This window comes from Monodelphis domestica, chromosome 1 (genome assembly GCF_027887165.1).
Source record: "Monodelphis domestica isolate mMonDom1 chromosome 1, mMonDom1.pri, whole genome shotgun sequence".
Lineage (NCBI taxonomy): Eukaryota > Metazoa > Chordata > Mammalia > Didelphimorphia > Didelphidae > Monodelphis > Monodelphis domestica.
This window is the reverse complement of record NC_077227.1, coordinates 526,042,957-526,115,045: the sequence shown is the minus strand read 5'-3', so window position 1 is coordinate 526,115,045 and position 72,089 is coordinate 526,042,957.

Sequence of the window (72,089 nt, the reverse complement as noted above, 5' to 3'; positions counted from 1 at the left end):
ATTTAGTAAGAACTAATCATGTTTAAAAGGTAAGCACACTGGTGGATGCTTATGAGAAGCTTGAGGGTATAATATAAACACATCTATATCTAGAATCTCTGATAACAACTGCCTTCTAGAGATTCTCCCACCAATGAGACTATAAATGGAGCTTGTATCTCAAAGGGAGTGCTATGTTGCTATATATATACCATAATATTATCATCTGAGAATAGAACGATAGAAGTAACTTTTGAGAAATGAAGATCAGCAGGAAAGATACAGTAATTCTACATTAAGAGTTATCTGCTGTTCTGAGAGGATACTTTCAAAAGATTATTATTATCCCTTCTTTCAAGTAGCAGAACTTTCACTGTATCTTCACAAATTGCAATGAATGATTTTGTTAAAATAAGGAAATAAATCTTTCTTTCAGTCCAACTCTGATTCATGGCATGTAAATAATCCTGGCTTCTTGAAATGTGTCTGAACTATAAGTACTGGTAGTTTCTATCATGTAGAAAGGCTTTCAATAAAGTCCCAGAAACAAATTATCTATTGCCTAGCTATGCGTGGCTAAGCTCATTGCTAGCAGGTTAGTGATTGGGTAATGATATTTTTGTTGTTTAAATTGAGCTATGAAACTTGAATCCCTTAAATTTTTCTACTGACAACAGTGAAGTATAAGAAAGGGGAAGCAAATGCAGATAAAAATTATATGAGTTATAGACCATATAAAATATGAAACTAACTCTTGATATTCTAAACATGACTTCTCTGGCCAATGACTGATGCTTTGAAGCACTTAACTACATCCATAGGAACAATCTTTTTTTCTTTATTATACTTCATTTTATTAGAATATCAGTTTTTATTACTTAACAGTTTTATTATTCATTTTAATTAAAATTTTTATTTATAATTATTTTTATCCTGTAGTTTTACACATCTATGTTTCCCACTGTGTCGACGAACTCTTATAAAAAAGAAGAAAAAGAGTAAGAAAAAAATCAGCCAAATTAACTGATTTACCAAAACATCCTGCTATTATGTGCAATATTCCTCATGTTCTGTCTTTTCTTATCTCTTCTTTGGAACCAAGTTTAGGCATTGCCTTTTTAGAACATTTAGTTTTTATAATATTGTTCTTGTTATTCTTGAGGTTACATTATTATAGTAATTATGTGTATATATTTAAAGTCTTATTGCAGTGTTTTGTTTTTATATCACAAACATTTACAGATTTATTACATGAGAGGTCTCTTATAACAAAGTATTAAACTTAAATAATACAGTGAACTCATTTGAAAATGAATTCAGCATTTCACATCTGTTGTTCACTTGTGTTTTTTTTTTTCAGTCATGTTTGAAACTATGATTCCATTTGGATTCTTCTTGGCAAAGATTCCGCATGGTTTGCCATTTCCTTCTCCAGATCATTTTACAGAGGAGAAAACTGAGGCAAACAGGGTTAAGAGACTTGTCCAGAGTCACCCAGCTAATAAGTGTCTGAGTACAATCTTTCTGAGGAAATGAAATAGACAACTTTCAAAAATTCTTGATAAAAAGGTCAGAGCTGAATAAAAAAAAAATAATTTTCAAATACAAATGTCAAAAAACATAAAAAAGTAAACAGGAAAGATAAATCATGAAGGTCTCAATAAAGTTAAACTCTTTGAATTCCTACATGAGATGATATTTGCAACTCATAACAACTTTGTCTTAATTAGGGCAATTAGAAGGAGTACACAAAGAGGGCAGATGTACCAGTTGACTCTGATGGGATGATTTGAAAAACATAATCAATACATGGTGAGAAAGAGACGGGGAAAGGGAAAGGCAGAAAGGGTTAAATTATTTCATAAGAAAGAGCTTTAAGAGGAAGAACTTGTATGGTGGAGAGGAAGATAGGGGTGTGGCAGACAGTACTCAAACCTTTCTCTTATTGGAATTGACTCAAAGACAGAATAACACACATACTCAGTGAAGTATTATCTGGCAGTTTATCAGGTAGAGTGAAGGATGAAAGAAGTGGAGTTTGCTGATAAAAAATAAGGCAAATTGGAGGAGGTGGTGGTAAGAAGGAAAAAGACTTTTTTTTTTTAAAGAAAAATGTTTTGAAGGATGGACAGAGTAAAAGGAGAAAGGAAAAAAAAGAATAAATAGAGAAAATAGGATAGAGGGGCATACACAGTTAATAATCATAACTATGAATGTGAATGGGATACTCACCCATAAAACAGAAATGGATAACAGTGTGAACTAAAAATCAGAATGATTGTTGTTTCCAAATATGTTATTTCCCAAAAAATACTTGAATAGAAATGAAAAGAGCAAAGGTAAGAGGCCAGAGCAGAATTGATTATGCTTCAGATGAGTAAAAATATAAGTGGTAGTAAAAGCAAAAATCAATCTAATTAAAAGAGATAAACATTTTGTTAGAAGGTAGCATAAATAAAAAAGTAATATCAATACTAAGCATCTATGCACAAAATGGTATAGCATCCAAATCCTTAAAGCAAAAGTTAAATGAGTTACAGGAGGAAATAGAGAGTAAAACTATCCTTTGGGTAAATGCCAGTTTGCACCCCCTTTCTTGGTACCCTCAGATAAGTCTTGGAGTATTTGGGTTTCCATTCAGCCTCAACTGTTTGATTGGCTTAAAAACAAAGCTTGAGCCTTATCCAGATAAGGGAGCTGCATGTATATTCTGGAAAGATGTCAGGGAGCCTTGTGGCTCCCTGGCATACTGAAAGATACTTGCCTCTTGTTCCATGTGACTACTGGTATCTGGAAGACTAATCTCTAACCTGAACTGAGATCAAGACTGTCCAATCAGAAGGACTCAGAAAAAAGTGGTGTCAAGGGTAGTATAAGTTATGGATAAGGGAAGATTGTGAATCTCTTTTTCCTGGCCAAGCAGCAGTCTGTTCTATCTGATAAGTGGGAGTAAACAGGGGAATGAGGTCGGTAGCAAACTCAGGTTAGTAAAGCAAACTGACCATATGACAGTTTTCACTATTTATTTAATAGATAATCATAAATTACCTTGCAATCCACAGAGAATTCTAATCAAAACACCTTGTGGGGATCTTAACTTTTCTCTATCAATAACCGATAAATCTAACCATAAGTTAAACAAGAAAAAGTGAAGCAGATGCCTCCCTACTCAAGTTTGGGAGGAACTCAGACCATGGCAGCCTGAGCCCCCTGAGAGAGAGTCAGGTGGACTGACCCTGGGTTTGGCCCCTTGGCCACAGTTCAGACCCAGGGTAACAGGACCTAAGGTAAAGTCTGCCTAGGAGCCCAACTCCTCTCCCAGCCAGAATCTTCTGCTCCTCAAGATTCCAAACTCCTGGACTCCTTCATCAAGGAGATCAGTTCCACACACTCTTCAGTCTGGCACTTTTCTTTAGTGCCAGTCTCTGTCACAGTCTTTCAGGATTGTCCCAGATCATTGCATTGCTGAGAATAGCTAAGTTTCCACAGATAATCATTATCCAATATTGCTGTTATTGTATACAATGTTTTTCCTAGTTCTGCTTGTTACACTTTGCATCAGTTCCCTCAGATCTTTCTAGCTTTTTAAAGAAATCATCTTGCTTATCATTTCTTATAGCATAATAGTATTCCATTACCAACATGTACTACAATTTGTTCATCTATTCTCCAATTGATGGACATCCCCTCAATTTCCAATTCTTTGCAATTAAAAAAAGCAGCTTTAAATGTTTTTGTAGAAGTATGTCCTTTTCTCTTTTTAATGATCTCTTTGGGATACAGACTCAGTAGTGTCATTACCAGATCAAAGAGTATGCACAGTTTTGTAGTCCTTTGGTAATAGTTTCAAATTGCCCTCCAGAATGGTTGGATCAGTTCACAACTCCACCAACAATGCATTAGTATCCCAATTTTGCCACATGCCTTCAAGATTGCCACTTTCCTTTCCAGTAATATTAGTCAATCTGATAGGTGTGAGGTGGTACCTCAGCATTGTTTTAATTATTGACTCTCCAATAACTTTTATTTATCTTTCCATGGAGTTTTATCCATCACAATTTTTATGTTATGAAATGAAAAGAATACATTATTATTTCTGCTTTTCTACATTTGATTGAGAGGTTTTTATGCCCTAATATATTGTCATTTTTTGGATCCATGTATTGCTGAAAAGACAGAATATTCCTTTCTATTGTCATTCAGTTTTCTTCAGAGAGTTATTAGTTCTAACTTTTCTAAGATTGCATTCACTCTGACACATCTACATGGGAAAATGATTCTTGTAACTTCTAATACTTTTTTTTCATTATGATGACAGATAAGAGTATTCATAAACAGAGGGAAATCATGAGAGGTAAATAGAAAGGGATAATATCTAAAAATAAAATTAAGGGATGATCATTAGTAATTCATTGGAAAAGGGGGAAGGGACAAATAAAATGGCATAAATTATCTCACATGAAGGAGACTTGAAAGAGCTTTTATAGTGGGGAGTAAGATGGAGGAGATGTGGAGGTGAACACTTGAACCATATTCTCATTGGAATTGGCTCAATGAGGGAAGAACATGTATGATCAATTGGACATAGAAATCTTTCTTACCCTCTAGAAAAGTAGGTAGCAAAAGGGATAAGAAAAGAGTATGGGGATAATAGAAAAGAGGGCAAATTGGGGCAACTGGGGGTCAGAAACTAAACAGGGGGAAATAGGATGGATAATAAGGTACAGTAATCATAATGGTGCAAAAAAATTATGTCTCTCTAATAAAGACCTCATTTCTCAAACACATAGAGAAATTAGTTGAACATAAAAGATTACAATTGATAAATGGTTAAATGATATTAAAAGGGTGTTCTCAGACAAGATAATTGTCTCTATAATCATGAAAAAAACCCTCTAAATCACTGTAAACTCGAGAAATTCAAATTAACAACTCTGAGGTGCCACCCCACACCTACTAGAATGGTTATTTTAGACACAAAAAGAAAATGACAAAACTTGAAGGGAGTGTTTAAGAAAATTAAAACACTAACACTGTTGGGGGAGTTGTGAACTGATTGAACCATTCTAGAGACCAATTTGGACTTATACCTAAGTGCTATAAAACAGTACATACCTTTTGACCCAACAAATACCATTATAGTTTTTGTATCTCAAAGAAAAAAAGAACAGGGAAAAGATACACATGTACAAAAATATTTAATTAGCTCATTTTGTAAAGACTTTAAGTTAGAAAGTGAGAGGACAACCATCAACTGGGGAATGGCTGGGTGAGTTATATGATTGTTATGAAATACTATTGTGCTATAGGAAATGACTAACAGGAGGAGCTCAGAAAAATTTGGAAAGACTTGCAGGAATTGATGTAAAATGAAGTGAGCAGAACCAAGAGAATATTGTACATAGAGCAATATTATCTTATGAACAACTGTTAATAACTCAGTTATTCTCAGCAATACAATGATCCAAGATAATTCCAAAGTACTCATGATCAAAAATATCATCTGCTTCTAGAGAAAGAACTAATGGAGTCTGAATGTATACAAAGCAAAATTTTTTTTGCTTTCTTTCTTAAATTAGATAGAAGTACTATCCACACTAGCAATATTATAGACACATCTAAGATGCATCAAGAACTCTAAGTCTTAAATCAAGGAGGTAGATTTGAAATTTTAAATATTGCTGAAAGTTCAGAGTATAATTTATAATTTTAACATGATTATGGAAAAGCACAACTTATTCAAATAGGAAGGAGTATTGTATATGAAAAAATTCTATAGTCCCTTCTTAGGCTGGGGAGTCTAAGACTGATGAATTGCTTAAGTTCAATGGTTCTGACCTGAAATAGTGCACAAGTTGTGTGTAAGAAAGATTTGCAATGAGAGAAAAGTAAAAGCAAAAAGAGACTATTTCAGTAATCCCCTTTACATGCACTGAACTAGGATGATAGAATTGAAAATGTTTAACTTTCATCATAAAAAATTCCAAAAATCATTGGAGAGGGAAACAATCCTGTGAGCAGTTTGGGGTAAAATCTCAATTAGCCAAATTATTCTAAGAATATCTATAGGTCAACATAACTAAGAAGAAAACAGATTAAAGTAAAAAAGAACAGATCTGCTGGTTTCAATAACATGCTATCTTCATTATCAATTACAGTGGAACCATCATTCTTGTATTATTAAAATTCACTATTCATGATGGTATAAGAAGAAATGAAAATACAATTTAGAAACCAAAGCTGGGCAAAAAGATTTAATTCAAATACCTAAATACCTAAAATGACATATTATGAATTTGACTATTGACTCTGAAAATATGAAGTGAATAAGAGTAAAGACTTTGACTCTGATGATCACCATTTATTATAGAAATTGAATCAGTAACAGTTAAAATAACAAAGAGAGCAAGACATCCTCCCTCCTTCAGAAATCCAGTTAAATTAAACCAAAGTGATCAAGCAAATATTATGTACAAAGCACATTTTTGGGTTCTTTAACCTTCATGTCTTATTGATTTTTTTTTACATTGGTTAAATTATTCCAAGAAATTATGATATTCAGGAAATTTTTTGCTGAAGTTAACATAAAAGAAAATGCACTTAGGAATTAGCTTCAAAAATAGGAAGATAGTAAAAGGATAGAATGAATAATAGGATATATTCAGAGGAAAAATCAAGGTAAAGACAAAATTAAGGAAACATAAGTAACTTCTATCATATATGAGCAATGTAATAGAGATGATAATTTGGGGGTGTATATTGATGGATACTAGATAACTAATGGATCAATTAGTTATCTTCTTTTGCCTACTCTCCTCCCTCTCCACCTCCGGTTTTCCTCCCTCTTCAGAAGCCTTTCAGCCTCCCCTCTCCCCTTTCTTCAGTCTCCCTCAGGTCACTCAGGGTAAGCTGTGAGGTTTCAGTGAAATAGTTCTTAATCTTCTTTGTCAAACAAAGGATTTATTTGGGGAAGACAGGACAAGGGTGGAAGATAAGGTAAGAGGGATAGGATATCCCTATTCTCTACAGTGAGTGTTGGATTGGAGGATATTGAGAGAAATGCCAATTCAGTCATTATTATGAAACAGAGTCAGTCAGAGAGAGAGAGATATAAGGACTACTGTCATTTTCTTCTGCCTTCAAATCAGCCAAGTCACCTTCAACTTGATTATCTCAGGTCCCAGAGATAAACAACCAGCTTCCTCCTTCAGGTCAGCCAGAGAGCCAAAAACTTGAATCCACTCACAGTTGGCTCTTGCCTCCAACTGTTTCCCAGTCACATTCCAAATGGAATCTTCATTTGACTGACAGATGATCAATCTCCAGCTTCTGTCCTTTACCTGCATTTTCTCTTTCACAGCAACAATATGGGGGACTAAACATTTTCTCTGATCTTCACAACCTCTCAAATCTCTACAAGAAAGAAATCAAGTACCAAAGATAAAACAATTTAATCTGGCTCCATAGTCACAACATTGGTGAATGTTTTTGAGATAACATGCCCAAACTGCAACTTCAAGCTGACTGTGACCCCCCCCCCTCCTTACCCCTAGATCAACAGAAGAAGAAAGTGCTCTCACTGGAAGGTTGAACAGAGGGACAGAGCTTGCACAAAATGCCCTCAGGAGCTGTGGAGAGGAGAAACAGAACAGTTCCATCCATGCCACCCTGGGACCCATACCATGCCTTCACTAACATGGGCTAGGACATCCAGAATCCAAAAGAATGAAAATTAATTAACTGAAATTCACTGCTCTTAAGCTTAGTCAGCATCCTTTCTCCCATCTTCCACACTACCAACAGTGAATGTTCTTTAGTAGACTCAAAAACATGATAAAGGCTTACACACACACACACACACACACACACACACACACACACACACCTGACTCAAGTATGAAATTTTACCTGGCCATGACAGTCAGGTGGTCAAAGCCTCTCAGAAGCAAAAGCCTGGTGGGGGACACAATCCTATATTATTATCACTGCAAAGCTCTTAAGTGTCCTAACTGCTAGTTCCTGGGTGGAATAGTTAAGGAAGAGAGAGCAAGACAAGGCACTATGCCAAGATGGTTGGCATAGTGCGGGAGAGGGGAGGATATAGCTGTGTAGCACTCTAACAAGTCTGAGGGAAAAGAACAGAGGACTTTCTGACCACCAAATTTCTGGTGCAGAAACTTGGACTTGTGCACCATGAACTTCTCAGTGCAGGAGATTGAGCCACTTTGACATCATTTTGTATAGCTATATGCTAGCAAAATCAAGAACACCAAAGAAATAGAATATTTTCAAAAATTAAAATACACAAGCTATTAGAAGAGCAGATATCTTAAGAAACCCAATCTCAGGAAAGGAAAGAAATATAGCTATGAAGGAGTTAAAAAAACAAAAACCTCTTGGTCCTGATGGATTCACTGGAGAACTCTATTCAAATACTTATAGAATGCGTAGCACTCAAAAATATTCTCCAAAACTGAGAAAGAACTGAATCAGAATCCTTTTGTTAGACAAATATAGTTTTAATATCTAAACTAGGGGAAAATAAAATACAAAGAAAACTATAGGCCAATATCATTAATGAATATTAATTCAAAAATTCAAACAAACTAAAGTGATTTATAGTAGTAATTATTCTTTACAAACATGTATAAATCTAGGGACTTATATCAGTGATGCCTATTGTTAAAAATTAGGAAAATAATTAATATAATTAATCATGTTAAAAATCAGAATGTCCAAAGTGACATCATCATCTCCAGAGGCAGAAAAAGTATTTGATAAAGCACATTGCTCTTTTATGCTAAAAAAAATTCATACAAAGTATAGACATGAAAATATACTTTTAATATTATGGAAATCATCTATCTTGAAACCAAAAAGGAGTATCTTCAAACTATATTTTATATACCTCTCATAGTTATGGATATGAGATGGATTTTTAACTAAACAAGAGATAGAGACAAATATAAAAGGTAAAATAAATAACTAATTACATGACACTGAAAAGCTTTTGCACAGACAAGATTAATGCTTCTAGGAAAGAGAGGAAATGGTCAAATGGGAAAAAATTTATATCAAATTTCTCTGATCAGGGTTTGATACCTATGATATATAAACAATATATCTGATCCATATATAATCTTTAAATACTATGGATGTAGCAATGAGTTGCAATGACTTTTTCTCTCTAAAAATATATTATTTGTCATATGAAATGTCTCTGGGGAGAGAGGGATACTTGAGATAACCTAAATGGTGTAAGAAAAAATATCAATAAAAACTAATTTTAAAAAGATATATGTAATTATTACCCCTAATGTCTATTTTCTTACCTCTATAAACTGTCTTTATAGGAATAATGCATGTATTGAGATGCCTTTGATGACATTATGAGAAAGGAGCAGGGTTTAAGATAATTTTAAATAGCAGAACAAATATTTAGAATTTCAAAATGTTAGTCAGTGAATAAGCATTTACTAAGTATTTGCTATATCCTAGAAGCATGGTAAGCTCTGGGGATGTGAAGAAATTTAAGAGACAGCCCTTATTCTCTGGAGTTTACAATCTAATGGAAGAGCAAAGGCAAAGAAATGAATATAATTAACTGAAAATTGTAGAGAATACAAAATTTCCCTCAATTAAAAGTTTCTCAGTTATAAAAAAATAAAGGCAGTATAGAAAAATGCAGAATGAAATGCTCTTCTATACCAAGGTATGTACTATGAATCTGTTAAGATGAGATACTATTGCTTGCTAGGTGTGACAACAGAAAAAGATTGATTCAGCAAGCCTCTAGCAATGTCAATCAAGATATAACACAGCAATTACATATGCTCACTAAATATATAATGGTAACTCTTATAAAGAATGTTCTGCACAAAAGCACAAATGAAAGAAGGATTCCTTATAGCCCCTCTGTTCCTTAATAATATTGTATTGGTTGTATCAAGCCTTATAATACTCCAGAGACTCCTCTGTGAGATTTCTTGCTATTAAACAGAGACTGGCCTACAAATCCATAGCAAAATCTGAATGAATAATGCATAGTGATTAGAACATGGCATGTGATTAGATGGTAAGTTAATTGAATTAGTCCATCACTGTGTGTCTATATCCATTTCTATATCTATATATCTGACTGAAGATGGATAATAAGTTGGGCCCCAAAGTGAATTATAGTATCTGTAGTAGGGTGAATTTAGGAAACTGCTCAATTCCAATTATCTCAAGGTACTTTCTGACTCTATCCCCACACACAAATATTTTTTTAAAAAGACACTAATATTTTTCTTTGATGCTGTGATTGTGAACCATGGAACACCACAAACTCTTTAGAATAGATATAATGAATGATCCAGTGGACAATAAATAAATGGAAAAGGATGAAGACTGGTTATATAACAAATAAAAGGGATGAATAAATGGAAAATCAAAGTATTAAACTGATATTTATGAATTATTACAAGAATCCAAGGAAATTTTCTAGCTCCTCTTGGGGCTTTTGATAGATGAACATAAACTAAAATTATACATTAGGATAAGTAGGCATTAATGGGCTATAATCTTTATTAAAGTAGGAGGTATAAGTTTATATATGTTGTGAATCAAGGTAAATCAGTCAAGCAATTAATGATTACAGGAACATAGATTTGGAGTTGATGATTATTAAATAGATCCATTCCTTCACATTATAGATTGGGAAACCAATGTCCATAAATTCAACTTGCCAAGGATCAAACAAATACTAAATTGCAGAATCAGAAAGACAACATTAACTAGTATTTATATACTGTTTTATAATGTATAAATGCTTCAACATGTTATCTCACTTGATCCTCACAAACATAATAGGAAGTAAGTGTAATTATTATGCCTTTTTGATATAGAGGAAACTGAAGCTGAACTAAATGACTTGCTGAAGATCATACAGTGAAATAGGTTGATATTATGGATGGAAAGGTTTGTAGACTTGTTATTTCACAATTTGGTAAGTCACTTAAAGACCAGTCTAACAGGCCTGTGTAGGCCTGAGAAGCAGTTTGAAAATTCAAATGCTATCCAACTAGTTTACAGCTTGTTAAAACATTAAATTATGTTTATTATTATCAAAGTAAAAGAGGAAGGAAGGAGGACCAGTGAAAGGAGTCCCTAAACTATACAACTTGGATACTCCTCTTTCCTTACACAGGCTTCTCATGAAGCTGTCTTCAAGTTCTTCAGGCTACCTTTCTCTACTTTATTTATCTGTAAACCCCCAACACTAGCTATACAATCTGATCTAACTGGTCCTCCAAATTATTGGTAGGCAAGTTAAAAGTTCATCAAATATTTGATAGCTTGACCTCTTGGTACAATCCCAATGGCCAAGATGGCTGTGCTGTTCTCCCAGACAGGGTTTCACTGGGTATTGGCAGCTCTCTCTTTCTCACAATAATCAGAAACTCTCAGGATACAGAATCTTATAAGAATACAGGTAGAAACAGGGATTGACCAGATCTCAGGATCTCCAGATAGCTGGAAAGCAGGAAGCCCCAGCTCTCAGAGAATAGGTAAGTCACTTTCCCTCAGGCTTAGACAGAACCTCCAACAGGAAGTTACCTCTCTGCTCCCCTGGAAAGACAGGAACAACAGATCTCCAACTACCTCAGGTGTCCAGTTTTATCCCTTCCCCAGATTCTGAAACAGCTCTTTCAGTTCTGTGTGTGTGACTAGACTCTCTTTTGTAAACCCTTGCCATTAGCCTCTTTTGCAAAAATCCTGCTTTCTTTCATTCTCTCTTACAACTAGTGACTAAGATAAGATCTGAATTCCAGTTTACCTCACCATAAATCCAATATTCAATCCACTATCTAATTGTTTCAAAAGAGAAAGCTAACCATTATAGGGGAAAAGTGCCACATCCCAATATCACTGACCTGGTGCTAAGACTCTGTCATTCTGCCCTAATAATGCATATGAGAGCTAGTCGCAATCTAGGGTATGTGCTTGGACTCTGTTTTCCATAAATTTTTATTTTTGACTGGTCTAATTGGGAAAATATAGATGGACGTTATACCCCAACAATTTCTATGCTATATTTTTCCATTTCTAAAAGAAAAGGAAAGAAATGCTGAGACATTAAATTGTACTCTATGTCATTAGGCTGCATTTTCCTCAAGAAGAGAATGGCAATTAAATGAATTGGTAAATATGTTATTTTCTTGACACATTTAATTGTGCAATTCCACTTTGATCTCATGCTTTCTGCTGACCTAGACACATTGTAAATTATTGAGCATATGGAGCTAAATCAGTGAAGAAAAGGACTTTCTCTCCAATGAACTGAGTTTATATTTCAGCACAAAATCTTATCTGTCAGTAGAAGTAAAACTTTTTTTTTTAATATACAACTTCCTGCACCAAGGAATAAGTCAGCACAAAGAGTATGATGACATGATTTTGGATTACAAATGTCACAAATTATGAAGGATTCTGTCTTTCCCTCTAACTTAAATTCATTCTATTTCAACTTAAATCCATTTTTCCTGTTCTTTAGTGAACTAAGAAATAGTCATTATCATCATATGTTAAAGATATTTAGGTAAGTGTTTGTTTTTTATTTCAGAGAAACACAGGACCATTACTGGCATGCAATGTTCCCTTCTTCTAGGCAAAATATGATAAAGCCATGAATCTAAATAATTCCAAATTATCTTGTCAGTGAAGGAAAGAAATTCCTGATTATATCCCAGTTAATAGTTTGAGCAACAAGGCCAAAAAGTTTTTCTATCCATTTGCTTATTTCTGTATTCTATTTTGTTTTATTCTGTGTCAGAGGGGAAAAAAAAAACATTCAGGGAAAAAAATACACCAAAAATCATGTATTTGCATCTTGAAACCAATTATTCACTTCTTTATTTTTTGATGACATCATCTTCTCCCAGTCATCTACTTGTTAAACCTTATTAATGCCAAATCCTTCTTCATCACTCCTAATATCCAAATAATCACATAAAAATATACTATTGATTGAACCTGCATAATATCTCTTAAATTATTACTTCCTTTCCTTACCTTCTGCTAACATTCTCTTTTCAGCCTTCATTACCTCTTTCCTAGATTGCTACAATTGCCTTCTACCTAATTTTTTAAGTTAAGTATCTCTAATCCCTGGCCTAGTATGCAAAAAACATCATTGCATTTGACTTAGTATCAAAGGACTTAAGAGTAAGAAAAAAATTTAGAGATATTTATCAACTTTCCTCACGACTTTTTAAAACCTAATCAAAGAACAAAATCAAAGAAAAAAAAGTCAAGACATAATTTTTAGTGTGCACCAATTTCATTTTTGCATTTTAAAATATTAATTTACACATTAATTTCTCCCTTTTTTACACCCTACCCAGTGAGAAAGCAAGAAATACAATTGTTATTATACATGTGAAGTCATGAAAAATATTTTTTCACATTAACCATATTTTTTTAAAAAGCAAGAGAAAATAAAAAATAATGTGCTTCAATATGCTCTTAGATTTCATCAGTTCTCTCTCTCTGGAGGTGGATTCTGTAACTGGGGAGAATTTATCATCATGAATCCTTTGGAATTGTATGATCATTTTATTAATCAGTGTAGCTAAGTATTTCAAGATAGATTTTTGACATGCTATTGCTTTTGACTGTGTATAATGTTCTCCTAATTCTGACCATTTCACTTTATATTATTTCAAATATGGTTTTCCAGACTTTACTGAAGCTAAATTCTTCAACATTTCTTAGAGGAAAATAGTATTCCATCATAATATACCACAATTTGTTCAGCCATTCCTCAATTTATGAATATCCCTTTCATTCCTAATTCTTCTTCAACACAAAAAGGAGTGCTTTAAATATAGTTCTACTTATAGGTCCTTTTCTTTTTTCTCTTTGGGGAACAGGCCCAGAAGTGATACTGCTGAGTCAAAGGGTATCCCCAGTTTTATAGACCTTTCAAAATAGTTCTAGATTTTTACTCTAGAATGGTTGAACCACTTCCCAGGTCCTCCAACAAAACATTTCTTTACTTATTTTTAATATCTGTTCTAAAATTTGAAATTTTCTTTTCTGTCATCTTAAGTAATTAGTAAATGTGAGGTAGTACTTCAGAGTTTTTAAATTTGCATTTCTCTATTAGTGATTCAGATCATTTTTATTTAATTATTCACAGCTTTGATTTCTTCTTCTAAACACTGTCCATATCCTTTAAGCATTTTTACCAGTTGAGAAATGGTTCATAGGTTTATAAATTTTGTTCAATTCTCTATATATTTGAAATGAAGTCTTTATCAAAGAAACATGTAAAACATTTTCTGAATTTACTGCTTTCTTTACAATTTTGTCTGCCTTGCTTTTTGTTTGTGCAAAAACTTTTAAACTGCACACAATCAAAATCACCCATTTTGATGCCCACAATCTTCTCTATCAATTTTATCCATAATTCTGACAGAAAATTGTCTGCTATGCTTCCCTCATTTTCTTGTGATATCACCCTTTATGCCTAAATCATGTACTAAATCAGTTTGAGATTATGGTATGTAATGGTGTTCTATAGCTAGTCTCCACCAGACTGCTTTCCAGATTTCCCATTAGCTTTTGTCAGATAGTAAGATCTTGCCCAAATAGCTTGGACATATAGGTTTATTAAACATTAGATTACAGTTGTATTTCCTTCTACATCTCGTATACCTAATCTATTACATTGATTATATTGATTCTAAGTCTTATCCAATAAAACTTTCTAATGATTATAGCTTTGTAGTATAGTTTGAGATCTAGTACTGCTTTTTGTTTTTTATTGATTCCTTTAATATTATTGACCTTTTCTTCCTCCAGATGTAATTAGTTATTATTTTTATAGTTATATAAAGCAATGCTTTGGTAGTTTAATTGGTATGAACCTGAATAAGAAATTTTATTTAGGCTATTTTTGAAGTATAAATGTTTACACAAAAGACTCAACAATCCATTCCCTGTGCCAACTGGAACTGACTCCAGCATACTCATGGATAAAATAAGTTCTAAGAACAGCTTATGAGGAATAACATACATGATGGTGTAAAAGAGACTCCACTTACTTGAGTCATTCACACACACCAAAACAAACAAACAAAAAAAACAAAAAAAAACAAAGAATAAATCACCTCAAAACAAAGAAAAGCAGAAGGAACACATCTCATTGGTGTAAGAAGAAAGTGTAGGCCAGGGAGTGCAATATCTGTGGGAACAGGAAGAACATGGACCAGCCCAACACACTGATATGTGGCTGGAAGCAACAAAGCAATAAAGAAGGAATAAGCCTAGTCTGAGGGACTCAGAATGGTTAAGGAAAGCAGAGTGGACATGAGTCCAGTGCATTTCCATATGGCCTGCAGGCCTGGAGCTAAAGAACAGATGAAGCAATGAAGTGGAAAAATGGGAGACTGTCTCAGCATAAGCCACTCAGCAAGGATAGTGAAAGCAGAGCAGCCATGAGTTCAACACATTTCCACATGGTGGCCCAGAGCCTGAGATAGTAAAGTGGCAGAGTGCCTGAGGCAGTGAAGCAGCAAAGTGGAGGATAGGCTCAGCCCAAGCTGCTCAACAAGGGTAGTGAAGGCAGATCAGTCAAGAGACCAACACACTTTCTGTGGAGGTAGAGAACCCGAGACAACAAAATGGCAAAATATATAACGGAGTGAAACAGTACAATAGGGAACCAGCCCAGCCTAAGTTACATGGCATGGGTAGTGAACACAGAAAGGGTATGAAACCAATGTACCTTCACGTGACCTGAGGCAGTGAAGCCACAGTGTTTCTGAGGCAGTAAAAAACAGAGCTGAGGGCAGATCAGCCTAAGCCACTCAACAAGGGTAACAAAGACAGTGCAGTCACAAGAGGAATGCTGCACTTCTATGTAGCAGCAAAGCACCTGAGAAAACAAAGCTACAGAGAGCCTGAGGCAGAAAAGTAGTTGAACGGGACAAATCCTGCTTAATCCACTTGGCATAGGTACCAAACTGAGAGTGGGCATGAGATCAACACACTTCCATGTGACCTGAGGAAGTGAAGCAACAGAGTGGCTGAGTCAGGAAAATGGGAGAGTGGGGGACCAACACCATCTAGCACAACCCACTTGACTGGGATAGCAAAGCAGTATCATGGATCCCAGCCCATGAGACAGTAGAGGAACTGGAAGCATGGGGAGTGGAATCTATCTGGATAAAATAGTTACAAGCCTTCCAACAGCAAGCCAGCATATACATGTCCTTCACAGACTTACTGTGGGAACCAGAGGCAGTCTAGTTCACCCCAAGCACCAGAGAAGAGTACTTGGCAAGGTTGGAGTTGTGATCCCTCTACTCCTGGAGAAGAGAAGAACCTAAACAGATAGATAAGGTAAAAGAAAGCAAGAAAAATGGAAAAAATGAACAAAAGACCAAGAAAATATTCTGATCTTGGAAAGTTAATGTAATGACAAGGAAAATCAAACTATGAACTCAGAAGAAAACAATGCCCAAAAAGAAAGCATTGTACAAATAAAGGAAGTGGTGTTATAAATAAAATAAACCATTGGTTAACTTTATATGAAAAACCAAAGTACACCAAATTTAAAATATTGACAATGAAAAAGATGAAAGTACAATCAATGAAGTAATAATTAAAGCAGTTATTAGAAGTTATTCTGCCCAACTACAAGCCAATAAATCTGACAGTCTAAGTAAAACAGATGAGAAGTTACAAAAATATAAAATATTCAGACAAACAAAAGCAGAAAAAGAATACTTAAATAACCTTATCACAGAAAAAGAAATTGAACAAACAAACCATCAAATAATTCCCTGAGAAAAAGATGCTAGGGCCATATGGATTAACAAGTAAATTCTACCAAACATTCAAAGAACAATTTACTTCAATATTACAAAAACAATTTGGAAAAAGTAGGGGAAGAAGGAATCCTTCCAAGTTGCTTTTATGACATAATTATGGTATTGATCCCTAAACCTGGAAGAAATGTGGATCTACAACAGAAAAAGAAAACTATAGACCAATCTCCCTAATGAATATTGTTGCAAAAAATTCAAATAAATCATAAGCAAGGACATTATACCATTATATCACAAGGATTATACACCAAGACCAGGTGGGTTTTATACTATAAATGCAAAGATAGTTCAGTATTAGGAAAACTATCAGGATAATGGTCCATATCAAAAACAAAAACAGAAACCATATGATTATCTGAATAGATACAGAATAGCATTTGAAAAATATAACATCCCTTCCTTTTTAAAACATTAGAAAACAATGGAATAAATAAAACTTTCCTCAAAGTGAAAAATGACCTCTATCTAAAACCCTCAGCAAGTAGTATCTCTAATGGAGATAAACTAGGAACTTTCCCTATGAAGAATGAATCAAGAATGCCCATTATCACCACTACTATTTAACAATGTACTAGACATGCTAGCAATAGCACTAAGAGCAGAAAAAGAAATTGAAGAAATCTGAACAGACAATGAAGAAATAAAGTTATGACTCTTTGCTGATGATATAATGGTATACATAAAGAACCATAGAGAATCAAAAGAAGCTAATAGAAATAATGAACAACTTTAGCAAAATTTCAGAATACAAAAGAAATTCATATGAATCTTTAACATTTCTATTTACTACATCAAAGCCCAACAGCAAGAAACAGCAAAAGTAATTCCAGTCAAAGTAACTAGACAGTATAAAATACCTAGGGATATATATGTACCTAAACAAACTAAGTGAGCACAATTAGAAAAAATGTTTTTCATGCAAATAAGGTCAGTTTGGAAACAGTTAGAAAAATACTAATTGCTCATGGATTGGCCATGCCAACATAAAAAAATGACAATCCTACCGTAATTCATTTATATGTGTGGAACCATACCAATCAAGCTACAAAAATATTATTTAATAGGGCTAGAAAAAATAATAGCAACATTTATCTGGAACAACAAAAGGCCAAAGGAATTAATAAAAAAAATATGAAGGATGGCAACCTAGTCGTACCAGGTCTCAAAGTATATTATAAAGCAATAATCATCAAAATAATTGGCTACTGGCTAAGAAATAATGTAGTGAATCAATGAAATAAGTTAGGCAATCAACACACAATAGCTAATAACTATAGTAACCCAATTTTTTTATAAACCCAAAGATCCTAGATTTTGGCAAAAGAATTCACTATTTGACAAAATCTGCTAGGAAAACTAGAAAAGAGTTGGTATAAACTCGACATAGAACAACATCTCACAATTTACAGCAAGATAAAATGAAAATGGATATTTGATCTAAAAATAAAAATAATTTGTGACAGCACAAACCAATTAGGGGAACATGGAAAAGTTTACATGTCAGACTTATGAATAAGGAAAGAAGTTGTGACAAAACAAGTCATAAAGAACATTACAAAAAATGAAATGGATAATTCTGATCACATTAAATTAAAAGGTTTCTCTACAAACAAAACCAATGAAACCAAGATTAGAAAAGAAACAACAAATTGGGTGGGATGGGGAAGGACTTTATAACAAATATCTCTGACAAAGCCATAATTTCTCAAATATAGAGAAGAAAGTCAAATTTATGAGAATATGAAGCATCCACCAACTGATATATGTTCAGAGGATATGAATGAGTAATTCTCAGAGAAAGAAATTAAGACTATCTATAGTCATATGAAAAAAGACTCCAAATAAATACTGATTAGCAAAATGCTAATTAGAATAACTCTACACCTTTCACATGTCTTATATGACCAAAAAGGAAAATAATAACTGTTTTTATGGAGTAGATATGGGAAAAATTGGGACACTGATGCATTGTTGGTGAAAGGGTATACTGATACAATCATTTTGGAAAGCAGTATGAAACCATGCCCAATGGCCCATACAACTATTTATACACGTTGACTCAGTAGTACTCCTATTGGGACTATATCCCAAAGAGATCAGAAAAGAAAAAAAGAAAAAGAAAAAGGACCTACCTATACAAAAATATTTTTTAGCAGAATCTTGTAGTGGCAAAGAATTGGAAACTTTGGGAGTGTTCATTAATTGAGAGATGGCTAAACAAATTATAGTATATGGATGTAATGGAATACTATTGAGCCACAAGAGTGATGAATAGGAGTTGAGAAAAATCTGGAAAGACTTATATGAACTAATGCACAACCGGGAGAACAGTGAATACAATAAAATATAGCATGATGATCATCTGTAAAGTATTAAACTATTATAAACAAAGGAAGTGTGCAAGATATCCACAAGGAACTCATAAAAAATAATATCCATAGTCAAATGAGGAACTGTTGGAGTCTGATTACAGTTCAAAATATTGTATCTTCCATTTCATTTCATTTATGAGGTTTTATTTTTTTTATTCTATGTGTGAGATTTGTTCTCTCTCACAGCATGAACAATATTGCATTGTTCATGGATGGAGAGAATATCAATAATAAAATGTCAGAAAACAAAAATTATCAAAAATTATTTCTACATGTAATTGAAAAATATTACTTTTTAAAGTTCAATTTATAATTTGTCTTACTACTATAAAGTGAAATAGAGAGAGAATTGTATCAGAGTAAAATTGGAATGGTGATAATGCATGGTTTAAAGGAGTTGGGCTTATGGTAATAGGAAGCCATTTAATGGTTTTGACTAGTTTAGTTCTTCAGAAAAATACAAAGATGTAAAAGAATGAATATTTGAATGTGGAGGTAATTGATCTGGATATGCATCTAGGATCTTATACTTTCTACCTCTGTATCCTTAAAAAATCTATCATTCCCTTTGGGCTTTAGTTTCTTCATTTACATAATAGATTTATGATTTCCAACCCAAAATATAATGTTGAAATTAAGGTATTGACTGGGGCTTTGTTCCAGGGAGTAACAGTTGGATGAGGCATACTTTCTTTCTAGTGTCAATTTAGAGACTGCATAACCACATTTGCACAGGGGTGGGTAAACCCAGAAAGTGAGTGAAAGAAGAGAGTTCCTAGTTATATCTCTGCTTACATAGTACATTTGATTTCATACTGTCATATTCTCTAAGAAAACTACCTTCAAATTACTGACATCATTTGGTTATAAGAAAGAACAAGCAAAGATCTCTAATGAGATTGATGTAAACATCCCCATTCCTGGGGTTGTAGGGAAACATTCTACTGATGGCCATATTGTAGTCCCCTTTCTTATCTAAAGAATAGGACATTATCATTCCAAGCCTCATTTTTCTCATGAAGTCTCTAAAAGCCTTTCTCATGTTTTGGTTACTACCCTTTTACTCAGTTTTTGAAAGGTCACTGAATTCTTCCACTCCTGAAACTTAATTATGCCTCCTAAGGCAGAATAAATCAGTTAAAGTTTTCCATTTCCCTCATTTTGAGGTAACTTCATTAAAAGTAACATCTTCAATAAAAAGCCCCGATGCTATAGTAAGCATCTTTATGATTCAAGAAGGCAGAGCACTCTAAGCCCCATCAAGCAAAATACTTTAGGAATAATTGTCAAACTGATAAAATTGTCTTAAGCATTGGATGAACTAAAGGTAGACACACATAATTTCATATTACAGTCTTACGATAAATTCCCAGCCCTGTTAGTATTCTCAGTGGACAAGATCAGAGGGCAATGAAAAATAACTGCTTTAAATATAAGATTTTCCATTCTCATTAAATTCCCTCTTTACAGATTTCAGCAATGAAATGAATTAGGATGGTTCCTAGAAGATAGTGGTTCCCCCCACCCTACAAGTATTTATTCAAAATATAATGCTTTTCATTTATCATTTTTCTAATTCTCAAAAGGCTGGGGTTTTCACTTGGGTCCCTGGTAGGAAATTTATGTCCATTGACTATAAATATACATTATTTAAAAAGTCAAGAAAAAATATCTAATTATCACACCATTAGCAGCAGATTTCTATGAGCATACTAAAGTGAAAGCTGCTTTTCCTGGTTTCACATAATAGCATCTATTCATATCTATAGTTGTTGTTTTTTTAATTGATGATTGAAGTGTTATTTTCATTGAAAAAAGTAATGCCATTGTGTATATAATGGGCTAGGGAAAAATTAAATAATAACATTAAATAAGAGTAAGTTCTCAAAACTGTTCCTGAATCTACCATGACTATGCTGGTTACCTTCACCTGAATTCTGGCAACCTAGCCTCAAAGCAGATAAATGAAAGTAATGAAACTTAGTCAATTCCATCAGATATATTAGAAAATGAATCAACCATTCATTTGTACCTGGAAAGAATTTTGAAAGTCATTTTTAGAAATGAGGAATCATAGACAATAAATAGAACCAGGATTTGAACAGGTTCTCTGCCTCCAAACCCAGTGAACTTTTTACTTTACTATTAACTACATTGTTAAAATATTTAATAATATTGAATGTTTCCTCATCTGTTAAATAAGTGACTTAGGATTATTAATGCCTTACATAATTTTAAAAGATTCTATTTTTGGTATGTTTTTTCTGTTTTGTGACACTGCTCTGCAACCATATATAACCAATGAATCCATTCTAAAATGGGCACATATCTATCTTTCTGTTCAAAGAGATCATTTTTTTTCTACTCAGACTTCATCTCAATGGTTCAGTTTTTTGTAGGATACAATCTGTAAGTCAAATGGTCTTTATTTATTTATTATTATTATATACATATATAATATATATTATTAGAATCCCTTCAGTAGATAAATTTTCAGCAGTAATAATTAAATGTTTGTCTAAAGATTTTAAGTTTTAATATTTTTTTCCCTATCCCATTATATATACAAGGGCATTTATCCAAAAAAAAATGAGGCATACTCAGACACACCCTAATGTCTTTCCAAAAGGGAACATTGTGTTTCAATTTAATCACATGATACTTAAAATTTTATAGTACTGATTTTTTATTAATCATGTAACAAGAAGGAGGGGTGAATCAAGATGGTGGAAAAGGTACACACACCCAACTAATCTCTACCCAATTGCCCTAGAAATAGAAATCTGTCATGAAAGACATAACATACCAGGGTGGAAATTGACCACAAAGCAGCATGTCAAGTCAGCAAAGGTCTTCAGTGCTCTCAGCTACAGATAGCAAGAGGATGTCAGATAATAGCTCATAAGGAAATTATAGGGATATCTTTATCACTATGAGTGCAAGACTCTTGTCTCATTGTCCATATGCAGAACCAGGTCATTCTCTGAGGGTATGGTCTCAGTATTAAACATAACTCTCCTTAGATCATACATCCTTGGAAGAACTGAAAATTTATAGATTCCCAAAGCCAGTTCTGAAGCCAGCTGCACACACACAAAAAAAGAATAAAGATTGAAACAGTGTTCCTATCACTACAATTACAAAGCCCAACATCAAAAGTTTAAAAAAAAAAAACTAAGCGAAAGGACAAAGGCTAGAAAATAAGCAAACAAGAAAAAAAGAAACAAAGAAGACCAGAAAACTAATCAGAAGACACCAAAGTCAATACTGCTATATCCAAAGCCTCCAAGAAAAATGTCAAGTGCCTCTCAAGCCCAAAAAGAATTAATGGAGGAGCTCAAAAAGGATTTTAGAAGTCAGATAAGAGAGGTAGAAAAAAATGTCAAAAGAAATGATAGTGATACAGGAAAACCATGAATAAAGAGTTAACAGTTTGATAAAGGAGATACAAAAATGCTTTAAAAATTAATAGTCTACACAGAATAGGCCAATTGGCAAAAAAGGGACAAAAATCTACTAAAGAACTCTTAAAAAACAAATCAAAACTGGACAAATGAAAAAAAGATATACAAAAAGGTACTAAAGAGAATAATTTCTTAAAAGGAAGAATTGGCCACATGGAGAAAAAGATACAAAAAATTCACTAAAGAAAAGAACTTTTAAAAAAGTAGAATTGTGCAAATTAAAAGGATATATGGAAAAGCTCACTCAAAGAAAACTATGACTTAAAAAATAGAATTGGGTAAGTGAAATCTAATTACTCCAGGATGCATCAAGAAACAATCAAACGAAACTAAAAGGTGAAAAAAAAAGAAAATAAGAATGGGAAAAACAACAGACCTGGAAAACAAATCCAGGAGAGATCATCTAAGATTTGTTGAATCACCTGAAAGCTATAATTTTTTTTAAAAGAGCCAAACATCACCTTTGAAAAAGTTATCAAAGAAAACTGCTCTGCTTTAGAACCTGAAGATAAAATAGAAATTTAAAGAAACCACTGACAAACCTCATGAAAGCAATCCCAAGAGGATAATACCCAGGCATATTATAATCAGCTATATAACTTCCAGGTCAAGGAGGAAATATAGTAAGCAGCCCAAAAGAAAAATTCAAATTTCATGGAGCTATAGTCAGGATAACACAAGACTTAGTAGCTTCTGCAATAAAGTATCAGAGGTCCTAGAATATGATATTTCAGATAGCAAAAGAACTAGGACTTCAATCAAGAATCATCCAAAAAAATTGAGCATAATACCTCAAAGGGAAAAAAATGGGTATTTAATGAAATAGAGAACTTTCAAAGAATTCTGATGAAAAGACCAGAGCTAAATGGAAAATCTGAGTCACAAATAAAAGACTCAAGAGAAGTATAAAAACATGATTAAGGAAGAAAAGTCCAAAGACATTCAATAAGGTACATTTTTTACAACAACATGAAAACATGGTTCTTGTAACTTGTAAGAACTTCATTATCAGGGTGCGTGCGCGCACACGCGCGCACACACACACACACACACACACACACACACACACACACACGCCAAAGACAAGGGTGTGAAATGAATAGGATGGGATAACATTAAAAAAAAACTGAGAAAAGAGGAATGCAATTGGAGGGTAAAAGGGAAAAATAAAATGTGGTAAATTATCACACATAAGAGTCATGAGTTTTTACATTGTAGAAGATGGCGAAGTAGGTAGGTAAAATTTGAATTTTACTTTTATTGAAATTGCCTAAATGAGGGAAGATCATGCATAGTCAATTCAGTATAAAAATCAATCTTACCCTACAAAAAAGTAGGAGGGTTTTTCATCTACTCTGATATCCTTTTCCATTCTATGGATGAGTTCACATTCATATTCACAGTTATAATCACTAATTATGTTTCCCTCCATCTTATTTCATGCTGTTTACCCTACTCTCTCCTTTTAGCCTTTCCATTTTATGGATATTTTGTTTTTGATGACAACTTTTCCCCAATTCTCCATGTCCATTACCCTCTTTCATTTTTCCCCCAATCCTCCCACTTTTCTTTAGGGAAAGATAGTTTCCTATGTCTGACTGTCATTTTCTACTTTGAGCTAATTCTAATGAGACTAAGTTCAAACATAGTCCACCACTCCCCTATCTTCTCCTCCACTGTATTTGTACCTTATGTGCCTCTTAATGAGAGATAGTTTACACCTTTCTATCTTTTCTGTTCTTCCCATGTGTTCCTATTTCTCATTCCTTTTCTTGAATATCAACCGGTTTATTTAGCTTTTCTTCCTCCTTTTTATGTATAATATTTTTCATTGCTAAAATAGTGAGAAAGTTCTTAAGTATCTTAAGTATTTTACATATCTTGTATACTTTAAGTACCTTAAATGTCTCAAGTATCATAGATACCTTACTTACTTCAACTATCACTTTTCCAAGTATAAATATTCTCAATTCAACCTTCTCAAAACCCTTAAATTTTCATCTTACTTTTTTATTATTCTCTTGAGTTTTGAATTTATTCATCAAATTTTCTTCTCATTTCTTTTTTATCAGGAAATTATGAAATTCTTCTATTTCATTAAATATTAATTTTTCCCCTAGAGGATTATCTCAGTTTTGCTGAGTATGTAATTTTTGATTGTAGCCTTATGTTTTTTGCCTTTCAGAATATAATATTCTGTACCTTACAGTCCTTTAATGGAAAAGCTACTATGTCTTGTGTAATTCTGAATGTGGCACCACAATGTTTTTTTTTTCCTTTCAGGATCCTTTAGTACTTTTCCCTTGATCTAGGAGTTCTGGAATTTGTCTATAATAGTCCTGAAGTATTTTATTTGGAGGTTTCTTTCAGGAGGTGATAGCTGGATTCTCTCAATTACTATTTTAGATATTCTGAAGATTTTAAAACTATATCTCCTGGATCTATTTTCCAAGAAAATCCCTTTTCAGTAAGATATTTTAGATTTTCTTTTCTATTTTTATTTTGTCATGTTGTTTTCTGATGTCTCATGGATTCATTAGCTTCAATTTGTCTGATTCTAATTTTTAAGGTTATTTTCTTCCTTGAATTTTTGTTTCCTTTTCCATTTTGTCAATTCTACTCATTAAAGGGTTGTTTTCTTCAGTCTTTTCCCTTTCAATTTGTTCCATTCTGTTCCTTAGTGGGTTATTTTCTTCTTCAATGTATCTTTGTGCCTCCATTTCCTTTTGACCAATTTTAGTTTTTAGGGAGTTGATCTTCTCAGTGAATTTTCCCCAGCTGTGTTGAGTTTTTCTGTCAGTTCTCTAACTATTTAATTTAGTAACTTCTTTTAAAGTTAGTTTTAAGGTTTTCTTTAAAGCCTGATATATTCTTACTCTTTCCTTTGAGGCTTCATATGTTTCTTTTTTTGGCATTTTTGTCCTCTTCCAAGTTGATATTTTTATCTTCACTGTCAGTAACTTTCTATGGTAAAAGGATTTTTGTTTGTTGTTGTTGTTGTTGTTTTGGGTCTTTTGCTCATTTTTATAATTATTTTTTTACTATTACCTTATTTATTTATTGAATTTCTTCTCAGTTCTGTGTTAGAGGGAGCATTGCTCCAAAATTAAAGAGTACTTTTCTCTGGTACTTGGGTTAGCTCACCTGCCTTTATTTTCCATGGTGCATGCTGAGGATGAGAACTGGCCCTGCTGACTTCCTGTGGTAAGGCTTGCAGCTTTTTTGTCTAGCTCTATTCAGCACTCTGTATTATCAGTTCCCCAGATGTGCTGTGGGGTGTACCCATAGGAAATGGGAGAGGGGAGAAATTTACAGCAAGTTTCTGAGATAAAGGTCTTACTTTTCACATTCTGAACTGAATCAAATTTATAAAAAATAAGCTTCATTCCAAATTAATAAGTGTTCTAAGTCTATGAATAGACTATGTTTAGAAGAATAAAACAAAGTTTTCAATAGTTGTCTGAAAAAAATCTAAGCAACTATTGGTAAGTGAAAATTAAAATGCAAATTAAACAACTCTTAGGTACCACCTCATACTTATTGGATTCGCTAACATGACAGAAAAAAAAAATAACATGCTGGGGGGTATTTGGAAAAATAGAGACACTGATGCTCTATTGGTGGAATTGTGAACTGGTCCAATCATTCTATAGAACAATAATCCATAAGAAAAGAAAATGAGCCATATTTCCAAAATTTCTTATTGTAGCTCTTTTTATGGTGGCAAAGAATTGGAAACTGAGGGAATGCCCATGAATTGGGGAATGGCTGAACAAGTTGTGGCATATTATTGTGATTGAATACTATTGAACTACAAAAATGATGAATAGGATCATGTCAGAAAAACCTGGAAAGTCTTATATGAACTAATGCAAAGTAAAGTGAGAAGAACCTAAATATTATGGTACATAATAACAGCAATATTGTAACATTATTCAACTGTGAATGACTTAGCTACTCTGACTAATGCAATGATCCAAGAAAATTCCAAAAGATCTTTGATAAAAAATACTATCCACTTCTAGAGAGAACTAATAAACTCAGAGTGCAGATAGAAGCATATTTTTTCACTGTACTTTATTCTTGCTTCTATTGACTATTTTTTTTGCAATATGACTAATTTGGAAATATATTTCACATGATTTCACATGTATAATTGCTATAATATTGCCTAACTTCTCAGTGAATGGAGGAGAAGTGGGAGAGGGGTCAAGAATTTGAAATTCAACATATTTTAAAATGAATATTAAAAAAAAGTAAATGAATAAGAAAGTGAAATGATGATGCTCTAACACTACTTGAATTTATACTTTATTATTGAACAAGAATTGTCTTTATAGTATTATACATTTCATCATCATCATCACCATCAATAACATTATCATCTTCATAGGTGATGTTTATATGACACTTATTATATGTCAGACACTATACTAAATGATTTACAATTGTCATTTAATTCAATTCTCGTACTAAACTTTGGGAGACAGGTGCTATTATTATCTGCATTTTATATTTTAGAACTAGAAGGAACCCCGAGACCTTCATCAATTCATTACAATGATATGATATACCTCCTGTGTAACATTTTTTTTTTAGGACAAGAAGACGAAGAAAGCTTAATCAGTTTTGGTTAGGTCCTCTGGTCAAAGGTAAAAATTATGAAAACCAACTGGATTCTCCTTGTCATTACTACAAAAATCATATTTGTCTTTTTTATAGTTTTTAAGTAAAGTTTGGTTGTTAATTTATTTTTAATAAGATAATTTATTTTTCTTTGTTTTTTTAATTACGTTGATTCTGCTTTGTTGTTTCTTGGTTTCTCATGAAATCTGCCAATTCTGATTTTTAAAGCCTGCTTTTGCTCTGTTGGTTTTTAGTTCTTCTTTTTCAATTGGCCTATTTCTTCTTGCATCATTTTCATTTCTCTTTCCCACTTTTCCTCTGCCTCTCTTAATTAGTTTTTGAAGTCTTTCTTGAGTTCTTTCAGAATCTGTATCCAATTCATAATTTTGTTTTGGATTTTGCATGTTTCCTTTGCTTTCATTGTCCCCTTCTGTGTCTTACCTTGCTTTTTGTCTCCATAAAACTTTTTTAGAGTTAGGTGCTTTTTTTTGTTTTTTGCTCATTTTTTCCTATCTAATTATAGGTAGGTTTGGAGGGATGATGTGATGGTCTGAGGGTTGAAAGTTCTGACAGTCCCCTACCCCTGATGATTCAATTGACCTTTGAGAAGCTGATATCTTAAAGAATTATCTCAGCCTTAGGTGTAAGTTTTTGTTCTCACTTTGCTTTTGATTAGGTCAGGGCTGATCAAATTCTAGCTTCAGGCTTATGCTCAAGTTTTTGGTCTCACTGTGTACTGGATCCAATCAGGTACACCATTGATTTTCTTGTCTTAGTGCTCTGCCCTGAGCTTTAGGCAAAAAGATCAGTACTTAGTACCCAAAACTACCCCAATGTGTGAACTGTGAAGATTGGATTTAGCTATTTCCTGATTGTAACAATGAAGATACTTAGTTTAACAAAATCAGGGATGTCTTGAGAACTTTAAAATTACTTCACCCTACTTAGACCATACTTTAGGGAAAGATAAAGTTGTAATCTCCTGATTGAACAATGAAGGTACTTAACTCTTACTTTATAGTGAAACTAGAACTTTAAGTTAAGTCTATTTTAAGATCTTAATACAAAAAGATGTTAAGTAACTATAAAGGTTAAAGTAATCACAAAAAAGGTCAAGTAACTAACAAAAGATGAACTTAACAAAGAAGTGTTAAGTAAATCTAAAGATATAATATAATCAAAAGAAGATGAGAACTAAAAGTATGGGCAGTCCTGGAGAAAAACTTTTGATGTGATTGATAGACATGAAAATTTAGAGAAGGAGACATGAGGGTGAAAGATCTATATATTTGGATCACTTCCTCTCTCTGGCACACTTTGGGGTGGAGAATTGGCTGATATCAGTGTGCTGACCTTTTGGCATCTTAGCGTGTCTACAAGATATTGTCTGATTAAGTGGTGAGTTTCTGGCTGTGTTTCCCTCATTTACTTTTCCAACTTTACCCCCTTAGAAGGCTCTAATCTTCTTCAGAGAACTAGAGGTAAGGATTTTAAAACTCTCCCTGGCACAGGCTAGGTAGGAAAATCCTATATCCTGTTCTCTCCTTATCCTTAAATTCCTTCCCTCTATATTAATTAAATTACCATAAATTTCCAGACTGTTTTGGGTATTTTATTTGGGATTTTCCTCCACAACCAATTAAATCTAGATTTTAAGTCACAACCCTAAAATTATCTTGACAGAATTATGTCCTTATCCCAAGCCCAGACTAGAATTTTCTGGTCTGGGACACTAGACTTCTTCACAGGTTTGAAATTTCAAGGGATATGGGTTAATTTGTACCACTCTTTGCCCAGGCAGGATCTTATGATCTGGATGTCGACTTGAGCTTAGGTTCTGAACCTCAGACAGCAGATATGGGGTAGAGAGTTGTGGCTTGTTCTTCCTTCCTTACTACAGCTTCTTGATGGCTCTGCTCTTCTCTCACCCAAGTGCTCCAGATTTTCTTTGCTTACCTTTTGGGTTTTTCTTTTCTTGAAAGTTGTTTCACTCTGTTTTCTTATTTGTTCTTTCACTCCTATATTCTTTTTGTTATGATATTTTAATCTTGATCAGAGAAGATTCCCATGGTGGCACAAAGTTGCTCTGGATTACTCTACCATCTTGGCTCAACCCCTGAAAATCTGTTAATTTATTTTCAAATGAAATATAGTAAAGTTTTAGCTTCCTCTCATTTGATGAATAAAAATAATGTCTTTCATGCTTGAATGTTCAAAAATGTTCTCTAATAAGGAGAAAAAAATAAAATAACATTCCCTAGACACATATCATAGTGAAATCTGCTGTGCACACAAATGATATAGAAAAGCAAAATAGGAAAGTTTTGAAAATCCAAACAATCTTTCAAAGCATAAGTCCTGGAAAACCACTGGGCCATAGATACTTGTTTTCAATCCTAGCTGGCATCTTTATGACCCAGACTACTAAAATCAAAGAATCTTGGAGCCTGAGGGGATTTCAGATGTTCAACTCACTATTAATTTATGAATCACATGTTTAAAATGCTAACCAGGTGTCAGGTATTGATGGACATATGAAGAGAAGATGATATATTCCCCATTCTCTAAGTACATATAAATTAGTAAGCAAGATGAAACATATACACAAGTAAATGTACAAAAAAAATGAGACAAATTCAGAATATATTAAGTGCCTACATGTTGTATAAGAGATTAGGTAGTGTTTAGTCTCCATGGACAGAGTGAAACAAAGAAGAGAGGTCAGTTATTCATATATTCAGGCAACTCTTTCTATTTTTCTCAGCTGAGCTTCCTGGAAAATGAATTGCCTCAACACATTGACTTCTGTAACTTTCTTTAACAAAACAGCAAAAGGTCAGATAGGTAATGCCTGCCCTACAGGCAATGAACCCAGTAATTAACAGAGGTGGCTCCCTCAGAAATGCCCAAGCAGTACAGTCCTCCAAAATGAATTAAGTCATTGTTTTATAGTAGTTTTCTGCCTTTGATTGATTGAATCAAGAATTATGGGTGCTTCAAGTTCACATTAATTTGGGAATAGTGAGTGAAACATTATCCACATATATGCACTCACACACATAGAATATAAGGTCATGGGATTATACATATAGAGCTAGAATTCATCAAGTCCAACCCCTTCATTTTACAGATAAGAAAACTGAGACAATGAGTTCAAGTGACTTGTCTAAGATCCTACAGCTAATAAGGATTAAAGGCAGCTGGGTGGTGTGCTACTTTTAAAATTAGATAAATCTTGTTTCAAATCTAGCCTCATATACTTGGCATGGGACCCAGGGTTTCCCTTTGGACACCCCAAACTCCAGAAGTGTTCCAGGTCAAAAAAGATGTAGGAAATCCCTTTCTGATCCCTGAGAGCCCTATATCTTCAGTTAACATAGATATGCACTTCCCAGTTCCACTCAGTTAAGCTTTGGGTACTTAGTCTAATCATCCCTTGAACTCCAGAGACCATCCTTTGTGCCCTCAGGACTCAAAACATCACCAGACATTCCCAACTCAAAATGTTACCTCGTTTGCTACATAGACATAGAATATCATATTATAGATTGGAAGTACTTCAGAAAAGGAAGGACAGATTAATAAGAAAGTCAGTCCCAATGATGCTCTTGAAATAATCTTTGTGGGATAGTTTTTAGCCATTAATTAGAAAATACAAATAATGAAAAGAAATTCTGAGCTGCTCAAGCTTTAGGAAGAAAAAATGAAATATGAAAAAAATAGAGAAATTTAAATCTCAGATTTTTCTAAGTCATTGAGACAGAGACATAAAGTGAGAGGCAGAGAGTCATAGAACAAAAATGGAGAAAACAAAACAATCACTCTGGGCAAGATGAATAAGCAACAAAAGGAAAAGATCAAGGAAGAAGAAATCACCCTAATTTCCTTTCTACTGGATACTTTTCTGGGGGGAAGTTGTGGGAAGAACAGTTTGGGATATCTCAAGAACATCATAGAGTAATGGTCCAAATTTTTCACTATCTTGGGCTCCAATATAATAGTTCTTGGAGAAGACATCCAGAAACACATCAAAGAGAAAAACAAAAAAACAAAAACAAAACATAGAATTCAATATGCCTGTTAATTAAATTTCACTTGATGAAGAAAAATAGCTCCAACTAGTTTCATATCAAGGTCAAATTTATAGTATTATCATATATTTCATGCAAGAAGAAACCTAAGAATCTTTCATTTTGCAGATGGGGACACTGAGGCCCAGAGAATTTAAATGGTGTCCTCATGGACACAGGGATAGTAACAAATGAGATTTGAAACCAGTTGTTTGACTCCAAAGTTCTTTTCCACTTTAACTTACTGGTTCTCTTCTCCATATAATTTGCACCAAACTCACAATTAACAAAATTGAGCTTGTAATGATGCTTGCCAAGCTATCTTTTTGAAATGAAAGGATTCCAATTCTTCATGGTTCCTGATATACACTAATGTACAAAAGCAAAATCTACCCAACCCTAAGCAAATCTTAAACTGAAATTTGCACAGAAGAGCACATACACATACACACTATGTCATCCAAATTTCAAGAATATAAGCTAGTTATTAATTTATAGTTCCCAAGTTTTGTGAATACTTTATTGAATCCAAGATGCTTCATAGCCCATAGTTCCTGTGATCTGGACTTACTGAAATATTTCTTTCTCTAAACTTGTTAAATTCCCTTCTGCCTATTTACACATGCTCAGAATCAGAAGTCCAATAATTTTCTAAGGTCTTGTACAGTTGGTAGCTTTTTAAAGGTAGGAGTAGTCAATGGTCAACCAAATTAACTCTTAAAACACTGGAGATTTGTTTGTGTTGTGTCTGTCTCTGTGAATATTTGTATTTGTGTTTGCATATATATGTGTATGCTTGTATTTTTTTGGGGGGGAAGAAAATAATGAAGCTATGTGTTATATTGATAGAGTGTTGGACTTGGACTAGAGAAGAAAGAAAACAAGCATTTTTTTAAGCCCTTATTATGTGGCAACACTGTCCTGAACACCTTCCAAATATTATCTTATTTGATCCTTACAACCCTGGTAGGTAGTTTAAAATAGAAAAATCACTCTCATAGACACCTAAAAACCACCTACAAGCAAACACACAGATTTAACACTCAATCATAAAGTCAGTTTTTAAAGAAATACTTTCCTTGAGTGAAGTTAGACTTAAGTCATTTCTCCCCCACAATACTATGTCAATTTGATTTTCCTAGGATTGATTTTTCTTATTGTGTTGCTTTTTCTCTCCTCCATTTCTTTTTCTCCTTAAAAGAAGAGATCAAGGGAAGGGATTACTTTTTTCTTCTTTATTTTATTTTCCTTTTCTAGCTACTCAGTTTATTCTTCTTGGTGGCTTTTGTGAATTTGCATCCCCTTATCTCCTGCCATCCCGAACTGGTCCTCTCCTTTAGTCATAGAAAACCCTGCCTTGGCATAATGGAACTATGGCTTCTTCTCTTTTCCAAACTGGGTTTTTAAAAGCTTTTTATTGATGTTTGGCAATTAGTTAACACATTCACTAGTCATTTATTAAAGCATGTACCAGTTACTAAGGATATTTTTTAAAGCAAAATAAAAAACAGTATGTACTTTCTGGAGCTCATATTCTAATAGGAGAAACAACAAATATATAACCGGGTATATATCTGAATATACATAGTATATTAAAAGATACACAAAGAATAGATATAAGGTTTCTATGGAGGAAAAACAAAACATTAATAGGAACTAAGACAGGGAAAGGCCTTTTGTAGAAGATGGCTTGAGGAGAGTCCTTAAGGAAGTCAAGAATTTGAAGAGGTGGAGATAAGCAGAATGAACTTCTCTATAAGGAGGTGATAAATCTAGGTGCAGGAGACAACCAATGTAAAGGAAGTTAAAGAGGGAATGGAGCACTCTATCTGAAGAACTGCAAGTAAGCCAGTATGGCATGGATGAAAATAATGGGTAAAAGATTAGAAAAATACAAAGGGATCCAGATTAAAAAGAACTTTAATACTAAAAAGATGAATTTTTATTTTATAAGAGTTCATAAAGAAAAACAGATGTTTTAATAGGTAGATGTCATGATCAGATGTGTACTTGGGGAAGAGAGATGGTATTAGAGAGTGAGAGACTTGGGGCAAAGAAAACAACTGGAAAATTATTGCATTAGTTAAGGGAAGACATAATCAGGGTCCAAACTAGGATGATTGACCTTGTGAGTAGAGTGAAGGGATATATAATAATATTAATATCAGTATATATCCACTTCACCTCCAATCATACATACATGTTCCCTTTATATATGTACATATATACATACATATTAACATATGAATATATACATACATAGAGAGAGACAGAGATAAAGAGATAGAGATAGGGTTGGTGGGAGATGGAGAGAGGGAAAGAGAGAGTGAGAAACAGAGAGAGAAGATTCTTTGGAAATGTAAGCATCAAGAAAATTTGGAAAATTATTAGATATGCCTGGTGAGTGAGATTTAGAAGTAAAATGGAGAAGTTAGCAAAATTGTGAAACTAAATGATCTTGACTGTAATGAGGAAGTTCAGAAGATGGGTAGACTTGGAATAAATACAATGAATACAATGAATTTAGTTTTGAGCACATTAAGTGTGAGATGCCCACAGGATATCCAGTTTTAAATGTACAAAATACAGTCTTGTAAGACCACAGCTCCGGAAAGATCCTAAGCCTGATTATGTAGGAAGGAGAATAATCTGTAAAGAGGTTGATAGAATCAATAGGAACTGCTGAAATCACCAAGTGGGACAATGAATATAGAGAGAAATAGATAGGATCTGAATATAAATATATGGCTTTCTTGACACTATTCTTTCCTGGTTTTCCTCCTACTCATGTGATCATACCATCTCTGTATTCTTTGAAGGATCCCCTTCAAGATCTAGCCCTCAACCTGTACGTGTCCTTGTAAACCTTAAAATTTCTTAGACTTATAAATGTTGGAAATTTCACCATTGGGAAATTTCATACTTGAAAAATTTCCTACTGATAGTCTATTGGAATGTGAACCCCCTTGGCATGAGAGGGTCTTTCTCCTCCCTACTTAAGATTACTTTAGGACAGAAACCTTTTGCTAAACAATGGAAAGGGCTTTGACCTATGCTTAAGCATAGAACAGGGAGTTCTTTGAGTCATGATTGATTTTAGAATTGATACAATCTCCACCCTACTCAGTCCTAACAGGATTTAGGAAGGGCTGCAGCATAGATCAAAATTTAATTATTTGAGAATATGACCTTCAACAGACATGTGCAAAGCCACAGACCTCTGGGCAGTCCTGGGTTAAGCTAGAGCCACCATTGGCACAGGGAAGACATGGACAGTGATTGGTAGATGTGAGAACTGAGGGGAGGGAACTTGGATGGTTTCCTTAAAGATAGCGGGGTCTGAGGACTAGAGGTGGGTGGTTGGAGAGTTTTTGCTCTGAGAGGTTGTGCTCTGAGAGGTTTTGCTCTGAAGGAAGCTGGAGGAGGAGGCCCCTGAGACTGTTCCTCCATTTTGGTCACGTGAGTGATAGGGACTGATCTCCATTCTTTGCCTCAGTTATCTAAGGGCTTGGGCCTTTTGGCCCAGCCTAAACAGAGGGGGTATATAAGCCGTATTCCCTTCTCTCTCCTTTCTTTCTCTCTCTCTCTCTCTCTCTCTCTCTCTCTCTCTCTCTCTCTCTCTCTCTAATACCTTTCTTCCTCTTGTTTGTAATTAAACTCCATAAAAGGTTGACTGCTGACTTGAGTTTTCATTTAGGAATTACATAGCTGAATTCCTTGGCGACCTTAAATTAATATATATCAGTCTTTTAAGTGATTTCCTTGTCACATCCTTCAGAGTTGTGACCTGGACTCTCTTCTCTTTTCCTTCTTTGTCACTTTACTTGGTGATCTTATCAGTTCCAAAAGATTTAATTCCCCTTTCTATGCTGATAATTCTCAAATCTATTTTATCAGTTTCTAAAGATTTAATTCCTTGGATGGCAAAAGCAAGAGAGTTCCAGAAAAAAAGCCTACTTCTGTCTCACTGATAACATTAAAACCTTTGACTGTGTGGTTCACAATGAAATGTGTAAGTCCTCAAAGAGATGCAAATGCAAAAATATTTTATTGTCTTCCTAGTAACCTATGTGCAGATCAAGAAGCAATAGTTAGAGTCAAATATGGAACAACTGATTTAAGATTGGGAAGGAACACATGGTTGCATATTGTCACCTTATTTATTTAATTTACATGCAGAATACATCATGCAAGATGCTCAGCTAGATGAATCAAAAGCTAGAATGAAAGTTCCTGGAATAAATATAAATAGTCTCAGGTATGCAGAGATGGTTTTACCATGATATGGCCACTAAGCATACTTTAGTCTATTAGAAGCCACAGGTGAAAGTTAATTACTAATCTTTCTTCTTGTGAAGTCACAATCTATGAGTTATAGCTCCAGAATTCTCTTCCCTTAGATGGCCAATTCCTTATTTAGTGACTTCAGACATAGCCAAGTATCCCAAATGCCCTGCTCCCATTTTGTGTTTTCAGCACACCACCTGGAACCTTGGAAACACTGAACTGAGCATCCATTAGTACTGACAGCATATAATTAGCGGAGAGCATTCTCCTGCATCATTTAGTACCAGGACACAGCAGCTCAATCATTCTAGTAGCTAGCTTCTTGACATCCATATGGTTTTGATTAGTTATACTTAGAAATCAAAAGAATGCTTTGCAAAACCTCAGTAGTGTTCAAGAAGATTTAGGATTAGGCAGGGCCAGAGTGATGAGTTTGCAGGCGACATACTTTTTAGACCTAGTAAAAGTTTGGACATTCCAACTCTTGACTGTGGGTATGCTCCCTGTACCCAGAATATTCTTAACCCACACTCCTGCTTTGGCTGGCTTCCTTCAAGTCCCACTTAAAGTCTCATTTTTCTCTGATATTTCTCTCCTGTTCCTCTTTAATATTAGTTCCTTCTCTCTGTGGATTGTGCCCTCTATGGATTATGAACCCCAGATTAATAAATCCCAGTTTACTTAGTTTAAAGGTGAAAGCCCCAGGTTTCACCTTGTCACATGAGAGTTCCTCCCTGAGGGAAAGTCCTACTTCACTGGTCTCAGCCTAACAATAGACTTTCAGGTAGTTTGGGAGAGAATAGCTAATCCCATCAGATTTTAAGTGTCTCTTTTGTCCCAATGGTTTCTCCCATTAGGCCAAAGTCCTTTACCAAGGTGGCCCAGTTGTGTCCATTGTAAAGCATCAGCCCCTCACTGTTATTCCTGTCTGGAACTCCTCATTTTCCTTTATTACCATTGTAAAGTCAATCAACTGTCCCTCTCATCCTCAGAACCCATGTTTCACCTAGAAAAGCATTTAAGCTTCCCAACTTCAATGGCTCCTTGGAATTGTCCAATCTATCTTGGTTGGCTTTCCCAGGGATCAGTGTCCAGAGCGACCAGAGTTCAATACTAGGACTCTGTGTATGTGGCACAAAGCTCTGTATAGAGGCCTACTATCACACTGAAACCCTTTTCCTTAATTAAAGAGTGGTTTTTCTGACTATTTAATATTTCTGTGTTTTTTCTAAGTCAACAAAACCCATATTGACTGACTGGATAGTTCTTCATCTTATAAATGTTGAAATTGAAGCCCAGAGACATTAACTACATTGCTAAAGATAAACATGGTGAAAATTTTATGAACCAAAATGTCAGTAAGGGGAACAAAGTCTCCAAGCCAAAAAGAAATAGGTTGATTGAGAGTGGGCCTGTCTTACAATAAAGCTGGACTCTGGTCAAGACCAAAGACCTCAAGCCTTGTGAGATGGCCTTTTTTTTTTGCTCAAAACACTTCTCACAACTTATATGCCAGGATAAAAATAATACAGGAAAAAGGGAAGTGTCATATACAGATAAAATCAGTCACCCTGATGTGATACATAGAGAACAAGTCACAACAGTAGAAATGATCTTTACAAGGGTGGGGTAGAGGTTATAAGCCCTACTCCATAAGAAAAAGACAATTATGTGATTAATACTCCGAGAATAAGGTTACAAGTTCTAAGCCATAATACTCAGATAAAATGCTACTAAAATCATAAGGGGGTAGACAATATTAATTCACTTATGTTAACATTGTTTAACTGTGCTAAAATTATAATTTTGATTAAATCAAGACTTATAAAGAAATAATCATGAAAGCTGACAATAACATAATCATAATATAATCATGATGAAGCTAATCATAAAAGGGAGGTAGGGGATTTCTCACTCACATAACTTAGTTACAAATCTAAAATTAGATTTTATCAGTATCATAAATGCAGTACAGCAGTAGCATAGGTGTTCTGAGAGTTCAAATCCTCCTCCTGCCACAATAACCTATGTAGTCTAAGACAAGAGGGAAGATGTCTGGCCCTAATTTCGTCATCTATAAAATTAGAGAATTAAACCAGAGGATCTCTGAGCAGCCTCTCAGCACTAATTCTATGATCTATGACCCATCAATCTCTTTACTCCTAGTTCAATGTTGTTGTGTAATAAGGAGAGCACAGGTTAGGGCTTTTCCACCATCACCTGAAATTTAACCACTAAAAATTGACATGGGCACTGTACCCCCAGAAACCCAGGCCAACTATTATCAGGGAAAACTCCATTGCCCTTGCATCCTTCTGACTCTTAACCTAAAAACACCCAATGACCCCACCCAGGGTCCTGAGATTTTCACCCTCTTTTGTCCTCTAGATTTAAGGTGGACAAAGAAATGAATCTTTATGCCTCCAGGCAGACCTCAGTCAGATGACCACCTCTCCCCACCAAATGTCTGAGGGACTAACACTCACTCTGGTCATGTCTACACCAGGACATAGCATCTAAAGAGTATATAAACCCCAGAACTGATGTCATCTGGGGGACAGCCTCTCCATCCATGCTGTCCTCCCAGGGAACTGCTCCCCTTCTTGCTATTCTACCTTGCTATCCTACTGGCCACTTTCAACATTACTTTCTAAATTAATAAATCTCTTTTCGTTTTTAAGCTATGTTTGGAGTCATTGCATGCTTGCAAAAGTGTAAACCTTAAAATTTCTTAGACTTATAAATGTTGGAAATTTCACCATTGGGAAATTTCATACTTGAAAAATTTCCTACTGATAGTCTATTGGAATGTGAACCCCCTTGGCATGAGAGGGTCATTCTCCTCCCTACTTAAGATTACTTTAGGACAGAAACCTTTTGCTGAACAATGGAAAGGGCTTTGACCTATGTTTAAGCATAGAACAGGAAGTTCTTTGAGTCATGATTGATTTTAGAATTGATACAATAGAGATACTTGGAATGACAGAACCAGGTCTTGGAAAATACAATTTCCACCCTACTCAGTCCTAACAGGATTTAGGAAGGGCTGCAGCATAGATCAAAATTTAATTATTTGAGAATATGACCTTCAACAGACATGTGCAAAGCCACAGACCTCTGGGTGGTCCTGGGTTAAGGTAGAGCCACCATTGGCACAGGGAAGACATGGACAGTGATTGGTAGATGTGAGAACTGAGGGGAGGGAACTTGGATGGTTTCCTTAAAGATAGCGGGGTCTGAGGACTAGAGGTGGGTGGTTGGAGAGTTTTTGCTCTGAGAGGTTGTGCTCTGAGAGGTTTTGCTCTGAAGGAAGCTGGAGGAGGAGGCCCTGAGACTGTTCCTCCATTTTGGTCACGTGAGTGATAGGGACTAATCTCCATTCTTTGCCTCAGTTATCTAAGGGCTTGGGCCTTTTGGCCCAGCCTAAACAGAAGGGGTATTTAAGCCGTATTCCCTTCTCTCCCCTTTCTCTCTCCCTCTCTCTCTCTCTATCTCTAATACCTTTCTTCCTCCTGTTTGTAATTAAACTCCATAAAAGGTTGACTGCTGACTTGAGTTTTCATTTAGGAATTACATAGCTGAATTCCTTGGCGACCTTAAATTAATATATATCAGCCTTTTAAAGTGATTTCCTTGTCACAAAAGGTATCCTTCCCAAACCCCAAAGGGTATCCTTCCATCCCCATAACAAAAATGAGATTTATTTCTTTGAAACTTTAAACATTTTGTCCTTCATAGCATGCCATGAAAATGAAAATAAATTTTCCTTTTTAACCCCTATGTTCTGTCTTGGAATCTACATTGTGTATTGGTTCCAAGGCAGAAGAGTGGTAAGGGCTAATCAATGGGGTTTAAGTGACCTTCCCAGGGTCACACAGCTGGGAAGTGTCTGAGGCCAGATTTGAACCCAAGACCTCCCATCTCCAGGTCTGGCTCTCAATGCTTGAGCTACCCAGTTGCACCCTGAAAAGAACTTATTAAATGTTTGGAGTAAATATTGACATGTCAAACATTTAGCCAACCAAAATCACAATTCATTTCAATGAGTATTTTTTTTTGTTTTTATTATCATTAGAGAGTTATCATTTAGGATTAAACAATCTGCCTCCAAGTTATGAATACCTAGGGTTAAATCTTTTCTCTGAGAAATACTGGCTGTGTGACCCTGGGCAAGTCATTTCAACTCTGAGTCTTCCAGGCAATTCTCTGAGACTATAACTTGCAATGAAAGTACTATCTTGCATTGGCAGAGATAGCTTTGTATTCATTACCATTTTCCTCTTGGACTTGTTACAGACTATCTTTGGACTTCAAAAGTATGTTTCATTTATTGCTGGAGCATCCTGAAAATTCACTTAGTGCTTGGGGCCTCTTCTCATTAAAATCTGCAACCCTTCTATTCCATTAACCATGTATGATTTTTCCACAAGAGCTGTCCATCCATCATTTCTCTCTTCCTTCCTTCCTTCCTTCCTTCCTTCCTTCCTTCCTTCCTTCCTTCCTTCCTTCCTTCCTTCCTTCCTTCCTTCCTTCCTTCCTTCCTTCCTTCCTTCCTTCCTTCCTTCCTTCTTTCCTTCCTTCCTTCCTTCCTTCCTTCCTTCCTTCCTTCCTTCCTTCCTTCCTTCCTTCCTTCCTTCCTTCCTTCCTTCCTTCCTTCCTTCCTTCCTTCCTTCCTTCCTTCTTTCCTTCCTTCCTTCCTTCCTTCTTTTCTTGTATTTGAGAGTTCTCCAAAAATGAAATCATAGTTCCAGTCCCTATTTATATTATTGTTGCTATTTCTACTTTTGTTATTATTGGTAATAATGATTACTGTTGCAAATAATAATAGCAATAAGTGTCTATCATGTATCTGACACTTAATCCAGACAATTAGGATGAATGCAAAATTCTATAGCAATAAGATTTTTGTGGAGAACATGTTTGGCAAAAAGGGGTGGTAAAATATAATACAGGAAAGATGACAAAAAAAAAAAACCTTCTCTTTCTTTAAATCTTCTCAAGACAATCTTTCCTAGATTCAAGAAAGCTGACTATGAAAGTCAATAGATCCCTTGTGAGGATCTTAAATGGTATCTAGATAAAATTATACTTTTCTATGTATTTCTACTGTGCCAGGGCACAGTTATTTTGTAAAATCTATTATTTAAACAAAATTAAAACCTTACTCTTTTTCTGATTTGTGAAGTACTATAAAATTTGTAGGGTCAAGAGTGGTTAGGAAAAACTTGGGATGGTCCCAAGAGGAGAGAAAATGAATGATGCAAGAGAAAGTGAATGGTGCAAGAGTTACTACCTTTGCACAATACCTAAGAGTTAGCCACATGAAATTAAATATTATATTGACTCATTGCCTCTTACTCAAAAACTCTACTCTGGTTTCCAAATTTCTGATAATGATATCATTATTGTCCCATTCATCTAGACTTGATATTTTTTAAAAATTATCTTATGCTTCATCTTCTTCTGCCTTTTCAAATGCCAAAATAAAAGGGTGGGGTAATTGGAAGAGGAGAGAATGTTTGGCATATCATCCTTGGAGTAAGGAGGCTCAGAATTCAAGTTCTATCTCTGACACATACTGGCTCTGTGCGTCCATGGTTAAAGCACACGAATTCCCGATACCCCCTGGCAATTGTGTAAGACTCAGAGGCAATTTGCTGATCTTCATGATTAGAGAAAGTTTCTTCACCAATAATTCCATAATTCCCTATAATAGTGGAATCTTATAGGTAACATCTCCCCACCCCCCACCCCCAGAAGAAAAGCCTGTGCTAGAGAGTATTGGGCTAGAAGTCAGAAAATCTTTATGACTATCCTAATATTGACTAACTATGACATTACATGGCTCACTCAAACTCTCTGAATCTCAAGATTCTCACCTGTAAAATAACAGTAATTGAACTACTTAGCATACAAGGTGATATGAGCAAAATTCTTTGTAAGCTCTAAAATTTAATATGAATATGTCCTTATCTAATTGATAAACAAATCATAGAGTTGTAGCATTTACTTCTGTCCCTTTCTTACTAATCCCACCTTTGTCTGGGCCCTCCTAATATTATTCCTGAACCCTCATTACCTCAAATTCTTCAGTCTTTGCAATAGTCTACATAGCCATGGTCCACTCACTACATGGATAACAGAAGAATAGCATGAAAATATATTTTGAACCTGAATTTGTACCCTGGGTCTGCTACCCATTACCTATGTAAACTTAAGTAAGGCTCTACCTTATTTACCCTTTAGTTTTATCTTCTTCCTTGAGAGCATCCTATATTCTACTACAATATGTGTAAAGAAATATTTGTGTATATATGCACATATGTAGATATAGACACAGATAAAATTACATATATAGATATAACTGAAACTATATACATATACATTGTAACACGCTTTTTAACAGGATTTATAAACTAACCTATTATTTCAGTACTGTAGAGAACTCCCTATGAGTTTGCTTTCTCTATTAATGCAGGCTGGCAATCATGTATCTTATAGACATAGAGAGTGGCCAGGGGCCCTGAGAGAATAAATTGTCTGAAACCAAGTCTTCCTGACTTTTAATATAATTCTCTAACCACTGACCCTTGTTGCCTCTCTATTAGATTTATCTTCTTAAAATAACACTATTTCAGTCAGAAATGTCATTAGCCCTCCTCTATTAATCTACAGGATATAATTCAAAATCTTTCAAGGTCTTCATATTTTTTGGTCCTTAATCTCCTTCTTGTTCCTCAATAAACTGCTGGTTTACTCACTTTGCTTCGAGTCTGCGGATCACTTTTCTAGGACTCCACTTATGCTTATATCAGACTGTCATTCCACTTCTAAAGAGCTCTTAAGATTATGGAAGGACAGTCATGCCAAATAATAAGGTCTCTAGTTCTCTAAAGAATCTAGATGGTGACCAACTCTGAGTCTTTGCTGGGTCTTCTTCCTAATAACCATCCTTGTAATTGACCTCCTAGAAAGAAAGTGATTAAAGAAAGTGATTATAGTTATCCACTTTCTAACAGCCAGCAGTATTTCTCCCTCACTATTCTATTTGCCCTCCAGATTTAAGTAAATTACTCATATTAGAGTACCTAAAGTTCTTAAGATTTTTAAAGAACTTCTATCTCAAAGATCATCAAGGTAGGTATTGTAGCTATAAATAGCTCCATTATGCAAATGAGGCAACTAAGGCTTAGAAAGGTTATGTGACTTGCCCACTATCATACAAAATGGAAGGATTAAAGCAAAAATGTTAATGCAGGTCTTGCTACTTAATACCTTTGTGACTTTGAACAAGTGTCCTTGTTTATAAAAAAGAGATGGTGGACTAAAATACTTTCTAGCAAGGGAATCTATCTGTATCCAATATCTAAGAATGCTAGGTTCTCTACATAATACTTGTGTACTCTTGGGCAAGTTGTTTCTGTTTCCTCAACCTGGGAGATGAAGGAGTTAGAATAGATAACCTTTAGAAGTCCTTTACAGTTTTGTGATCTGTATTAGCAATTCTTGGTTCTATGATCTTTCCTCTGGAAACCTGACTACCTCTTCTGAAGTAAATAGGGTGAATTATTACTTTATGTTTCCCTTCCTTTTCTGGTTTTCCCACTGGGCTCCAAATCAATTCCCCTCCCCACCCACCCCCCGCTGGGTAGAGCAAAAAGGCACTTCATATTTAAATGATCAATTCATTGATTGTTGTTCATTAGTCATTTTCAGTTATTTCCCATTCTTTGCAACTTCATTTGGGGTTTTCTTCACAGAGATTCTTCAGGGATTTGCCATTTCCAAAGTTCACTTTACTGGTGAGGAAACTGGGGCAACCAGGGTTAAGTAATTTGTCCAGGGACACACAGCTATTATCTGAGACCAGGTTTGAATTCAGGAAGATGGGTTTCTCAGCTTCAGACCCTGAACTCAATCCACTGTGCCACTTAGCTGTCTTCACATTTATTGATACCTTTTGCCTTTAAATCATGGCTATTGAGATCAATGATTAGTGACTATTTCTGTGCCCTACCAGCACTTAATCTATGTCTCTAGGTTCTCCCAAACTAGGTTTTCCCTGGTGACTTATATAGTATATAGTATCTCAGAATCTCACAGTCTCAGAGCTTAAAGGAACCCCTGAGACTATCTAGTTTAATCCATCCTTCCACTGGCATGTTCTCTCCAACACACCCAACATCTAGCCTCTGCTTGAAAACCTCCAAAGGAAATTCCCCTAAGGCAGTCGAATCTACTTTTATATTGTACTTATTGTTTTGAATTTTTCCTGATAACAGGCCTGCATTTGCCTTTTTGATATTTCCTATCATTACTCCTGGTTCTACCCTCTGGAACCAATAACAAGTCTAATCACTCTTTCACAGAGCAATTCTTAAAATTTCTGATAGCAGTTATCATACTCTCCCTCAGATGTCTTTTCTCCATGCCAAAGATTTCTAGTCCCTTCAACTGATCCAGATATGGAGTGGACTTGAGGCTCTTTACTATCCTAATTTATGATCAGGTATGTGCTAGTAAATGTTTATCACTTTATTAGTTCTTTAGAAAAATGTTCCTAGTACAAATTTAAAGTTTATAAGCTTAAAATTCATATCCAATATCTCCAAGTATTATATTTTAGAAGATTTATTAATAATTACTTGAAGCAAAAGAAATAAAAGAACAAAAGTAAAACCCTGAGTAAAATTTTCCCAGCCCTGTTTGCATGAAAATAGAGAGGTGGTGTCACATACAGATACACACATATCTCCAAAATGTAAGGACTTAACATGAGAATGAAAGTGGGATACTGGGAATTAGAGTCCTGGGGAGCAGATTCTAATTATATAAATTTAATCTGCATTATTAACATATTCTTTATAATTCTCTTAAGTCTAGGCAATTAACAAAATAATTAAACCCTGATTTGTACTATTTGCTGATTTTAGAGGTGTAAGTGCTTACACCATAAGTTTAACAATCTTGGTAGTGTCAGGAGCTGGCTCCAGCATATCATTATCCTCCCCCAAACAACCTCTGTCTTTTATATTTATTTACTAAAATGTAATGCCCCAAACTGAACACAATATTTTAGATGCAGTCAGCAAAGATTTCTTAGTCTTGAGAGCCACGCTTCTCGCTTATAGAAGAAAAGGGAACTTCTCATGGTTTCTGTATTGCACTATAGATTTATATTAAGCTTGCAGTTCACTAAAAATTACAGATATTGTTCAAAATAGTGCCTTTTAATCTTGTTTCTCTTGTCTTGTATTTGTGGGGCTGAGTTTTTTTCACCCGAAGTGTAAGACTTTATCGGGTTTTTTTGTTTGTTTTTCTGACCTATGATTTTCTTGGTATTAAGAATTTCATGTGGGAAGATTTCCTCTTCAAATTCCATTTAGTGATGGTTTTTCAACTTATTGAATGGTCCTTCAAACAATAAAAGAATAAAATCCCTTGTCCACAATCCCATAGACATACAGAGAAAACTATATGGGAAAAACTCTCCTATTCCATAAAGTCTTAAGAAAAATCTGGAAATCAGGTTTTTCCCCCAAAATCTATTTACCCCCAGAACTTATACTATATGCCATAATTTCAATTGTATGAATAATCCAAATGAAAGAAGCTGAATCATTTTCATGGCCTATAGGAAGGAAATGTCTTTTACAGGTATGATTAGGAAAATTAATATCCAAACAATGGAGAGAAAAAATCATAAAAGAATAAATGATAAATTTTAAAAGAGTTTTGTAGCTATAAAATGAAAACAGGTAAAAATTTGATATCTAAGACATAGTGAGGTGATATTGTATTGGAAAATCCTCATATCTCCCCTTTAGGGACCCACTTGTGCCCTAAGGACTGGCCTTGCAAGGCTGACACACCCAGAAGCTTGCTACAAGCAGGGTGACCAATAGCCTCTCCTTCCCCTGCACCTGCTGGAACAAAGCAGCTATTTCATTTCACAGGGCACTGTTACTCCCCATGCTGTGAACAAATCCATGATGGATGTCTATACTTACCTATGTTCTGATGTCTGTACTTGCCTGTCATGTTTGTGTTAATAGCCCATAGAAACCCCAACTGTGTATGTATCGTGTAATCCATAGAAACCCCTCATTGGGTATGTAATCTATAAAATACCCAGATTCCCTTACCTCAGAGCTTAGAGAAATAATCCAGGCTTGGTCTGCAGGCATTTGCAGTAATAAGTCTCCTTCCTTCCTTCTGAATGACAGTTGTGGTTTCCTACATGGCAAAACTAAAAATTCCACAGCAACATAATTTATTAGACAAAAGACCTTAATAAATAGACCAAGGTTTAAAACACATACTTTTCAAAAGAAAAAAAATGAAATGTGTTTTAAAAACCTAAAAGATTGCTCCCAAATTATTAAAAGGAAAGTTACAAGTTGTTATATTTTTGAGATTTCACTTGCCATTTAGCAAATTAGTAAAAATTGACAAAAAATAAAATGTCAACTTTGGAAAGGCTATACACTAATACACAAGTCCTGGAGATAATGTTATTCTGTAACATTTGGAATTGTGTAATGAGCCACTAAACATTTGTGCCTTTAACTCAGAGATCCCACTGTTAAGTGTATAGTCTAAGAAAAGGAAGAAAATAACAAAAAATCTAAAGAAAGAAGCAAAGAAGAGAAAGAAGGGAAGAAATAAACTAACAAAATAGCAAAGATAAAAAAAAATAAAAAAAACAGGGAGAGAAGGAAGCATATATAACAAAATATTCATAGCCCATTTTTGTTATCAAAAAAACTAGAAACAAAATGGATAACTATTGATCAGTAAAATTCTAATAATCATAGCATACAAATATTCTAGAATATCATTATGCTATGATAAATAAAAAAATATTTAACAATATGATAAGCTTTGGAAAATTTTTTATGGACTGAAGTCAAGCAGGTAAAATCAGGGAAACAATATATGTAGTAATTGAGAACTATAAGCAACATAGCAATATAAGAAACTAAATGCTTTATAATTATGATGGACAAGAATAGACCCAGAAAAAAGGGGAGGAAAAATACATCATTTCCTCAGAGAGGCAGGTTTTACTTATTTGCTTTTACAGGTTACTAGATTCATAGGTCAATTGAATTCGGTAGACATACTTGCATTGTAGTAATTCTTTTGACCAAGTTTTTATGGAACCAAGCAGTACTCAACATCGAATATAGCCGTCCAGATCTTTTCTGAATGAGCAGAGCACAGATTATCATCACCTTTATTTTTAATGTATCCTGAAGTAGCACTGTCTTTTTTGACTGCCATGTCATATTGTTGATTCATTTGTAGTATGCAGTTCACTTAAATAGATCTTTTCCCCATTATTATTTTTTTTTGTATAGTCAACTGGATGTTTGTGCAGTTAAATGGTACAAATAGAACATTGAGACTAAATCCCAGAGGACTGATTTCAAATTCAGTTTCAGACACTTAGTAGCTATGTGAACTTAGACAAGTCATATACCCTTCCTCTACCTCAATTTTCATATATGTAAAATAAAGATAACAACACTTAAGTCTCAGAGTTGTTTGTAAGAATCAAATGAAATATTATTATAAAGTACTCAGCACAGTGCCTAGTACAGAGAATGCATATTTCTTTCCTTCTTACATGATAAAAAAGACAAAAGCTGGAATGTTGTATTCAATTCTAAATACTGAATTTTAGGAATGACAATGACAAAGTAGAGCCAAATAAAAAAGTTTCTAATCTGTTGCTCTTGTGTTCTGTTCACTGAACTAGACCTCTAGAGATCAGACCCAGGAAGAGCTAAGGCAATCAGCTCTGAACTCCCTGGTCCCACGAATATTCATCTTCACTCTCACTATACTGCCACATTTCTTGATCTAAGAACTATACTGAAATAAACATTACCACTGTGTCTAGAAAGGATGTCAATGGAATATCCTATGGTTGCAGGAGGGAGACTATGCACTTACTCTCCTAAGTTACATGTATGCTAAAAAGATGAGTCTCCAAAGTGGAACTGGCTATATCTTCCCCTTGGGATTCTAGAGTTAAACCTAAGGAAGAGTGGGGCTCTTCTAGTGCCATTGGCTAAAACCCCAACTATGATGCCCCCATTGCTTTTGTATTTATATTTCTAGCATCTTACATCTAGTACATAGTAAGTTCTTAATTAATTTTTAAAATTAATTTGTTATTTTATTATTTAATCTTTTCTCTCATTCACCTCCAGAACAAAGAAAGCCATGTTATTGAAAGGGTTTTTGAAGATGACATAAGGCCATTTGTAGAATGACCTGAGGATGTTTAATCTGAAGAAGAGAAGATTCAGAAGGAGCCTGATAGCTTTCTTTAAGTATTATATAGCTTGTCATATGGAGAGAGATTAGACTTCATCTTGCTTGGTCCCAGAGGGCAGCAATGAGAAAATGGACTGAAGGTGCAGGAAGACAAATTATAGATGAATGTAAAGAAAATGTCCTCTTACATTAGAGCTGACTAAAAGTAAAACAAGCTGACTCCAGAGGTGGTAGGTGCCCCATCACTACAGATAGGCACATGTGACCTTGGATAAATCTCCTAAACTCTCCTGGCCACTCACTACTTCTTCATCTAGAAAATGAAAGGATTAGATTCCACTAACTGTCATATCTCTTTCCACTCTAAATAAATGCTACGATACATATCCTTTTGGGGAGAGGTAGTGGGAGGGTGAAGGAAATTTCAGCCCAACCCAAAACTCTACTGGAGAGCAATGGGATCTGTCCACATGATAGTGCCTATTCAACGGGGAGCACCAAAACATCATTCTCCATTTTAGTGTACTCCAGGGCAGTTTGACCTTTGATTTTTTTATTTGTATGAATTATTGCTCCCTATGATTTCTCCATATCCAACTATTTCCTCCTCTACTGCCACTTACTTACTACCTCCTTTCTGTGTGTAGTATGAAACTTTTCTTTCCCACTGGTGCTAACCCCTCTTGCACTCTTAGGCTTGACAAACCTATAGCTTCATCCAGAGGAAATGAGAAACCAGAGCTAACAGGAGGCCTTGAATCAATGAGCAATTGGTTGTCCTGACTATTTACATAGGGTTGGCCTCCCTTAACTGACTGAGCCCCAGAAAAATATATCACTGTAACTGGGGAAATTACCTCTTCTGTGCAATGCATTTCAATGGGCTAATAAGGGATTAGCTGCACACCTAAGTGTGGAAGTACCACTTTAATGCCTCAGCCACTGACTATAAGCAGGAAATTGCTGTTTCCAAGCCCACGCTTCCTGCTGGGCTGCCTTTTGTTCCCTCCATGCAGTTTCCCTGATCTATTATTGCTTGCTACATGCCCCACATTTTCCTGAGCACACAGACGTTAGTAAAGACAAATTTCATGCTTTTTGTAGCTGGCTTTTAAAATCATTTTGGGAGGAAAATGTGGGCATTTAGCTGCATAATACATTCTTGAGAGCCTCCAATAATTGGAATGATGGCTTAATTGGAATCATTTTTTGCCTAGGGGAAGGGGGTCATATAAGGGGGGAGAAAGTCTTGCCTTATATCCCCCCCTGGTCTTTGCAAAGCAGAGTTCATGGTAAATAAGTCATTTTGCTTAGGCCCAAAAGCTGTGTTGAAATTTTCTTTACACGATTGCTGTGCTATTCAGCAATACTCTTCTTTGTCTGCTGGAAGTCAGCAAAAAGCAAGTTATTTCCTCCTTTCTAAGGAATTAATATTGAGTCAGTTATGTGAATTATATAAACCTTGAAAACTTCTTGGTAAACTTTTTAACTTCTCCTTAGCTGATGACTTAAATACTGTCCTTAGCAAGTGTATTTTGTGTGCATTGTCAAGAACCTAAAAGGCATTGAAAGTAGACATTATGGTGTATGCAGTCTTCTTCTCCCCCCAATATCCTGTCAAAAAATAGTAATAGTAGCTTTCATTTCTACAGCACTTCATTGTTTGCAAACTATTACATTTATGTCATCTCACTGACGCTTACAAAAAATCCTATAAAGAAGGAGCTTTTATAATTCACATTTTAGAGAAGAGAAAACTTAAGTTCAGAAGTTAAATAACTTATCAGGGTCACATACCTATAAAGTGTCTATGGTGAGATTTGAACCCAGAACTTTCTGACCTCTAAGTCAGGAGCTTTTATCAGTTATACCTCACATACATACAGAGTTCAATTATTTTAATTTAAAACTCCCAGATAAAACTCAAAACTTCATTTTCAATCTCTCTTTCCTAGAACAATTTCCTTTGAATAAACCAAATCAGAATTGCCTCTAGTTCTATTTATCTTCAGCACTGAAAGACAACATTTGTGAGCTATTTGCTCTTGTTCCATAGGGGCAGTAACCTAATGCCAGTCATCAATTAAAACCAAAGGAAGTGTGTCTGACATGCCATTTTAATAGGCTTGGTAACAGATGGGAGGAAGATTTGGACTACCTAACTGAGACTGGGGAATAGAAAGCATAACTAAGTTGAAGTCTCATTGAGGTCTACTGAAACGATTGACTAAGAGATTCTTTCTCTGTTTCTTGTACCAGAATGAGAAATTTAAGACTTGAAAATGAAATATAAAAATGTCTTAGTACTAGTTGCTTTTATTTAAGTGTTAGATGGTTCTGTGAAATTTATGTCAAAGTAATCCTATCCACCTAGAGCTAATTTACATAAACGATCTTTTGCTTGAGACTAATGTCGTATATTCTACAGATAAATATGTCAATGCCATTGCAATCAGAGCATGTGGCTGAACTACAATTAAGTTCCTCTCAGGTCAAAGATCTTATTTTTTGGAAATATCCCATCACCATTTCATTATCATCTAGTTTTATAGATTACAACATGTTTTCTTCTCATTCATGGAACTTAGAAAATATTAGTAATAATTCAAATTTTCATGGCTTTGTAAGTGTTATATGAAGGATTTTCTTCACAATTGAATGAGGCAAGCAATGTATTATCTCCATTTTGGCAAATGAGAAAACTGAGACCCAGTGAAGCTTAATGGCTTGTTTATTATAGCAAGAATAATTGCAGGCTGGTAATTATAGAAAGTGGAATTGTGGAAAGAGAAGTGGTCAGGGAGTCTGGAGATATGGATCCTAGTCCTGACTTTGACAGTAATAAGTTGAATGACCTCAAATAAGCTCATTTTTAATATCTGAAAGAATAAATTTCTATATATCCCTCAGACATTAAAATTTAATAAATCAAAAAGGAACTCCCCTAAAACTATTCCCTTCCAAACTTCCCTATTGCTCTTATCTTCCATCACTTTCCCAAGTCACCCAGGTTTGTAATCACCACATCATTTTCTTTGCCACTCATCATGGGGGCATAAACTTTTTTCACACTCTTATCATCTCTCACTTAGAACCTTGAATAAATGAATTTATTGGGCTGGGGGATTATTAATGAAGAGGCTTTGGGTATAAGAATAGAAAAAAGCCTCATGGTCTTTTGAGGATCTTTTATTCTGATAGGAGAAGTTACATACAGGAGAAAAAAGGCTAGGGAAAGATGTTTTAGTCTGGAAAGTCACAAGTGTTTCTGGTCTCTCTCCTCTTCATTCCGTTGTTCAAACAGCTGTCAAAAATAATATTAAAACTCAAGAAAGACCATGTTACTTTTCTGGACAGAGTGAGATTGAAAATTATTCTGATAGAATTCTGTTTGACAGTAAAAGACAAGAGTTACTTAACTACACATGCTCTTCAGTAGAATGTAGTCTTCTGGAGGATAGAACTTGTTTTGATGTTTGTCTTTATATTTCTCTTGGCTATCTAGTTTCTGGAATATATCAGGTGACTAGTAAATACTTATTGAATTGAATCCAATTGAAATGCATTGCTTATTAGTGGTATTGCTTTGATCTGAAGCTAAGAAGCTATACTTCTAGCTTTGAGGAAATCATGGAGAGAAGAGAGAGTAAAGTGATGAAAATCTGAGTCACTCTACTTTTATTTTTTCCATATTATTCATTTTTCTGATAGAGTAATCTTTTAAAGCCAAAACCCCAAATCATATACCCATACAAATAAAATCATGTTTTCTTCTCAATTTCTATTCCCACAGTTCTTTCTCTAGATGTGGATAGCATCCTTTCTCATAAGTCCTTCAGAGTTGTCCTGAATCACTGCATTGCTTTTAGTAGCAAAGTCAATTACATTTGATCATCCCACAATGTTTCTGTTACTGTGTATAATGTTCTCCTGGTTCTGCTCATTTCACTCTGCATCAGTTCATGGAGGTCTTTCCAATTATTTTAGAAATCAAGTAGTTGATCATTCCTTATAGCAAAATAGTATTCCATCACCATCATATACCGCAATTTGTTCAGCCATTTCCCAATAGAAGGACATCCCATCATTTTCCAATTTTTTGACACCATAAAAAGTGCAGCAATAAATATTTTTGTACAAACAGAATCTTTCCCATATTTTTTTTATCTCTTTGGAATACAAATCCAGTAGTGGTATTGCTGGATCAAAGGGCATGCTTTTTTTAAAGTCCTTTGGCTATAATTACAAAGTGCCTTCCAGAATGGTTGGATCAATTCACAACCCTGCCAGCAACACATTAGTGTACCAATTTTGTTCAATTCCCTCCAACATTTGTTGTTTTCCTTACTGTCATACTGGCCACTTTGCTAGGTGTAAGGTGGTACCTCATAGTTGTTTTGATCTACATTTCTCTAATAAGGAGGGATTAAGAACATTTTTTTATATGATTATTGATAGATTTGATTTCTTCACCTGAAAACTGTCTATACATATCCCTTGACCATTTGTCAATTGGGGAATGAATTGATTTCTTATAAATTTGGCTTAGTTCTTAGTATATTTGAGAAATTTGGCCTTTGTCAGAGAATTATTCCCAGTTTGTTGCTTCCCTCATAATTTTGGTTGCATTGGTTTTGTTTTTACAAACCTTTTAAATTTAATATAATCCAAATTATTCATGTTACATTTTGTAATGTTCTCTATTTCGTGCTTGGTCTTAAATTCTTTCCTTCCCCACAGATCTAAGAGGTGTACTATTGTATGTTCACCTAATTTACTTATATCACTCTTTGTGTTTAAATCATGTACTCATTTTGACCTTATCTTGGTATAGCCACTCATTACTTCTAGAAACATTTTATTATGAGAGAAAGAGCATTGCCATCTTAATATTTATCATTCTCAACAAGAGTAAGCACCTACTAATTTGAGTGTAGAGCCAATTTTGGTGAAATTATTGTGGATACTTTTATTTGATTTATGTGGTATAGCAGAAAGCTTTAAACCCAGATTGGGGTTTGAATCTTGGCTCTAGCACTTCCTGCCGATTTGACCTTTGAAAAGGCATCACTATCTCTGTGTTTTAGCTTCCTCCTGCTTAAAATGAGAGGGATTATTAAATTATTTTCATGTTCCCTTCTAGCTCTACCTATGATCCTTTGATCAAAAGAAGGAGGCATCCATATCTTAGGAATCATAGACATCCCAATTATTCTCAAATTGCCTTTCTCAATTCTAAAATAAGAACAATTATTAATTAAATTCATTCTCAACTAAATACTTATTGAGCATTAATGATATATAAGGAATTATGTTGGGTGTTAAATGTTCAATTAGTTATAGTATAACAAGCATATTAATAGTAAGTCAAATTTACATTGTGGTAGAGATTCATTTTTATGTAGGGTAGGAACATTTCATTATATAGTGGAACAAATACATCATCAGTGCTTACAGCACATATATGCATGTTTTATGGGAGTAGATCATATTGTAACTACACAAAATGATTATAGAACCACATGGTTTCTTTGTCCTTTGATTCTGAGATTATCTTTTATTTACCTGTTTTACTGTTTAGTTGATTCTGATAGGAACCACCTTATATTCTCTGATATTTTTTTCATTTTTAAATAATGTATTTCTTATCTACAGAGTCATTGTTCTCTATCTGGCCCATTATAAATTTAATAGTCTATTACTTGTATAATCTTTTTTTTTTTAGAACCTGATCTTCTGTCTTAGAGTTCATGCTATGTATCAGTGCCAAAGAAGAAGATCAATAACATCTAGGTAATTGGGATTAAGTGAATTGCTCAGGGTCCCACAGCTAGAAAGGGTCTGAGGCCAGATTTGAATCCTGGATCTCTTCTCTCCAAGGCTGGTTCTCTATCCACTAAGCCAAATAGCCACCCCTATTTGCATAAGGGTTTTAACTCACTGTTCATTTCCCCCATTCTTTCTTCTGAAACAGCTCTCATTTCATTTATATGATTATTTTAAAGCCTGGCTGTGTTTTTAAGAAACTCACTATAATCTGCATCTTCTATTCTGCCTAGTTTTAATTTCACAAAATAAAATGCTCCTTGTTATTTCTCCCCTTCTACTTATGTGCATCTTTTTTGTTCTATCTCCTCTCTGTATGTCTTTCTTTTAATTGTATCCCTTATGTTTAGCACAATGCCTGGCATATAGTAGGCATTTTACATGCATTTCTTTAATTGAAAAATTACAGCAAAGCTTGCACAAATCTTTGATTTTTATTGAGGTTTTACATATAAATGGTATAGCTATTTCTTCTAGGATGGCATCATTCTAATCCCTAATTCCATAATATTTCCCTATCATAGGTATTTTCTTGCCTTACTTCCTGAATTGGGCTTAGTACCAGAGACAGGTTCTTCCCATCTACATAAACTCAAATGGAGCTTCTTTTTGGTCCTGAACTCACTTTCTTATGTTCTTCTCCTGACTTCCTCTTAGTTTTTTTGTACTCAAAGGGCTAACAGGCTTGTATCCCGAGTCAGAGATCTATGACTGGCTTATTTTAATCAAGACACTTGGTGGTCATTTTTCCTTGAGGCCTCCTTGATGAGGACAAAAGGGTCTTCTTTTTCCTCTTTTCCCTGTGGAGGTCTAACTTGCTGGCTATTCCTTTAATCAGGGGTTAAGGCAGGCTCTATTACCTTTAGATCTTCTTTTAGCAGTGTGCTCTGTGATCTCCTGTTTTGGGTGTTTTACCTTATAACATATTGGATGGTCTTCAGTATTCCTGAGTCTTCTCAGGTCAGGACTTTTAATAGATTTCATTTCTCCATGGGAATTACTGTAGAGGAAACAGCTTCCCTTTCTTTAATTAGCTTTTCTTTAGAATAAGGAATTTCTAGACTTTTCTATTTTAAAATTGTAACATTTGTAAAATCTTATTTATAAGCACAGTGTTTTTACATCATTTTGGTATGCCTGTAAAAATATATATGTTCATACATATATATTTCTATGGAGTTAGACTTGGGGTAAATGTCCTCAGCAAGATAGTATACAATAAATCCAAAGACCCTAGTTTTTGGGACAAGAACCTATTGTTTGACAAAAACTACTGGGAAAATTGGAAAACAATATTGGAGAGACTAGATTTAGATCAATATCTCACATCTTATACCAAGATAAATTCAGAATGGGTAAATGACTTAAATATAAAGAAGGAAACTATAAGTAAATTAGGTGAACATAGAATAGTTTACCTGTCATATCTATGGGAAAGGAAAGAATTTAAAACCAGGCAAGAGATAGAGAATATTACAAAATACAAAATGAATGATTTTGATTACATTAAATTAAAATTTAACAGTTTTGTTCAAACAAAATAAAAACAACCAAAATTAGAAGGGAAGAAACAAATTGGGAAAACAATCTTTATAATAAAAATCTCTGACAAAGGTCTAATTTCTCAAATTTGTAAGGAGCTAAATTAATTGTACAAAAAAAAAAACAAGCCATTCCTCAATTGATAAATGGTCAAGGGACATATATAGGCAGTTCTCAGATAAAGAAATCAGAATTATCAATAAGCACATGACAAAGTGTTTTAAAATGCTCATAATTAGAGAAATGCAAATCAAAACAATTCTGAGGTACCATCTCACACACAGCAGATTGGCTAATAAGACAGCAAAGGAAATAGAACACTATCCCCAAAGGGCACTAAAAGATTGCCCTTTGATTCAGCCATATATCATCACTGGGTTTGTACCCCAAAGAGATAATAAGGAAAAATACATGTACAAAAATATTTATAGCCATGCTCTTTGTGGTGGCAAAAAATTAGAAAATGATGGGATGCCCTTTGATTGGGGAATGGCTGAACTCATTGTGGCATATGTTGGTGATGAAATACTATTGTGCTGAAAGGAATAATGAACTGGAGGAATTCCATGTGAACTGGAATGACCTCCAGGAATTGATGCAGAGTGAGAGGAGAAGAACCAGGAAAACATTGTACACAGAGACTGATACTCTGTGGTACAATCGAATGGAATGGATTTCTTTACTAGTAGCAATTCAATTATCCAGGACAATTCTGAGGGACTTATGAGAAAGAACACTATTCACATCCAGAGAAAGAACTGTGGGAGTAGAAACACAGAAGAAAAACAACTGTTTGCTCACAGGGGTTCATGGGGATATGACTGGGGACATAGACTCTAAATCAGTAATGGGCAATCTTTTGAACTTGGTGTATCAAAATTCACCAATAAACCGAGAATAACTCAGGTGGTGTGTTACTTTGAGAAAAAAAAACAACAACATAATTTCATGATATTTATCATTTGAATAACAAAAATTTATAATTGTAAAATAAAACTTATTTAATAAACCAAAAACCAATTATTTAACTTACCTGCTTAGTGGCTTTCTTTGTTCATCTGTCAGTTGGTTTCTTTTGTTCTTCTTGATATTATTTAACTTGTGTGGGGTGCCATGAACTAAGATAAGTGAAGGGGAGGGGAATTTCTTTAACTAACTTGCCTATTAGTGACTTTTTTGTTCCTGAATTTCATTGGCTAAATCTTCAATTGTAGGTTGGTATTTTGTACACTAAAAGCCCAAGCAAGCCTTACTAACTTCATCTATCAATCTGTTTCTTTTGTTGGTTTTGATATTATTTAACTGCCTGAGCATGCTCCTTCCACTTGCATGCTCCTTCTCCCTGTACCCTGCAGGAGCCTCATGGGCCCCAGCTACCTGGGGCTCTCTGCCAGTCACTCAGCATTCTGTCCCCTTCCCCCATGGCTAGCCCTTGGAGCAGCCTCCTCCCCCACCCAGGGAGGCCCAGGGCTTTGCCATGGCCACAGCTCTAGGTTCCCAGTAGCTCCCAGGCCCTGAGGTGCACTGAGCCTGCATGTGGCCACGCGTCACTGAAAATGGCCAAGTGTGTCAGTGCTGACACGTGTGCCATAGGTTTGCCATCATGGTTCTAAATGATCACTCTATTGCAAATATGAATAATATGCAAATAGGTTGTGAACAATGCTACATGTAAAACCCAGTGGAATTGTTCATTGGCTATGGGAGTGGGGTGGGAGGAGGGAAGGAAAAGAACCATGAATCATGTAACCATGGAAAAATATTCTTAATTAATTTATTAAATACATTAACTTTAAAATGTAAAAGATGATTAAATATGAAATTTATGTAATGACAATAAAAGCTTTACAATGAAAAAAATTATTACAGTTACTGACATAGTATTAATTGGTAAATAAAATGATAAACTTATGGTAGGGCACAAGATGAGAAAATGTTAGTCTGATTTTTTCAAAGTAAAAAAAAGAAATTATTCATATAATAGTGAAAAAATCAATAAGCACTTATTAAGAGTTTTTAATGTTAGGCAAAGGCTAAGTGCTGGGGATACAAAGACAAAAGGAAGAATAATAGTTGATTTCAAGAAGCCTACATTCTGATCAGGTAGACAATACAAGCACATCTAAAATATGCAGATTATATGCAAAATAAATCACTTTGAGAAAATGTTATGCCAAACTAACTTCATTCTTTTTTTTTAAATTACCAAACCCACTGTAGATAAGAGAAATATCATTAACACAGTATCCTTAATTTCAACAGTTTTGAAAAAGTCCTATGAAATCCTTAAATAAAAGTGCAAAAATATAGCTCAAATAATAAATTAAACCAATAAAATAAACCTTAAAACAGTAGTTAATGGATCTGTGTAAACACAGATAAATGTCTCAAATGAAGTACCTATCTGTTCTTGCTTCTGTGTTATTTAATTCTTTTATTGATGACTTGGATAATGGCATAGATGAAGATATGCTTATCAAATCTTCAAATGATATAACCCTAGACTATATGGCTAATGTTTTGGGTAATAGTCAAAGTCTAAAAAATATCTTAACAAGCTAAATCTTATGATGTAAAATTTAACAGAAATAAATGAAAAATCTTTACTCTATATGATTTTTAAAACCCTTAATTTCTGTCTTACAATCAATACAATGTATGGGTTCTAAAGCAGAAGAGCAATAAGAGTTAGGCAATGGTGGTTAAGTGACTTGTCCAGGGTCACACAGCTAGAAAGTATCTGAGGCCAAATTTGAACTGAAGACCTTGGTCTTATAAGGATGATATTAGAAAATAAGTATTTCATTAGTTTAGCGATAAGAAGTAGAGTGACTGGCTTGAGAAAAGAACTAGAGTTTGGAGCAGAGATTAGAGAACCTGTTAATTTCAATTGTTGACATTTTGTAACCATTTTTTCCATGTCAATTACTCTCTCTGGCAGTTCGGAGTTGCTCTCTAGCAGTTGACAGAGACACACACTCAGAGACTCTCAGGGCTGGAGGAGGTAACTTTTTGCCTCTCTCTGTATGAGGGAAAGATCTGAAGGAGTTCAGTGTTTTCCTTTACCAACTTGGGAAACACTATTGACTATCTGTTGTGGTTTTATAGAGTGTTTAACTCTGAGAAGACCAAAGAAAAACCTGGTGTTTGGTTTGGACTCGTAGTCTCTTAAGATTCAGAGTCCTAACTTGATTCTTGTTGAGACTCAATCAGCTAGCCTTTGCTATTTTATAATTTGAAGGCAAAGTTAAGATTTATAAGTATAATAGTGGTAGTTTTTATTTAAATAGTATAAATTCGGGTTAGTCAGATCAGGGAGGAGTAGTGTAGTCTGTGAAACACAGGAGAAGTGGTTCCTTGTGGAACCTGGGAGTTTATTTGGGTGGATTTAGAATCCCTTAGAATTAGAAATCCTTTTTATCCTTATATATTTCAATAAATCTTTTATTTTTATAATAAAACCTCTTTAGTGTCCTTGTGCCTGGACCTGAAGGGCAGGGAAGATGAGCTTCACTTCATCACTGAAAATACTTTTGATTACCTCTATCAAAAGTATCTGAAAAGTTTTGAACTTGTATTGATGAGTTTTCCCATCTATCTATTTTTATGTAGCCCATTGTCATTATTATTTTTTACAGTCTCTATGCCTAGATCTCAAACCACTGACCCAACCAGTTGCCCCCTTTATTCTATACGATTAACAAAATCTATTTATAAGCATAAAGAATAAAAGGCATGGCTAGGAAAGTTTGTATGAATAAAATATTGTGGATTCTATTCAACAAAGTAATGTGGAAGAGAAAAAAATAATATTCTGTCATAATGTCCAGAGCAAAAGAGGTAATGGTTTTAATGTATTTGCCTAAATTTGAGTATTTGAAATACTGAGCTAAGCCCAGGACTCTGAATTCTGGGAAAGATGTTGAACAAGCAATTAAATATCTAGAAGTCCAAGAAGGTAATGGAAAAATTGGAAACAATGCCTAGGGAGAATTTTTTAAAGAAGGGAAATAATGCTCTAAGGAAGAGAATATTCAGAAAGAACATGCAATTCCTTCAGATTCTGAAGAGTTGTTCTTTGAGGTATCAGCTCACACCTAGCAGATTGGCCAACATGACGGCAAAGGAAAGTAATGAATGCTGGAGGGGATGTGGCAAAGTTGGGACATTAATTCATTGCTGGTGGAGTTGTTACTTGATCCAACCATTCTGGAGGGCAATCTGGAACTATGCCCAAAGGGCACTAAAAGACTGTCTACCCTTCGATCCAGCCATAGCCCTGCTGGGTTTGTACCCCCAAAGAGATAATAAGGAAAAAAGACTTGTACAAGAATATTCACAGCTGCACAGTTTATGGTGGCAAAAAATTGGAAAATGAGGGGATGCCCATCAATTGGGGAATGGCTGAATAAATTGTGGTATACGTTAGTGATGGAATACTATTGTGCTCAAAGGAATAATAAAGTGGAGGAATTCTATGGAGACTGGAACGACCTCCAGAAAGTGATGCAGAGCGAGAGGAGCAGAATCAGGAGAACATGGTACACAGAGACTAATACACTGTGGTGTAATCGAACGTAATGAACTTCTCTACTAGTGGCAGTGCAATGATCCAGAACTATTTGGAGGAACATATGAGAAAGAACACTATCCACATCCAGAGGAAGAATTGTGGGAAAAGAAACACAGAAGAAAAACAACCACTTGATCACATGGGTCGGTGGGGATATGACTGGGAAAGTGGACTCTAAAAGATCACCCTAGTGCAAATACTAATAATAAGGAAATGGGCCTTGATCGATGATATATGTTAAATCCAGTGGAGTTATGTGTCATATGGGAGGGGGTGGGGAAAGGGGAGGGAAGGAACATGAGTCTTGTTGGAAAATTATTCTAAATCATCTAATTAAATACAATTAAAAAAAACAAATTTGAAGAGTTATTAAGTGGAATAAGAATATGTTTTGTTCTATTTAATTGTGAAAGGCAGAAGAACAATGGAAGGGGGTAGCATATGGAAGCAAATATAGCTCAATGTAAAAAAAAAACAATTTCCTAACTACAAAATCCAAGCTACAGTAGGTTGCTCCAAGGATTTGCAAGGTTTCCATGGCTGTAGGCATTCAAGGAGAAAATGAATAGTCAATTGTAGGGACATTGAGAGGATACATATTCAGGTTTGCCATGGTCAAGTTAACTTTCTAATGCTAAGGTTTTTAAAGTCATTGATTGGACATAATTTTTCAGTTTCTTTATCAAAACTTTCTTAATAAGAAAATAAGGTCTTTGTTGTTGTTGTTTAAGTCCTGGACCGAGACTCAGAAGACATAGGTTTTGGTCTCAACTATGTGTTTAAAAAAAAAAAATATATATATATATATATATATATATATATATATATATATATATATATATGGAAGGGATGTAGTCTAGAGGGGAGGCTTGGACCCTGAGGTATAGAGAAAGGGGGAAAGAGAGAACTCCCTACCACAAAGCGGGGTACAGGGGAGACAGCAGATGTAATGGGTTAGCTCCGAGAGAGGAGAGGGGTTTTGAAGATTTTCCCCCTTCTGCCTTCCCTCCTTAGCTAAAGCTGCTCTCCCCAATTCACTCTTGTCCCTCTTGTCCCCCCTCCACTACTTAAGAACACAAGGTCACCCCTTGATCCATTCACTCACACTCAACTTGGGGAACAGATAACTTTTTAATGTTAACCCAATCAGGTAATACAAAAGGAAATAACAGGCAGGGAAGAATAGGAAAAGGAAAGTGGAGAAAAGGGGTCCTTGTCTCTATCTAAACCCTTTTCCTCCCTCCTCAAGCCTGGGGGGAACTCAGGCCTTGGCAGCCTGAGCCCCCTGAGAGAAAGTCAAGTTGACTCACTCCTGGGCAACTGTACCTGGGCTGAAGTACAGTATGCTCAGATTTCTCTTCAGAAAGTACCTTCAATTGGGAAGTGTTGGAGGGAAAGATTTCCAGTCACCAGCAGGAAAAATAGGTAACTCTCAGGAGAAAGTCTTTATCCACCTTCTCTCTTCGATGTCTCAAGACGGAGAGACCCTCACTGCTCTCCAGCTAGAGTCTTCTCTCCTCAGGATTCCGCTCCTGGGACCCTCCCCCATCGAGGTGATCAATTTCATATACTCTTCAGTCTGGCACTTTTTCTTTAGTGCCAGCCTCTATCACATATGTCATTTACTGTTTTGTGACCTTGAAAAAAATCAGTTAATATTTCTGGCCCCATAGCTTCTTTACATGCAAAAGGGGGATATGAATACCTTCCTTATTTTGTTGCCAGATTGTCAGAATCAAATTATGCAATGTATACGTAACACTTTACACTTTAAAGGATTCCAAAGTTTTGCAAAGTATTCTTTGTATTCAGGACTACCTAAAATTCTGGAAGAATGTGTTTGTTCTATAATTATCTGAATGACAGAGAGCATGTATAATTGTTCTTCACAACAACATAAGATTTAAATAGAGGCAAAAGATGATCTTGAGTGAATATTCTTGGACTTTTACAACCTTTGTTATAAATCATGCTTTCCCTTTGGACCTAGCCTGAGAAGTAGGTAAAACTCCACTAGTGTTCTGCAGTTTTAAAAATTTTATTCCTTGTATATGCAATTGATTTTTAAAAATTATTTTATTTTTATATCACTTTCACTTCCAAAAATATACCTGTCCTATCTCCTACTCAAAAGACACCCCTTTTAATAAGTAATGAAAAAAATCTTAAGTAAAACTAAACAATATTTTAATGAATTGACTTTATACCATTTTCAAGACTTATAGTTGTGTCTCTAAAAATAAAAGAGGGAGATATTTTCTGAAGTCTTCAGGGATAATCTGGGTCATTATATTTGTATAAAATGTACTAGATAGTGGTAGGCCTGTCATTTGTGCTATTGTAACCATTATTTTTTTGTTTGTTTTGCTTACTTCACTTTGCTCCAATTCATAACATTTCTAAGTTTCTCTGATTACTTCATATCCATTGTTTCTTATTCTGTAGTAATATTCCATAATGCACATGTACCATAATTTTTGTAATTTTTCAGTCAATGGGCACTTACTTTGTTTCCAGTTCTTTACTTATATGATTCATTTTTTTAAGGTTTTCCTGACTGGTCTCCCCTGAATGTTATTCAAATGAAGACATTTCTTCTGTAAACTGCACAAGACTTATTGCAGAGCAATTGTTATGCTCACGCAAAGAACCATATCATTATTTCCTTTTTTTTTGTCTCACTTCTGGACATGTCTCTGTATCAGAGAAAAGTCTCAAATAACTCCCTAGTATCAAATCCCTAAGGGTAATTGTACTTAAGGCTAATCTATTTAGTTCTAGAAAACTAATATACTACATTTTTGGACTCTTTCAGCACTTGTTTGAAGGAAGAACATTATCAAGATAATGTTAAGGATCAAGAAAATTTATGAGTTTGTGGAAGATTCTTGAATTGTCTCCTGACAATAGTTATTATCTTGTACTTTTCTGTAGCAATTGAGACTTGGTAATTCTCCCTTGTTTGGGTTGTTCATCTAGTAGCAATTTGAAACTGTCTTTCAGAATATACCAGGTCATTTTCTATTTGTTATAGAAGGACTTTGGAGAGCTAAAATTCGCGAATAATATATGAGGCTTGGTGCTAGTGTAGTCTCTGGTCCATAGCTCACCCTTTTTAAAAAATTTCATGTTATTATTTCAGTGCTTGGCCATCCCCAAATATCAAGGTCTGATAGTATTTTCAAAATATATTTTTTCAGCTATTTATCTGCTTGTCAGCTATGTAAATCAAGGTGAGGAAACCTGGCACAGTGCATCTGTTTTGGAATTCTAGTCAAGGAAGTAGTAAATAGAACTGGTCAGAGTGAGGGCTTGTTTGTAGAGGGAGATTATTGGATGGCAATCACAAAATCATAGGTGTAATCTATAGTCCAGAATTTAAATTCTATATTTACAAGAACCAGGTTCAAACTTAGGAGAGACAAATTCTCTCAAATATGATTTCTCCCTATGCATATTACAATTTGGTTTATGTCTGTGGCTCAAGAGAATAGATAATATGTCCTCTGTAATTATGAAAGGACTTATGCTAACATAACACTGAAGACAAGCTGTATTTAAAACACCACCACCAGAAACAACAAGAAAAACAAAAGCAATTGCTGCTTTTGCCATATTCTTTTATGGTTTGTGAAGTACTTTATACAACAAAAACTATTGGGAAAACTGAAAATGTGTATGGCAGAAACTAAGTATAAAGCAATGTCTCACACTATATATCAAGGTAAAGTCAAAATGGTTGAATGATTTAGAAATAAAAGGTGATCCAGATTGAATTTCTTGCCAGCTCTGGGAGTGGAGATGGAAGAAGAGAGAGAGACAATTTGGATCATACAACTCCAGAAAATTTGTGTGGAAATTTGTTATTATATATAAGTAGTAAAAAAAAATTAAAAAAGAAATAAAGGATGATAAACTTAAACAAATTAGAGGAGCACAAAATAGTGTCCCTATCAAACCTTTAAATAAAGGAAGCATTTATTACCAAACAAGACAGTAAAATCTATAACTTTGACCACATCAAATTATAAAGGTTTTGCATAAACAAAATCAATGCAACCAAGTTGAGAAAGTATCTCTGACAAAGACCTTATTTCTCAAATTTATAGAACACTTAGTTAAATTTATAAGAACACAAGCCATTCTCCAATTGATAAATGTTCAATAGTTAATAAATGGGTAATTCTCCAATGAAGAAATTACAATTAGCTTTAGTCATTAAAAAAAAGTTCCAAATTATTGTTAATTAGAGAAATGCAAATTAAAACAATTTTGAGATACCACCTCACACCTATTACTTTGGCTAATATGTCAGAAAAAGAGAAGTAATAAATGCTGAAGAGCATGTGGAAAAATTGAGCATCTAATACATTGTTTATATTTCCGTGAACTGTTACAACCATTTTGGATCCATGCCCAAAGAGCCGTAATTTGTGCATATTCTCTGTGGCAGCAGTAAGTACCACTATTCTGTCTATATTCTGATGAGATCAAAGAAAGAGGAAAAGGACCTATTTGTACAAATATAATTGTAGTATCTTTTTTTGTGTGTGGTGGCAAAGAATTGGAAACTGAAAGGATATTCGTCAATTGGGGAATGGCTGAATAAGTTGTGGTATATGATTGTAATGGAATACTATTGTACCAAAAGAAATCATGAACAGAACGATCAGAAAATAAAACCCCAACAAAAGTAAAACCTAAACTTTTATGAAGATGCAAAGTAAAGTGAACAGAATCAGGAAAACATTTTACATAGTAACAGTAATAATGTACAATGATCAAATGATTTGCCCATTATTTGCAATGCAAGAATCCAAGATAATTCCAAGAGACTCATGCTGAAAAAGACTATCCATCGCCATATAAAAAACTGATGGAGGCAGAATGTAAATTGAAACATATATATTTTCACTTTATTTCTTTCATGTGCTTTTTCTTGTATAAAAATGTCTCTCACAACATGACAAACATCAAAAAATGTTTTGCATGATAGCACATGTATAGCCTATATCATATTGCCTGCCATCTCAGATTTGAGAAAGGAGTAGAAGGTAAGAAGAGAACATGGATTGCAAAATGTCAAAAAATTATTATTAAAAATTCTATCTATATATAGTCTGGAAAGAAAAATAAAATAAAAACATTTTAAAATATGTAATCTCATTTGGTTCTCACAATAACTCTATGAAGTAAATGTTATTGTTGTCTCCATTTTATAGATAGGAAGATATGGTCAAGAAAGATTAAGCAGAAGCTAGAGACTGTGAGCACAGTGGTTTAGACATTAAAATCTTCTGACATTCACTAGGTGTGTGACTGGGAAATTCATTTCATATCCTTCAGTCTCAATTTCCTCATCTGTGATATGGGGATATTAATAGAACCCAGCAATATTGTGATGAAGACGAATGAGATAACATGTAAAACACTTTGCAAACTTTAAAATATTATATGAATGCTACTGTTGTTATTGTTATAAATAGTTATAATAGCAACAAATTAACACAAAGCAAAAAGCAAACAGACAACGCAATAATCCTTTTCCTTGTCTAGAGTATTTTCACCTCCTCCAAGGACCTTTGTGATTGTCCAAATGTATAAACCTTCCCTGGTATAAGTCTCCTCTAGTAAGTGAGGCACCTCTAGAAACTTATACTCCTTCCACTGATATTTACACTTTCCTGAAGTCTCACAGTATCATTGAAAATCAAGGATGAGTTTTATTTTTCTACATCATGATTCTATCTCTTCATGTTTTTTGGATCTGGTTCCTTCTTGGACCTAAGATTCCTCTGCTAAATACGTGACCGTGTCCAAGAACTACGCTAGTGTTTCCAATTTTCTGGGTCTGGGAATCCCTATACTTATTTAGGAACTTCTTCATTACTTCAGTACTGGTATTACATGGATACAATTTGAATTTTTGAAGCTTTCAGCTTGGCCTAGATATTCTTCTTCCCTCCATTGCTACCTCTACCTGCTGTCATCTCTGTAGCTTTGTGAACTCTATCCTGAGACCTCATGTTTCTCATAGAGGGGCCTGTGGCACTACATAAACTTCCCTCTTGAGAAATCTCATCTGACTGTGACTAGCTCCTCTCTAGGCAATCCAATATATTTCTCTATATCTTGCTCCAGTTTTCCAGTCTAAGTTTTAAAGGCTAAGTCCAGAGACATAATCATTAGCTATGTCAGAATCAATTGGCCTTCATATATGTTAAAGATACAAGGATGGTACCCAGGATTAAAATGAAAATAGTATCTTATCAACAACCCAAAATTATCAATAGATTTTGCAGGGAACAAATTATTCCTGAACACAACATCCTTTATAAAGGATTAAATACATTAGAATTACAGAAGACAATGCATGTAAAATATTTTTCAAGAGTAGCAAGGCTATAACCTAGAAAAAAGTTAGGCTATCTCTAAATATTATTATGATGTACAATTAGACAATAAAGGCCCAGCACATAGAGTATGCTTAGATTTAGCCTATACAGAGCATGTACTGACTGATTACAACCCAACAACATATAGCAGCATCTGGGGTTACTTTTGGCCATAACTAAGAGGCTGGTACCATATAGTGACAAGAAGTAGACTAGTTGGCTTCAGAGCTAGAAGGACAAATAACCTAGAGATTATGAATTAGTTAAGTGCATATGAAAGCTTTAAGAAGACAATTTGCCTTTTCTCTGGCAGCTTTCAGTTGAAGATTACTGTCAGGTGATGTTTAGAGGAAGGGAGTTCACGTATTTTCCCTAATACAGACATCCTGTTCCCCCCAACATATGATACTTGTTGGTCTTTTTCATTAGTATTTAATGATTATAGGTAAAAGATTATACTGAAATAAAAGTACCTTATACCTAAAGAGCCATCAGAGATATTCACTGGAAACCAGAACTGGTAATAGAGTCCACTGGAGCAATGAGAGATGATGGAGGAAACCTGCAGATCGAAGTGGGAAAAGAGTCTCTTGAGGATGGTAGCAGCTTCTGGGGCTGTGGTCCCTTGTGATGATGGAGAGAAATGTTGGTAATGGGCTCCAGAAAAGTGCCAACCTCCAGGGTATACCACAAAACTAGACCTAAAGGATTACATCTCATTAATGCTCCATGAAATGATCACAGGAATTCAGGGGTCAGGAGATAGGAGGTACCTCTGGGCTGTATATGTGCTCAAAACATGTGCTTCACTCCCATCGTCCTGGACTTCTAACCCAACTCTCCCCAGGGAGGGGATATATACAAGGAGAGAATGGGCCTGAAAAGCAGAGATTCTTAAACATTTTTATGCCTTAGACATCTTTGGCAACCAGTCTGATGAAGTCTATCTATCCTTCTCTGAACTGTGTTTTTAAGTGCATAGAATAAAATACATAGGATAACAGAGGAAGCCAATCAGATTGAAATACAGAAGCCAATATAATAAAAAAACACAATTGAGTTTATGGGTCATTGATTAAGGAATCTTGCTCTGAAAGTATGACAACCTAACTACCAAACCAGTCCAAAAAAGTGTCTCAACATCTTTAGAAGCAAGTGGAAATTCAAATACAATATTCCCTAACCCTCCTTGAGTTTTCTAAATTAAGCCTCAACATTCCATTAATATTTTGAAGTATAATTATTTTCCTAAAGATTATTCACTATTTCATTGTCTGCGGATTATGTGGGGTTAGGTGAAACAAGTCAAAAATGAAGTTAACGTTCATTGGTTGCTGGAATACAAAGATTCAGGTCAGCCTTCCCTCCACAGAAATCCCTCCATAGAAAATGATACAATTATAGTACAGATGCCTGAAAGTAGGCTTTTGTCAGACATAATAAGCCAAATTATAATTGAGGAAAATTGCTTTATCCCTTTATGAGATGAAAAATTGCCAAAGATCATTCTATTTGACAAAAGAGAATCTGGGAAGAATCTCCTTTGAGATAAATATGTTAGCCTGTCACCTTGGAAATGAACACAAAGGGCAATAACTCAGAAACCTTCAATGAAGAGACTCCCCTGCTGAGCAATAGAATTTGTCCACCCTTCCTGAAGTTCCTGTGGTCTGTCCTGACTTTGCACTGAACAGCTTTTGTGTAGAGGAAAACAAGATGTTTGTCACAATGTTTATTGTGTGGATATCTTTACCATAATAGCCAGATGGTGATGTATCCTTTATATCCTCCTTTCCAGTCCAAAGTCTAGGATAGATCCCAATCCAATAACTATTGGGAAAGGCAGGGAATTCTTCCATGATCAGCAGGGAGTTCCCCTCCCCTAAGGCTTGTGAAGAAGCTCCCTTGGGGAAGCCCAAAAGATAGCTGGAATGAATAATATATGATTATGCTATACTAAAAATGAACTTTATCGAGTAAAACAAACCCTGAAAGAGACCAGAAAAGTATTATCTTGGTTGTTATTAAACTCGATAAATTAGTCCTACATAGAATTGCATTTTGGGAATTGATGAGTATCAAGTGGTTGATTATAAGTTTTCTTTGGTACAGAGTTGTGCCCAGAAGAAGTAAAACTCTAAAAGAGGAAATAATGATATAGTACTTAGTGTCAATATAATAAGTGCTCTGCAATAGACCACATGCAGGCTCCTGCAGAATTTTTTTATTTGAAAAGCATTTAGTAAATGCAAGTAAGAAATGACTCTTAAACATCATTCATTTAAGCATTGTTTTTATATTTGATAAATCTGGGGTATGATATGATATATGATATGATGTAATATAATTAATATAACATTTTATTTTTTGTAGAAAGAAAATAAGCATTTTTAAAGTATCTACCATTTGCCAGTTACTATGCTAAGGACTTCTGTTAAAACCCCTCCACATATGTTTATATATATTTATATTTATATATACATATATATCAAATCATTACCTCACTCATTCCAGAGTTACTACCTCTTTTAATGAAATCTAGTAGAGTATTGTTTTCTTTACATATCTTATAAAATTTTTAATTCATATTGAACTTTCAACCCATTAATATACTTTGTTCTTTTTTTTGCAGAAAATTTTTATTTGCATCTCCCCTATCTTTTATTTCTAATGATAGTTTTTTAACTCAGTCCTGATAATTTGGATTTATTCCCATTAAATTTCAATTTATTTAATTAAGTCTTTCAGTATCTTTTAGATTCCTCACCCAATTTCCTGACATGCCTATTTTCTACATTTCACAATCTTCTTTTGTTATTCAGTCATATCTGAGTCTTTGTGATCATATTCAGATTTTCTTGTCAAATATACTGGAATAGTTAGCCATTTCCTTCTGAAGTCCATTTTATAGAAGGGGAAACTGAGGCAAAGTTAAGTGACTTGTCCAGGATCATAATTTGAGACTGAGTTTGAACAAAGGTCTTCCTGACTCCAGTGGAGGCATTTCTTATAACTCATGCCATTTAGCTGTTCTAGAATCTTTAACCAAATTTTAATTCAGTTTCATTTACTCTTAGAAAGTTTTTTTCTAATCCCCCTAGTTACTGGCGGCATCTCACTTCACAAATGAAATTGAATATATTTATCTATTTATTGGAATGCCGCATAAATCCTCCTTTAATGCAGTGATGGTTTTTCATTTGTCTTTGTGTTCATAGTAAGTGCTTAATAAATGATTACTGAATTGATTCAAACCATATTAGATGTTTACTGTGCACAAAACACTGAGGAGAGTGTTGGAAATACAGAGATACAACAGAGCTCCTGCTTTCAAACATGGAATAATCTTAAAACAGGAAATAGAACCTATGCAGAGATCTGAGTTGTTTTTTGTTTGTTTGCTTGTTTGTTTTAAGTAGAGAGGTTCAAGCAAAGTCCCCTGAGAAACTTGGGAAAGTCACTTAAACTTGTATGCCAAGGCTTCATGGAAATTGTAATATCTAAATAAAAGCTGGAAGGACAGAAGGGAGTGTTTGACTCAAGCAGGGGAGAGCTGAGACATCAGAAATTCTCATGCAATATAATTAAAAAAAGACAATTTCATTCAATTGCAAAGAATTCACAAGTAATTGTTCTTAATAAAGCCTTATTATTTCCTGAAACAATTTCCTGAAAATCAATGTGATATTAATGCCGTAGAGTGCTAGAGGGTTAACAAAGTACTGTGAAAGTCCTGTGGAAAATGAGGCTCTTACTGTTCCTTTTCCTTCCTCAAAGTGAATTATGAATTGGCTGACCTGCACTAGTACAGCCTTCATCTAAAAAGATGGCAAGAGAACATGAGAATAAATCAGCTGTCCCCCGAGGACATGGGACAGAGATGAAAACTTGCTGACTTCTTTGAGTTCTCCCAAGATGACAAAGAGGACAGGGAAGTTAAAAAGAGCCAAGGCTGATATTAGATAATAAAAATGTAGGCTCCAAGTTTTAGGCCAACATAGTACAAAATAAAGCTGAGATTTGGAGATGATCTGTTGTGAGGGTATGTGTTACTTACAATGCTTGGGGTTGCCCAGAAAATACCATGGAGGCTAATTAATCACATGTCAGCATTATGCCCACCAGCAAGTAAGCCATATTACCTTTTAATGGAAACATAGATCCAATAGTCAGGGTCTCTCGAGACACAGATAATTGAGAGAAGCAGATATATGGCATGGAATCCACTCTACCACATTTTCTGCCGAAATAGAACTATTTATTAAATGAATAGCCTATATTTTGCCTGATCTTCAATTTCTACCTATAACAAAGTGAAAGGCAAGTTAGCAAGGGGTTCAGAATAGTTTAGAATAAACACATAAAATGCTCACTAATTTAACTATCACCAAGTATTTAAACATTGAATTTTTCTTACTTCTCATATATACTACAACTTTCCCATAATTTCTTACCCCTTACTGTTTTCTCTGCCATAATTCCAATCTTCCACCAAAGGGGACAGCTTCAGTTATTACCTTTAACCACCCTGTTAACTGAGAATTCTATGATAAGACTACTTCTCTTAGGCAAGAATAAAGACCTGGCTTCAAACTAAATTTCTTTAAGCAAAGAAAGACTTAAATTTTTTTTTAACAAAATCCATTTTTGACAGCTATTCTGAATTCTCATTTCTTGTGTAAATTTTTTACTTCATATCTAGAAGACTCTGTATCTCTCCAAACTATTTATCAAAATTAAATATGTATTTGAAGTAACAAGTGTAAATCTACTTGAATAAGGTAATTCTTGTACTCAACTTTAGAATTAGAAATACAAAAAAAAAAAACATAGTTCACCTTTAAAAGTGGACATTTGTATTGATTTTATTTTTATGGAAACCAAAATAATTACAACATAGGTCCCAGATTTCCTCTCCCTCCTCCCAGTTCCTCTGAATTCCTGTGAACTTACATATTCTCATTACTTTCACTGCACTCAAATATCCTCCTGTTTATAAGAACAGTAACTTCAAACTGAAGCACGCAAAATGAGATTGAGGAAAGAATATGGTGTGCTGACTGAGATGCTGAGTAAAAAAAAAAAAAGCTTAGAAATCTAAGTGGGGAGAGCATTTGGAGGAGGTGGATAAGCTTCCAAGAAAAAGAATTTGAAAGGGAAAGAGACAAAGAGAACAAGGAGATGGGAGACTATAGGCCGAAAGCATCACTAATTTATGACTTCAGCCTTTCCAAAGACAGACAGAAAAATTCCCCAGTTTTCAAGGAGAAGGCAATATACTAGGTGCCCTGAAACTGTAGGCAAAACTCCATATACATAGGACTCTAAATGTTCCCTTAGATAATGAATAAAGGGAAAGATCCAGACATAAGTATACTGATGAATACAATGATGAACCATGATGGTAGATATCTTCAATTCAACAAGTCCTAAATTGAACTCATTATCTTTCCCCCTTTCTAAACCCCATTCTCTTCCAAACTTCTTTATTATTGAGGGCATCATCATCTTCTCAGCTTAATAATCTTGGGGTTATCCTATACATTTTATTTATTCTCACCCCCATATCCAGTTCAACGAGTTCCCAAGTGCTATTTGAGATGCTTTTTTTATATGACTTCTTTCTCTTCTCTGACACAGCCACTAACTTGATGCACTTCATCAGGTAGATCACTGCAATGAACTTCTTGTTAGTTGATATCTCTTATCAACTCTCCACATGTAATTCATTCTCCACTCAAAATCAGGGACTCCCTGGTATTTCCAGGATCAAATATATAAAGTTCTCTG